Source organism: Bos taurus, chromosome 29, assembly GCF_002263795.3.
Source record: "Bos taurus isolate L1 Dominette 01449 registration number 42190680 breed Hereford chromosome 29, ARS-UCD2.0, whole genome shotgun sequence".
Classification (NCBI taxonomy): domain Eukaryota; kingdom Metazoa; phylum Chordata; class Mammalia; order Artiodactyla; family Bovidae; genus Bos; species Bos taurus.
Window position 1 is genome coordinate 27,663,056 of NC_037356.1, and position 72,089 is coordinate 27,735,144.

The window sequence follows — 72,089 nt, forward strand, 5'->3', positions numbered from 1 at the left end:
CCAAAACAATAAACTAAATGGCAACGGAATCATACTTATCAGTAATTACCTTAAACGTAAATGGGTTGAATGTCCCAACCAAAAGACAAAGACTGGCTGAATGGATACAAAAACAAAACCCCTATATATGTTGTCTACAAGAGACCCACCTCAAAACAGGGGACACATACAGACTGAAAGTGAAGAGCTGGAAAAAGATATTCCATGCAAATAGAGATCAAAAGAAAGCAAGAGTAGCAATACTCATATCAGACAAAATAGACTTTAAAACAAAGGCTGTAAAAAGAGACAAAGAAGGACACTACATAATGATCAAAGGATCAATCCAAGAGAAGATATAACAATTATAAATATATATGCACCCAACATAGGAGCACCGCAATATGTAAGACAAATGCTAACAAGTATGAAAGGGGAAATTAACAATAACACAATAATAGTGGGAGACTTTAATACCCCACTCACACCTATGGATAGATCAATTAAACAGAAAATTAACAAAGAAACACAAACTTTAAATTATACAATAGACCAGTTAGACCTAATTGATATCTATAGGACATTTCACCCAAAAACAATGAATTTCACCTTTTTATCAAGCGCATATGGAACCTTCTTCAGGATAGATCACAACCTGGCCCATAAATCTAGCCTTGGTAAATTCAAAAAATTTAAATCATTCCAAGCATGTTTTCTGGCCACAATGCAGTAAGATTAGATCTCAATTACAGGAGTAAAACTATTAAAAATTCCAACATATGGAGGCTGAAAAACACGCTGCTGAATAACCAACAAATCACAGAAAAAATCAAAAAAGAAATCAAATTATGCATAGAAATGAATGAAAATGAAAACACAACAACCTAAAACCTATAGGACACTGTAAAATCAGTGCTAAGGGGAGAGTTCATAGCAATACAGACATACCTCAAGAAACAAGAAAAAAGTCAAATAAATAATCTAACTCTACACCTAAAGCAACTAGAAAAGGAAGAAATGAAGAACCCCAGGGTTAGTAGAAGGAAAGAAATCTTAAAAATTAGGGCAGAAATAAATGAAAAAAAAACAAAAACAAAAACAAAGGAGACCATAGCAAAAATCAACAAAGCCAAAAGCTGGTTCTTTGAAAGGATAAATAAAATTGACAAACCATTAGCCAGACTCATCAAGAAACAAAGGGAGAAAAATCAAATCAACAAAATTAGAAATGAAAATGGAGAGATCACAACAGACAACACAGAAATACAAAGGATCATAAGAGACTACTCTCAACAATTATATGCCAATAAAATGGACAATGTGGAAGAAATGGACAAATTCTTAGAAAAGTACAACTTTCCAAAACTGAGCCAGAAAGAAATAGAAAATCTTAACAGACCCATCACAAGCACGGAAATTGAAACTATAATCAGAAATCTTCCAGGAAATAAAAGCCCAGGTCCAGATGGCTTCACAGCTGAATTCTTTTGTTGTTGTTGTTGTTGTTGATTACTTTTATTTTATTTTATTCTTTTAAATTTTATTTTATTTTTAAACTTTACATAATTGTATTAGTTTTGCCAACAGCTGAATTCTATCAAAAATTTCGAGAAGAGCTGACACCTACCCTACTCAAACTCTTCCAGAAAATTGCAGAGGAAGGTAGACTTCCAAACTCATTCTATGAGGCCACCATCACCCTAATACCAAAACCTGACAAAGATGCCACAAAAAAAGAAAACTACAGGCCAATATCATTGATGAACATAAATGCAAAATCCTTAACAAAATTCTAGCAATCAGAATCCAACAACACATTAAAAAGATCATACACCATGACCAAATGGGCTTTATCCCACGGATGCAAGGATTCTTCAATATCCGCAAATCAATGTAATACACCACATTAACAAACCATACATAAAAATAAACTCAAAATGGATTCAAGATCTAAACGTAAGACCAGAAACTATAAAACTCCTAGAGGAGAACATAGGCAAAACGCTCGCCAAACATACATCACAACAGGATCCTCTATGACCCACCTCCCAGAATATTGGAAATAAAAGCAAAAATAAACAAAGGGGACCTAATTAAAATTAAAAGCTTCTGCACATCAAAGGAAACTATTAGCAAGGTGAAAAGACAGCCTTCAGAATGGGAGAAAATAATAGCAAATGAAGCAACCAACAAACAACTAATCTCAAAAATATACAAGCAACTCCTACAGCTCAACTCCAGAAAAATAAATGACCCAATCAAAAAATGGGCCAAAGAACTAAATAGACATTTCACCAAAGAAGACATACAGATGGCTAACAAACAACACATGAAAAGATGCTCAACATCACTCATTATCAGAGAAATGCAAATCAAAACCACAATGAGGTACTATTTCACGCCAGTCAGAATGGCTGTGATTCAAAAGTCTACAAGCAGTAAATGCTGGAGAGGGTGTGGAGAAAAGGGAACCCTATTACACTGTTGGTGGGAATGCAAGCTAGTCCAGCCACTATGGAGAACAGTGTGGAGATTCCTTTAAAAACTGGAAATAGAACTGCCTTATGACCTAGCAATCCCACTGCTGGGCATACACACTAAGGAAACCAGAATTGAAAGAGACACGTGTACCCCAATGTTCACAGCAGCACTGTTTATAATAGCCAGGACATGGAAGCAACCTAGATGTCCATCAGCAGATGAATGGATAAGAAAGCAGTGGTACATATACACAATGGAGTATTACTCAGCCATTAAAAAGAATACATTTGAATCAGTTCTAATGAGGTGGATGAAACTGGAGCCTATTATACAGGGTGAAGTAAGCCAGAAAGAAAAACACCAATACAGTATACTAACACATATATACGGAATTTAGAAAGATGGTAACAATAACCCTATATATGAGACAGCAAAAGAGACACAGATGTATAGAATAGTCTTTTGGACTCTGTGGAAGAGGGCGAGGGTGGGATGATTTGGGAGAATGGCATTGAAATATGTATAATATCATATATGAAACGAGTCACCAGTCCAGGTTTGATGCATGATACTGGATGCTTGGGGCTGGTGCACTGGGACGACCCAGAGGGATGGCACAGGGAGGGAGGAGGGTTCAGGATGGGGAACAAATGTATACCTGTGGTGGATTCATGTTGATATATGGCAAAACCAATACAATATAAAAAATAAAAAAGAATCCAACAACACATTAAAAAGATCATACAACATGATCAAGTGGGCTTTATCCCAGGGATGCAAGGATTCTTCAATATCCGCAAATCAATCAGTGTAATACACCACATTAACGAATTGAAAAATAAAAGCCATATGATTATCTCAATAGATGCAGAGAAAGCCTTTGATGAAATTCAACATCCATTTATGATAAAAACTCTCAAGAAAGCAGGAATAGAAGGAACATACCTCAACATAATAAAAGCTATATATGAAAAACCCCCAACAAACATTATCCTCAATGGTGAAAAATTGAAAGCATTTCCCCTAAAGTCAGGAACAAGACAAGGGTGCCCACTCTCACTTCTACTATTCAAGATAGTTTTGGAAGTTTTAGCCACAGCAATCAGAGCAGAAAAAGAAATAAAAGGAATCCAAATTGATAAAGAAGAAGTAAAATTCTCACTGTTTGCAGATGACATGATCCTCTACATAGAAAACCCTAAAGACTCCACCAGAAAATCACTAGAGCTAATCTATGAATATAGTAAAGTTGCAGGATATAAAATCAACACACAGAAATCCCTTGCATTCCTATACACTAATAATGAGAAAATAGAAAGAAATTAAGGAAACAATTCCATTCACCATTGCAACGAAAAGAATAAAATACTTAGAAATATATCTACCTAAAGAAACTAAAGACCTATAAATCAGAGCAGATCAGATCAGATCAGTCGCTCAGTCGTGTCCCACTCTTTGCGACCCCATGAATCACAGCATGCCAGGCCTCCCTGTCCATCACCAACTCCCGGAGTTCACTGAGACTCACGTCCATCGAGTCAGTGATGCCATCCAGCCATCTCATCCTCTGTCGTCCCCTTCTCCTTCTGCCTCCAATCCCTCCGAGCATCAGAGCCTTTTCCAATGAGTCAACTCTTAGCGTGAGGTGGCCAAAGTATTGGAGTTTCAGCTTTAGCATCATTCCTTCCAGAGAAATCCCAGGGCTGATCTCCTTCAGAATTGACTGGTTGGATCTCCTTGCAGTCCAAGGGACTCTTAAGAGTCTTCTCCAACACCACAGTTCAAAAGCATCAATTCTTCGGCGCTCAGCCTTCTTCACAGTCCAACTCTCACATCCATACATGACCATAGGAAAAACCATAGCCTTGACTATAAGAACCTTTGTTGGCAAAGTAATGTCTCTGCTTTTGAATATGTTGTCTAGGTTGGTCATAACTTTCCTTCCAAGGAGTAAGCGTCTTTTAATTTCATGGCTGCAGTCACCATCTGTAGTGATTTTGGAGCCTAAAAAATAAAGTCTGACACTGTTTCCACTGTTTCCCCATCTATTTCCCATGAAGTGATGGGACTGGATGCCATGATCTTCGTTTTCTGAATGTTGAGCTTTAAGCCAACTTTTTCACTCTTCACTTTCATCAAGAGGCTTTCCTATAAATTGAAGACTATAAAACACTGATGAAAGAAATCAAAGAGGACACTAATAGATGGAGAAATATACCATGTTCATAGATCGGAAGAATCAACATAGTGAAAATGAGTACACTACCCAAAGCAAGCTATAGATTCAATGCAATCCCTATCAAGCTACCAATGGTATTTTTCACAGCGCTAGAACAAATAATTTCACAATTTGTATGGAAATACAAAAAAACTCGAATAGCCAAAGCAATCTTGAGAAAGAAGAATGGAAATGGAAGAATCAACCTACCTGACTTCAGGCTCTACTGCAAAGCCACAGTCATCAAGACAGTGGCACAAAGACAGAAATATAGATCAATGGAACAAAATAGAAAGCCCAGAGATAAACCCATGCACCTATAGACACCTTATCTTTGACAAAGGAGGCAAGAATATGCAATGGAGAAAAGACAATCTCTTTAACAAGTGGTGCTGGGAAAACTGGTCAACCACTTGTAAAAGAATGAAACTAGAACATCTTCTAACACCATACACAAAAATAAACTCAAAATGGATTAAAGATCTCAACATAAGACCAGAAACTATAAAACTCTTAGAGGAGAACATAGGCAAAACACCCTCTGACATACATCACCGCAGGATCCTCTATGACCCACCTCCCAGAATATTGGAAATAAAAGCAAAAATAAACAAATGGGACCTAATTAAAATTAAAAGCTTCTGCACAACAAAGGAAACTATAAACAAGGTGAAAAGACAGCCTTCAGAATGGGAGAAAATAATAGCAAATGAAGCAACCAACAAACAACTAATCTCAAAAATATACAAGCAACTCCTACAGCTCAACTCCAGAAAAATAAATGACCCAATCAAAAAATGGGCCAAAGAACTAAATAGACATTTTACCAAAGAAGACATACAGATGGCTAACAAACACATGAAAAGATGCTCAACATCACTCATTATCAGAGAAATGCAAATCAAAACCACAATGAGGTACTATTTCACACCAGTCAGAATGGCTGTGATTCAAAAGTCTACAAGTAATAAATGCTGGAGAGAGTGCGGAGAAAAGGGAACCCTCTTACACTGTTGGTGGGAATGCAAGCTAGTCCAGCCACTATGGAGAACAGTGTGGAGATTCCTTAAAAAACTGGAAATAGGACTTCCATATGACCCAGCAATCCCGCTGCTGGGCATACACACCGAGGAAACCAGAAGGGAAAGAGACACGTGTACCCCAATGTTCACAGCAGCACTGTTTATAATAGCCAGGACATGGAAGCAACCTAGATGTCCATCAGCAGATGAATGGATAAGAAAGCAGTGGTACATATACACAATGGAGTATTACTCAGCCATTAAAAAGAATACATTTGAATCAGTTCTAATGAGGTGGATGAAACTGGAGCCTATTATACAGGGTGAAGTAAGCCAGAAAGAAAAACACCAATACAGTATACTAACACATATATACAGAATTTAGAAAGATGGTAACAATAACCCTATATATGAGACAGCAAAAGAGACACAGATGTATAGAACAGTCTTTTGGACTCTGTGGGAGAGGGCGAGGGTGGTATGATTTGGGAGAATGGCATTAAAACATGTATAATATCATATAAGAAATGAATCGCCAGTCCAGGTTCAATGCAGGATATAGGAATCTTGGGCCTGGTGCACTGGGATGACCCAGAGGGATGGTATGGGGAGGGAGGTGGGAGGGGGGTTCAGGATGGGGAACACATGTACACCCATGGAGGGTGCATGTTTATGTATGGCAAAACCAATACAATATTGTAAGAAATAATAATAATAATTTTTTTAAAAAAAAAGAAGCAACAATTAGTAATAAGGGAATAGACATGGGATATTTGAGGGGAAAAGCTCTACTTTCTCACTCTGGCTACTGTAAGCTTTGTGGAAGCTTCTCCTGAACATGTGCATGCCTGCCAGCCATGCAGAAAATATTTACAGTATCCTGTGACACACTATACTGAGGACTTTTAAAGTAGAATATTTAACTAAGAAAAATAATAGTTCAGCATCCTTTTCAGTAATGACAGGGCCAAAATTTTTGTATTCACAAAATATTTGTTTCAAGATGTCATTATCTTGCCAGCTGACCTTTGAGGTTTAGTAACTTAAAATATTTATGGAAGTACACAAAATCGGTAGTGATTTAATTGTTCCCAGGGCTTTAAGCTCTGTTGGCTTAACTTTGTTAAGTATCAAATAACTTTAGCTGGTGTCCTTCCCAGAGAAACCCTGTGATAATGGATTAGGTAGTCATTCCTCAAGGAGATCTTCTCAAACCAGGGACTGAACCCTAGTCTCTTGCACTGGCAGGCAGATTCTTTACCCTCTGAGACATCAGGAAAGCCTGAAACCCTGTGAGCTCTGAATGTTTCTAGGACCTTCCAGAAAGAAGAGGAGAGTAACAGGTAGGGGCTTTAATTATCCATCATTTTACTCTGTAAATTTCATCCTTCTAACTTGAATTCAAATTATTAACTATTTTATTACTTGTAGCTGTTGCCTTCTTTTTACCTGGTTCTAAATGTGACCACGATGTTTTCATCTTCATTTTCCCAAAGCAGTACTAATTTACAGTCATGTACTTTATAGTTTTACCAAAAATTTGAAGACATTTACAGTCCTATACAGAAAGGATACAGTTTCAGAATAAAATGTTTCCCTAAGCCTCATGAACACATGGTCTCTTTTTTGTTGACCATGTGCCTTGCTGATGTCTGTCCTAATGACATGATTCTGGGCTCCTTTCTCACCCAGGTCCTATTCTTTTAATAATAGATACTTTCAAACATCCCAAATTCAGTTTTCTTAATTTTGCAGAAAAAGTAACCTCCTAATTTGAGTCAATCATCTCACCAATATACAAGCCCCAAATGCCTTCCTTTCCCAACCAAAGAAACCAATGAAACTCTTTGCTAAACAAGCAAGCATCAAAAAAAAAAAGGTAACACATGGCATGAGAGAAATTCTGTAATAAATAATAGTCAAGCTACAAGTTAAAAATATTTTCTCAAAGTACAGTCTTACTGAAACGGATAGAACAGAATGAATTTGATATAAGCAGTTTACAAATTAGTAGACTTGAAATTAGAAGGCTAACAATTTAGTCTAAATTTTTTTTTAAAGCTGTGACTTTAAATCATTAACCGTTCTGAACTTCATTTTACTATTGATGAAATAAATACATTTGTATGAAGCACCTGACTTTGATAAAAGTCAGGACTGCTGACCCCACGTGACTTTTGCATAACATCTCAGTGTATAAAAGTAGACCATGGAAAAAAAAGAATTGGGATCAGTTTCTCGAAATACTGGTCTCCCCATGTTGCTCTCTCTCTCACTCTGGCTGAGTCTCCATCTGGAGCGCAGAACCCACCATGCTTACTAATTATGCCTGGGCTTCTAAGATCCGACCGGGGAGGCCTCAGTGTCTCCTCTCCTTCAGGAGAACGGAAGGACGCCTGCGGCCTACATAAGTGGTGCAAACTTCCTGTCTTGAAGTTTTATTGGTCTCCCGCGTAAACCAAGCTACTCAGCCTCTTTTCTCCACTGAATTTTCCTACTGAGCTATCCTCATTCTATTACTCTTTACATCTCTAATTAATATCTAATTGAAGCTATTGTATCCTGATCCTCACCGACGCCGTCCCCGCTTCAAATACCCTGGATCAGCCGGGGCTGGACCCTGGCAAGCTTTGACTATAATTCATTTTACGTCTGTAAATATTTTAAATCTAGCTTTTGGCAAGTATTTTCTTTTTACCTTTGTGCAGTGAAACCAGTACACGCACATCATATAAATATATTTATTTCATCAATAGTAAAATGAAGTTCAGAACGGTTAATGATTTAAAGTCACAGCTTTAAAAAAAAATTTAGACTAAATTGTTAGCCTTCTAATTTCAAGTCTACTAATTTGTAAACTGCTTATATCAAATTCATTCTGTTCTATCCGTTTCAGTAAGACTGTACTTTGAGAAAATATTTTTAACTTGTAGCTTGACTATTATTTATTACAGAATTTCTCTCATGCCATGTGTTACCTTTTTTTTTTTGATGCTTGCTTGTTTAGCAAAGAGTTTCATTGGTTTCTTTGGTTGGGAAAGGAAGGCATTTGGGGCTTGTATATTGGTGAGATGATTGACTCAAATTAGGAGGTTACTTTTTCTGCAAAATTAAGAAAACTGAATTTGGGATGTTTGAAAGTATCTATTATTAAAAGAATAGGTCTAAGGTTTAGTTAAGGAAAGAATTTACTTAGCCTAAGGTCTAACGTGATTAATATCAAAGGTTAATACTTATTTCTTCTATATATTCATTAATGTGTGTAAGGGCAGGGGATATGGAGACTTAGCAACAAACATTGGCTCAACAAATGAAAAACCCTTCACAATACAATTTTTAATCAGCCCACTATACTTATACTAATGGTTTTCTAACCTTTCTAAGGAACCTGTTTTTAGAAGGTTTAAAGCATCTCGTGCCTCTCACGGTTGGGAGGCTGTGAGCAATCACATGTGGCCGGACAAGCCTGTCAGGCAGGCTAGAGAACCTTCAGAGGAGTTTGTAGGTTAAAACACTCTTGTCACGCCCAGGAGTTTTTATTAACTGGAGCTCTAAGTTAACTCCTTCTCCGAAAGAGGTGGTGGGGGACAGCCCCCCGTAAAGTCAGAGGTGTAGGTGAGAGCACAAAGTAGTAAAGTAGGCAGGCTCTGGTTATGGGGGTAGATGCTCGAGGATTTCCAGGGGGACTCCTGAGGCTCGATCCTGCCTTTGCGTATGTCGAGCCTCCTTCCTCATGACCTTTGCCACGGGCCGAGTGCCTCACTCTGGCCCCCAACAAAAGCTGTTTTAGAAACTTCAGTATCTGGCATTTAAAGGAAACATTTTTTCATAGAGAGTGGCTACATGGGAGTAGAAATCAGAGATTAGGATGCATGCTTCTAAAAGTAAGTGGCAGATAAGCACAACTCCAATGAAACAGTGCTACTCTAGTGTTATCTAGGTGATTTTCTTCATTTGTTGCTCATTATATCAGAGGTATCTCAAATTTGAGCACTTGAAGACCATTTTATTTTTCCAGTAAAAACTAAAAGTTTGAAATCACAAAAAAGCACAGATAACATTTCTAATTTAATGTTATTATTTAATAGGAAAAATGGGGGAGGGGTAGGATATTGTGTAAATAGTTAGAAAAAGAAGTTCCAGATAGAAAAATTGGAAGCAAATTATTGAGAAACAGCACATATTTTCCTAATCATTTTATGGGAAAAAAAAGGATAATAAGGCTGAAACTAAAAATATTTAATTAATTTTTAATTAGCACAGAATCTCCTTGTCATATCAATAACTGCATAGAAGCATACTCTCTGATCAAAACCATCTAGGCAGGGTTTTTCTCAGAGCAAGTTTAACATCTTCGTTCCTCAAACTGTAGATTAAGGGGTTCAGCAAAGGAACCATATTAGTGTAAAAAACAGAAGAGATTTTTCCTTCATCCATAGACACAGCAGAAGATGGTTTGAGATACACAAATGAAATTGATCCAAAGAAGAGAGAAACAGCAATGACGTGGGAACTGCAGGTGCCAAAGACTTTGGATCTGCCCTCTTTGGAGCTGATCTGAAGGATGCTGGAGAAGATGAAAACATAAGAGACAAAGATGGTGATACTGGGCACAATGACATTGAACCCTGATGTAATGGAATCTACCAGCTCATTGACGTAGGTGCTTGTGCAGGAGAGCTTGAGCAGAGGCATGATATCACACATATAATGGTTGATGGTGTTTGCCTCACAGAAGGTCAGTCTCAGCATGCATTCAGTGAGAACCATGGCACCAGCAAATGCCATGAAGTATGAACCGAGCATAAGGCTGGAACACACTTTAGGGGTCATGGCAACATTATACAAAAGTGGGTTACAGATGGCCACATAGCGATCATAGGCCATTGAGATCAGCACATAGCATTCGGAAATGACAAAAAAACTGAGAAAATAGAGCTGGGTCATGCACCCCATGTAAGAAATAATATTCTTCTTTGATATTAAGTTAATCAGCATTTTGAGTGTAAACACAGAAGAGTAACACAGATATATGAAGGACAAGTTAAAGAGGAAAAAGTACATGGGCATATATAGGTGTGAACTCAGCCCAATAAGGATTAACAAGCCCAAATTTCCCATCACAGTGACCATATACATTACTAGAAAGAGGAAGAAGAGCGGGAGCTGGAGATCTGGTTGGTCTGTTAATCCCAAAAAAATGAACTGAGTCACAGAAGAGCCATTTCCTGGAGCCATTCTTCTCTAAGTAAATCTGTGAGCACAGGAGAAAAGGTTGACATAGAGGAAAAACAGCTTTTCTCACAGCAATTCTTCTCGCATAGTGATGTATGCACAGGGAATGACTATCTAAAACTTTAGATAGTTTTAACTATCTAAAACTTGACCCATAGAATTTCTTTACCATTACCATGGAGATGCGAGACAAGAGTTTTCCCTTCTAAGGTGTTATAAACTAAGCAGCAAAAAATCACCAAAGTTTAACCTACAGAGTGAAGGGAACAGCTGCCATATGCAAACATAACTGTTGAGGGGAAAAAGGGGGCGGGGGAGGGAAAAGAAGTTTGAACCAGGACGGAATTTTCCTTCTCTCATCTCACCATTTCTTATTCATGCACTTGGACCCACCCCTTACAAGTAAATTGAACCCTGTGAACCAGAGTCCACTAGGCTCCTCTGTCCATGGGGATTCTCCGGGCAAGAATACTGGAGTGGGTTGCCATTCCCTCCTTCAGGGGATCTTCCCAACCCAGGGATGGAACCGCTCTCTCTCGGTCTCCTGCATTGACAGGCAGGTTCTTCACCACTAGTGCCACCTGGGAAGCCCAAAATTGAAGGCAGCAGCCCTCAGAGCCCGATGCTTTTCTCTAATGAAGATTAGATCTGATGGAGTAGGAGTCAAAGAAACTGTCTTATATAAGATCCTTGGTCTCCACCTCAAACAAGGAAAAGACGAATATAAATGGAATTCAGAAACTCACCCTCCATAAGACAGAAAATCCAAATTCTTTCTTCTTATTATTGCTATACCCCTGATCCAGGAAGGTCAACTTCAGATTCATAGGTTTTGGTTTCTTTGATTCTAAGAAAATGCCACCTGCAATTAATCTCTGATATTTCCTGGAAAATATACTCAGAATTATAGATCATCATCTTGAGTATGACTTTTCACTCTATCAAGGAGCAGAAAGCAATAATGGCCTCTATTAATACCATTCTTGCCACGCAGTAAGTCACAAAAGATATATTGTGAGTGCAATGGTATAATGTACTCAGATATAAAAAGGGCAGCAGCTTCCTCAGTCTCTTCCCCCAGGGAACAGTTTCTGGGTGTAATAGGTAACTAAGGGGATTATATTTACACCTAGACCACAATATGTCTTTTGTTCATTATGCAATCAACATTTCATTCAAGTTTTTCCTTCACTGCAGGGATTGTTAACCCTCCAAGGACAAGCCAAAATTGACAACCATTTCCCATTAGCGACACGCAGAAGACCAAGCCCCAGAATCTCCTCCTCTGTATGACCACACTGATTCAAAAACAATTTCTGTACAAATTCCCTTCGTAAGAAACCCAAAACTTAGTTAAAAGGATCCTGCACACAGTTTGAGCATGATACCAGTTATGTTGAAGTTGTTAGAAATTTCAAAATAAACTCTTGCCATATACCTATGGTGATCCAAAACCACATGACTGGAACAAACTTCCCCCAGTTTCCAGATCTTCCTGGGGAGAGAAAGAGATGTACAACATATTCAAAGCCCCAATTTTTCTAGAGGCTGTTGTGAAGACTGGCTTCAGGATAGCCTGTGCCAGAAAGCTGAGGGGACATAAGGTATGGCATAGTTTAGCTGCCTGAGGTGAGAGAAAGAACTGAGATAGCAGTCTGGGCTAGAATTCACCTCCCCTTGGCTTAACACAGCTAGCTGTAGAAAATACTTTTCCTACAGCTTCTCCTTGATTAACGAAAATGTGCTTTGTACATCCAATGACCCGATTTATCTGGGGGCTGCTTGAGGAATTGACTTTAGTCTCCTTTGTTTTAAGAGCCTGATGGGATTCTGCTGCTGCTGCTAAGTCGCTTCAGTCCTGTCTGATTCTGTGCGACCCCATAGACGGCAGCCCACCAGGCTCCCCCGTCCCTGGGATTCTCCAGGCAAGACCACTGGAATGGGTTGCCATTTCCTTCTCCAATGCATGCAGTGAAAAGTGAAAGTGAAGTCGCTCAGTCATGTCTGACTCTTAGCGACCCCATGGACTGCAGCCCACCAGGCTCCTCCGTCCATGGAATTTTCCAGGCAAGAGTACTGGAGTGGGGTGCCCTTGTCAAGTACCTGAGAGCCACTAAAAATAAAGTGGATTGTACTTTTACAAAGTTAAAGAGGTTTGCTTTTTCTAGCCAGGCTTAATGATGTGGGTCTTCTCCAGTACAAAGCCAGTTCATGAGGACTAAAACAGTTTTCTATTTGTCTATATATAGACACAAATGCAGAAAGTCAAGGTAAAATGAAGGAAAGTCCAATTACATTTTTAAAAAAAGTCTTTCCAAAAGAGCCTAAAAAGTGGCCCTAATGAAATGGATACATGATTTACATGACAGAGATTTCATTTAACTGCCATAAAGATGCTCATTGTAGTCACAAAACAATACATGAACAAAGTGAGAATTTTAGTGTTATGAATACCAAGCAGAACATTCTTTATGAATCTTTATGAATCCGAAAAACACAATAACTGAACGGAATAATTCACTAAAAATTCAAAACAGCAGACTAAACAAACTGAGGAAAGGAGTCTAAAATTTGGGGGGAAAAAGAATTGGAAATAATTCAGTAAATGGAGAAAAAATAAAAAAGAATGAAAAATAGTGGGTAAAGTCTAAGGGATTTATGAAAAATGTCACCTGGACCATATAGGCATTATAGAGATTCAGAAGAAGAAAGTGAGAAATGAAGCAAAATGTTTCTTGAAGAAAAATTGGCTGAAAAATCCCTGCATCTGTGCAAGGAAATGTATATCCAGAACCAGGAAGCAAAAAGGATCCCAAAGAAATCAACAGAAAAACACACTTTACAATCAAGTTATAAGAAATCAAAGACAGAATTTTTTTTTTATTGAAGTGTAGTTGATTTACAGTATGTTGTAAGTTTCAGATGCACAATATAGTGATTCAATATTTTTATAGGTTATACTCCATTTAAAGCTATATTAAAATACTGACTGATTCTCTATCCATATATCTTTATTTTATACATACTGATCTGTATCTCTTAATCCCCTCCTTCCTTTACTGTCTGTCACATCTTCCCTCTCCCCACTGATAACCACTACTTTGATCTCAGTATCTGCGAGATTGTTCCTGTCCTATTATATTAACTTTTTCCTTTTTATTTTTTATGTTCCATATATAAGTGGTAACACAATATTGGTAATTCTCTGTCTGCCCTATTTCACTAAAAAATATTCTCTAGGACCAACCACATTATTGCAAATGGCAGGATTTCATTATTTTTATTGGCTGAGTTATATATTATGCATATTAATATATACATATATAGCCCAGCTTTAAAAAATATTATATATGATACTTTGTCATTAAATATATGTGTGTATACATATATATACACATGTGTGTATATATATATATATATATGTATATATACATTTTTGCTGTTATTCGGTCACTAAGGGCATATCTGACTCTTTGCAACCCCATGGGCTGCAACACACCAGGCTTCCTTGTACTTCACTATCTCCCGGAGTTTGCTTAAACTCATGTCCATTGAATCAGTTATGTCATCCAACCATCTCATCCTCTGTCACTCACTTCTTCTCCTGCCCTCAATCTTTTCCAGGATCAGGGTCTTTTCCAATGAGTGGGTTCTTTGTATTGGGTAGCCAAAGTATTGGAGCTTCAGCCTTCCAATGATTACGGGTTGATTTCCTTTAAGATCAACTGGTTTGATCTCCTTGCTGTCCAAGGGACTCTCAAGAGTCTTCTCCATTACCACAATTCAAAAGCATCAATTCCCCTAGATCATTACCATTAAAGCTCATCACTTACTTTAGGTTCTCTTTTGATGTATATTATATGGGTTTGAACAAACTTATAATGACATATATCCACCATTATAGTATAATACTGAGTAGTTTCATTGTCTAAGAATTAATCTGTGCTCTGATCCTTCTCTCCCCTGGCAACTAATGATGTTTTTACTGTCTCCATAGTTTTGCCTTTTTCAAAATGGTATGTAGTTGGAGTCATATAGTAGGTAGCCTTTTCAGATTGACTCTTTCATTTAGTAATATGAATTAAGTTTCCTCCAGTCATTTCATAGCTTGATGGCTCATTTCTTTATAGTGCTGTATAATATAACTGTCTGGATGTGCCACAGTTTATTTATCCACTCACCTTCTGAGGGGTATTTTATTAGCTTCTAGGTTTAAGTGATTATGAATAAATCTGCTATAAAGATCCATGTGCAGGTTTTTATGTGGATGTAAGTTTTCAACTAATTTGGGTAAATTCCAAGAAGTGTAATTTCTGGATCTCATGGTAAAAGTAGGATTAGTTTTGTAAGAAATTGCCAAACTGACTTCCAAAGTGGCTGTACCATTCAGAATTCCCATCATCCATGAATGAGAGTTCCTGTAGTTCCACATTCTCTCCAGGAATTCATGTTGTTTATATTCCAGATTTCAGCCATTCTAATATCATGTACTAGTATCTCGTTTATTAAAAAGTATCTCATTTTATTAAATCATGATTGATTTATAATGTTCTGTTAATTTCTGTTGAATAGCAAAGTGATTCAGTTATACATATCTCTGTATATATATTCTTTTTCATATTCTTTTCCATTATAGTTTATTATAGGATAGCAACTGTAGTTCCCTGAGCTATACAGTAGGGCCTTGTCTATCCATTTCCTATATAATAGATTGCACATGCTAATATCAAACTTTCAATCTATCCATCTCCAACCACCACTCCCTTCCCCTGGCAACCATGAATTTGTTCTTTATATCTGTGTGGTTCTATTTCATTGTTGCTTTCATTTGCATTTTCTTGATGCCATATGATGTTGAGCATCTTTTCACATGCTTATTTGTCAATTGTTTATCTTTTTGGTTAGATATCTGTTAAGGTCTTTGACTCATTTATAAATAACCTTGTTTTCTATTGAATAGCACATGGAACTCTGTTCAATGTTATGTGCCACCAGGATGGGAGGTGGATTAGGGGGAGAATGGGAACATGTATATTTGTGACTGAGTCCCTTGGCCATTCACCTGAAACTACCACAACACTGTTAACCAGCTATACACCAATACAAAACAAAACTTTGAAAAAAATAAAGAAAGCATCAAGTACTTGGAAGGATCTAGAGAATTTTATGGTTAGTGAAATATCTCATATAGAAACATAGAATAAGATACCAGTTATATGGGAATCTAAAATATAAAACAAATAAAGGAAAAAAACTACAGGTGACCAGCAGGGAGAGGGGCAAGATGAGGGTACAGGATTAAGAAATAAAAATTACTATGTATAAGGTAGATAAGCAACAAGGAGTTACTTTATAGCACAGGGAATTATACAATTACCTTGTAATAATTTTATTGGAGTATAATCTGTAAAAACACTGAAACACTATGTTATACACCTGAAAATAATGTTATAAATCAACTATATTTCAATAAAAATGCATTTAAAAATAAATTCCAGCATGCAAAGATGTTTGTAATTAGAAAATTATAATAAAAGAGTCTTGGACAAACCAAAAGGAGTTAATACTATATTTTGAGTGGCCTGATGTAAGATTTCAGGCACAGGAATCAAGGGAGGTAAATAGAACTGGCAAGAGAACATTTAGAATGAAAGACCTATATAGCTATCTACTACTACTACTAAGTCACTTCAGTCGTGTCCAACTCTGTGCGACCCCACAGACAGCAGCCCACCAGGCTCCGCTGTCCCTGGGATTCTCCAGGCAAGAACACCAGAGTGGGTTGCCATTTCCTTCTCCAATGCATGAAAGTGAAAAGTGAAAGTGAAGTCGCTCAGTCGTGTCCGACTCTTCGCGATCCCATGGACTGCAGCCTACCAGGCTCCTCTGTCCATGGGATTTTCCAGGCAAAAGTACTGGAGTGGGTTGCCATTGCCTTCTCCAATATAGCTATCTAATCTTATCTAAATAATTTATTTCCAAAATATTTTGTATACAATATTTACATGATTCTGTGTACTCTTAAAGTATGTCTACCAAGTATTTAATTAAGAAGACTAGCAAGAACTCACAAAGCTATATGTCATCACAGTTTTTAATTATAAATAGGTCTATTTATACAAATAATTTTTCCAGTAAAAAGACAATCAGCAAAATCAATGACAGCACCAAATTCACTCACACTAATTTGACTAAATTCAAAACTTATCTATCTCATAACATTTAGCTAGATTTTTTACAACAAATACACATGGGGGAAAATATAACTATAAGTACTGAATCAACTATGTTGGAAATATTTTATGACCATGGTAGATATTAAGTCAAATGTTTAATTATTTATTAAACCATAAATGAATGTCCAGGGAACATCTAGTAAGTCTGTTATGTTTGATGATAAAAAAGAAAAACAGGTATTTTCAACCTTTATCATATTAACATAATTATCTAAAAATTGAAAATATTCTTATATTTAAAGATGAATTATGATATGATTTTATCTACTAGATAACATTTCCAAATAAAACCATCAAAATTCTAATGTAAATATGTGCTTGTTTGTGGAATGTAATTTTTCTATCAGGTTTTATGAATGAAATATCAATTACTGATCAAAAATTCTCTTTTAACTTATTTTATTGAAGTGTAGTTATGTACAATATTATATGAGTTACAGATGTACAATATAGTGATTCACAATTCTTAGAGATTACATTCCATTTATAGTTATTATAAAAATACTGGTTATATCTCCTGTGTTGTACAATATATCCTTAAAGCTTATTTTATACATAATAGTTTATACCTCTTAATCACCTATCCTTTTATTGTTTCTTCCCACTTCCTTTTCCCCACAGATAAACAAATTTGTTCTCTACATCAATGAGTCTATATCTCTTTTGCTGTATTCACTAATTTTTTACAGTTTTCTGATTTCACATATAAGTAATATCATCTTTATCTTTTTTGCCTGACTTAAATAACTTAGCATAATACCCTCCAAGTCCATTGATGTTGCTGTAAATGGGAATTTTTCATTCTTTTGATGGATGAGTAATATTCCATTGTATATATTTGCCACATCTTATCCCTTCAATCTGTTGATGGAGATTTAGGATACTCCCATATCGTGGCAACTGTAAATAATGCTGCACTGAATTTTGGGGTACAAATATCTTTTGAATTAATGCTTTCATATTTTTAAGATATATATACAGGAGTGGAATTACTGGACATTTGGTATTTCTATTTCTAGTTTTCTGAGATAACTCCACACTGGAAAATTCCCACTTTCAAGCTCATTCAGAAACAACTCTCCAGAAGTTCTCTCTGGCCCTTCACAGTTCTTTCTTTTCTTCCATTTTTTTCACAAGATGAACAGTGGCTGCAAAAACTGTCTCTGCAATTTTAGCTGTGTGATTCTGAGCAAGTCACAGAACTGTTTCCTCAGCAAAAAAAAAAAAAAATCAGATAAGGAGATTTATTTTTTAGACCATTTGTAAAATTCTATAACACATTATTTTCTACCGATTTAAATTTTCCTCTAATAGAGGGAAGGAGTCAAATTTATGAACTAAAAGAGTAAATATCAACAAGACAATGTTTCTGCCAAATACTTTTGTTTTCTTTTGAAAAGTGGGAAACACATCTTTCTTTGCAAAGGGGAAGCCCTCTTACATAGTTAGACAATGAATCCTGACCTTATGTTTGATAACATACTCTGTAGTCAAATATACCACTGTGCACCTTTTAATCACAATTACAATCCACTGATAGGCAAGTTGATAACAATTTCAATTATGTTTATGACAACATATCAATTGACCAATAAACTAAAAACAGGCATTTTTATTGGTGTGGATTGAGAAAGGTAGATAGAATAGTTTAGCTTATTCATTCTCAAGTACCCTCAAGAATAAAAGAATTATGGTTCAACAAATTATTCAATTTCATTACCTTTTTTTTTTATGTGGCACATAAAATACAGAACAGGAGCTATTACTAAAAGAAAATCCAGAAAGTTTTTGGGAATTTTTACATCTTTACCATGTCCACATTTTTGTCATTACTTCTCTGTGTTAATGGAGTGGTAAGTAACGACAGCACTGATACAGGAAAGGGCTCTATGTAATTGAAAGCAAGAAAGAAAAAAAATGGTCAAACAGCATACTACTCTATGGCATACCTTGGATGAGCTGACACACAAGGGAAATAGTAGTGTTATCATCAGATGGGAAAGGTTATTGGTCCCTACTCTCCAAATGCTATGGGATCACTTAGGGCTGAGGATGATTCTCCAGTCAAATAGGCCCACAGTGTTACATTATGTGGCAAGAGAAGAATAGGCATCAGACATTAGACACAAATCCTGTCAAGAAGACATGAGGAAGACAAAGGAAAATGTGAAAAAAGAACAAGCAGGAAAAAAAGAAAGACAACAAAGAAAAGGTGGCCTAAGTGGTTTGGTTCAGTTTGTAATTCTCTTCAGGATTTTCTTCACAGCAATTTTGACATCCTTGTTCCTGAGGCTATATGAGAGGGTTCAGCACGGGTACCACACTGGTGGAAAAGAGTGAGAAAAAGTTTCCCTCTTCCACAAACCCAGAGGATGATGGTTTGACAGTGAGCAGCCCAAATCCATAAAATAGACCAACTGTTGTAATATGGGAAAACAAGTGCTCAAGGCTTTGGACCAACCTTTAGATGATGGTATACGAAGAATATCGGAAAGAATCAAAGTGTAAGAAATAAAGATAATGAGGCTAGATACCATTACAACTGTCCCCACAACAGCAGAAACTAAAATCCTATTGGCATAAATGCTGCTGCAGGTGAGCTGTAGAAGCGGGAAGATGTCACACATGAAATGGTTGATGATGTTGGAATCACAAAAGTTCAGCCTCATCATACACCTTGTGTGGACCGTGGCTCCAGGAAACCCCATCACATATGAACCAGACACCTGAGGGGACACGGCCATTGTGGGCAGCAAGGGCTTACAGATGGCCACATAGCGATCATAGGCCATGGCTGTCAACACACAGCACTCAGAGCTGCAAAAAAGCAGAAGAAAAACAGCTGAGACACACATCCTGTAAAGGAGATAGCATATTCTCAAAAATAAAGCTCATTAGAATTTTGAGGGTAAAGACAGATGAATAATGAAGATAAATAAAAGAGAGATTGAAGACAAAAAAGTACATGGGGGTGTGCAGGTATGAATTTAGACAAATTAGATTCATTAAGCACAAATTGTCCACCATAATGATCATGTAGTTCAGCAGAAACAGGAAAAACAGAGGTAGCTGGAGTTTAGGTTGTTCTGTCAATCCCATAAGGATAAACTCAGTCACAGAGGGCGCATTTTCCATATTCAGTTACTACACAGTCGTGATCTGTAGGAACAGGGGCAGAAACTCAGATTCACAATGGACCTTCATGGACTTTCCCTGTTTCCCGAGTGAGAGCTGGATCTTTTTATAACCACAGGGTTGTCTAAAGAGACTCATCAAAGCATCCAAAATACAAGACTTGTAATGACTATTCCTGCAGATTCCTCATTTTCTTCTTTCTGCCCTTACTCCTCTTGTTTGTCTCTGTGCTTAAAAAATACCAGTAGACTCCCAGTGTCTCTGCACATCATTCTTCCTTCTCTTCAGGCTCTGTTCAGGATCTGGGCTGAAAAGAACAATAAATAGGTGGTGTTCCCCAGAACCCTCAATTTATACAGTCTGAAGTTTGAAAGGAATTGAGACAAAGGTGATTCAACCCTCACCTTCTTTTTCCTCGATGCCTCGCTGACACTGAACCGTAGGACTCCTTCTACCCTGTGATGCTTAGAAGGTCAAAGTTTCTCACAAGGAAGAAAACAGTATCCATCACTGTGGTCATCAGTCTTTGACAAGCTAAGGGAACAGGCCATAATTTTTATATGAAAATTCTCCCAGAAGGTTTTCTTCACTTGCAAGGACAATATGCACCTTTAGTTCAATTCAGTTCAGTCGCTCAGTCATGTCTGACTCTTTGCAACCACATGGACTGCAGAAACCCAGGCCTCCCTGTCCATCACCAACTCCTGGAGTTCACCCAAACTCATGTCCATTGAGTCGGTGATGCCATCCAGCCATCTCATCCTCTGTCGTCCCCTTCTTCTCCTGCCCTCAATCTTTCCCAGTATCAGGGTCTTTTCAAATGAGTCAGCTCTTTGCGTCAGGTGGCCAAAGTATTGGAGTTTCAGCTTCAACATCAGTCCTTCTAATGAACACCCAGGACTGTTCTCCTTTAGGATGGACTGGTTGGATCTCCTTGCAGTCCATGGGACTCTCAAGAGTCTTCTCCAGCACCACAGTTCAAAAGCATCAATTCTTTGGTGCTTAGCCTTCTTCACAGTCCAATTCTCACACCCATACATGACCACTGGAAAAACCATAGCCTTGAATAGATGGACCTTTGTTAGCAAAGTAATGTCTCTGCTATTTAATACACTATCTAGGTTGGTCATAACTTTCCTTCCATGGAGAAAGTGTCCTTTTTTTAATTTATTTATTTTAATTGGAGGCTAATTACTTTACAATATTGTATTGGTTTTGCCATACATGAACATGAATCCGCTACGGGTGTACACGTGTTCCCAATCCTGAATCCCCCAACCCACCTCCCTCCCCATACCGTCCCCACAGGTCATCCCAGTGCACCAGCCCCAAGCATCCTGTATCCTACATCGAACCTGGACTGGTGATTCGTTTCTTATATGATATTATACATGTTTCAAGTGTCTTTTAATTTCATGGCTGCAGGCACAATCTTCAGTGATTTTGGAGCCCAAGAAAAATAAAGTCAGCCACTGTTTCCCCATCTATTTACCATGAAGTATGGGACCAGATGCCATGATCTTAGTTTTCTGAATGTTGAGCTTTAGGCCAACTTTTTCACTCTCCTCTCTCACTTTCAACAAGAAGCTCTTTAGTTCTTCTTCATTTTCTGGCATAAAGGTGGTGTCATCTACATATCCGAGGTGACTGATATTTCTCCCGGCTATCTTGATTCCAGCTTGTGCTTCCTCCAGCCCAGCATTTCTCATGATGTACTCTGCATATAAGTTAAATAAGCAGGGTGACAATATGCAGCTTTGACGTATTCCTTTTCTTATTTGGAACCAGTCTGTTGTTCCATGTCCAGTTCTAACTGTTGCTTCCTGGCCTGCATACAGGTTTCTCAAGAGGCAGGTCAGGTGGTCTGGTATTCCCATCTCTTGAAGAATTTTCCACAGTTTATTGTGATCCACACAGTCAAAGGCTTTGGCATAGTCAATAAAGCAGAAATAGATGTTTTTCTGGAAATCCTGCTTTTTTGATGATCCAGTGGATGTTAGCAATTTGATCTCTGGTTCCTCTGCCTTTTCTAAAACCAGCTTGAACATCAGAAAGTTCACAGTTCACATATTGCTGAAGCCTGGCTTGGAGAAGTTTGAGCATTACTTTACTAGTGTGTGAGATGAGTGCAATTGTGCAGTAGTTTGAGTATTCTTTGGCATTGCCTTTCTTTGGAATTGGAATGAAAACTGACCTTTTCCAGTCCTGTGGCCACTGCTGAGTTTTCCAAATTTGCTGGCATATTGAGTGCAGCACTTTCACAACATCATCTTTCAGGATTTGAAATAGCTCAACTGGAATTCCATCACCTCCACTAGCTTTATTCATAGTGATGCTTCCTAAGGCCCACTTGACTTCACATTCCAGGATGTGTGGCTCTAGGTGAGTGATCACACCATCGTGATTATCTGGGTCATGAAGATCTTTTTTGTACAGTTCTTCTGTGTGTTCTTGCCACCTCTTCTTAATATCTTCTGCTTCTGTTCTTGCATGAATGGTCCCTTGGTATCTCTAATTTCCTTGAAGAGATCTCTAGTCTTTATCATTCTATTATTTTCCTCCATTTCTTTCCACTGATCACTGAGGAAGGCTTTCTTATCTCTCCTTGCTATTCTTTGGAACTCTACATTCAAATGGGTATGTCTGTCCTTTTCTCCTTTGCTTTTCACTTCTTTTCTTTTCACAGCTATTTGTAAGGCCTCCTCAGAAAGCCATTTTGCTTTTTTGCATTTCTTTTTCTTGGACATGGTCTTGCTCCCTGTGTCCTGTACAATGTCATGAACCTCCATCCATAGTTCATCAGGCAATCTATCTATCAGACCTAGGCCCTTAAATCTATTTCTCACTTCTACTGTATAATCATAAGGGATTTGATTTAGGTCATACCTGAATGGTCTAGTGGTTTTCCTTCCTTTCTTCAATTTAAGTCTGAATTTGGCAATAAGGTGTTCATGATCTGAGCCACAGTCAGCTCCTGGTCTTGTTTTTGCTGACTGTATAGAACTTCTCCATCTCTGGCTACAAAGAATATAATCAATCTGATTTCGGTGTTGGCCATCTGGTGATGTCCATGTGTAGAGTCTTCTCTTGTGTTGTTGGAAGAGGGTGTTTGCTATGATCAGTTCATTCTCTTGACAAAACTCTATTAGCCTTTGCCCTGCTTCATTCTGTACCCTAAGGCTAAATTTGCCTGTTACTCCAGGTGTTTCTTGACTACCTACTTTTGCACTCCAGTCCCCTATAATGAAAAGGACATCTTTTGGGGGTGTTAGTTCTAAAAGGTCTTCTAGGTCTTCATATAACCATTCAACATCAGCTTCTTCAGCGTTACTGGTTGGGGCATAGACTTGGATTACTGTAATATTGAATGGTTTGCCTTGGAAATGAACAGAGGTCATTCTGTCATTTTTGAGATTGCATCCAAGTACTGCATTTCAGACTCTTTTGTTGACTATGATGGCTACTCCATTTCTTCTAAGGGATTCTTGCCCACAGTAGTAGATATAATGGTCATCTGAGTTAAATTCACCTATTCTAGTCCATTTTAGTTCGCTGATTCCTGGAATGTCGATGTTCACTCTTGCAATCTCCTGTTTGACCACTTTCAATTTGCCTTGATTCATGGACCTAACATTCCAGGTTCCTATGCAATATTGCTCTTTACAGCATAAGACCTTGCTTCTATCACGAATCACATCCACAGCTGGGTATTGTTTTTGCTTTGGCTCTGTCCCTTCATTCTTTCTGGAGTTATTTCTCCACTGATCTCCAGTAGCCTATTGGGCACCTACCGACCTGGGGAGTTCATCTTTCAGTGTCCTATCTTTTTGCCTCTTCATACTGTTCATATCCACCTTAATGAGCTCCAAAACAGTCAGTTGACTCAAGTAGAATTCATTTCATACACTGTAGTTCTGGGGAAATTGATTAGAAGCACAGAAAATAATTCTCTCCCTCGCGATTTCCTTTCAAGTTAAATGAGCCCACTGACAGTAGAAATTAATGGGGTTTTTTTCCATTCTGTGTCACAGATCTTTTGAGACACAATATACTACTCAGTTTACAATTTTAAAATAAGTATTCTCCTTAATCCCCAAGGCAGAGGAATGTGTGTTCCAATATTTACTTTTTTTATCATCTCTTGGAGTCTATGCCCAGTTCCTAAAACAAAATAGGTGGGGCATTGTTGCTTTACCATGTAGTGTTGGCTTCCAGGTACAGTATTGCAAATAAATAATAATTATATATTTATCCTCCCTCTTGAGCCTCCCTCTCCTCATCATCCCATCCATCCAGGTTGTCACAGAATGCCAGTCTGGGCAGTGTTCATATAGTGCTATGTAGCAGCTTCTCACCATCTACCCATTTTACATATGATAGGGTATATATGTCAATCCTATTCTCTCAGTTAGTCCCAACCTCTCTTTTCCCCTTTTTGTTCACAAGTTTTTTCTGTACATCAGTGTCTCCATTCCTTCCTTGTAAATAGGTTCATCAGTACTGTTTTTCTAGATTCCATATATATATATATGTGTGTGTGTGTGTGTGTGTGTTAATCCTGGTAGCTCAGCTGGTAAAGAATCTGCCTGCAATGCAGGAGACCCCTGTTTGATTCCTGAGACAGGAAGTTCCCCTGGAGAAAGGATATGCTACCCACTCCAGTATTGTTGCCTGGAGAATCCCCATGGACAGAGGATCCTGGTGGGCTACAGTCTATGGGGACACAAAGAGTTGGACAAGACCGAGCAACTAAGCACAGCACACATATAGTATTTGTTTCTCTCTTTCTGACTTACTTCACTCTGTGTAATTGGCCCTAGGTTCATCCAGCTCACTAAAACTGACTCAAATGTGTTCCTTTTTATGGCTGAGTAATATTTCAGTGTATATATGTACCACAACTTCTTTATCCATATACCTGTCGGGAACAGTTAGGTTGCATCTGTGTCCTGACTATTGTAAATAGTGCTACAATAAAATTGGGGTATATGTGTCTTTTTCAATTATGGTTTTCTCAGGGTATATGCCCAGTAGTTGGATTGCTAAGTCAGTGGTAAAGAACCTGCCTGCCTGCCAATGCAGGAGACATAGATGCAGTTTCAATCCCTGGGTCTGGAAGATACCCTAGAGGAGGACACAGCAACCCATTCCAGTGTTCTTGTCTGCCGAATCCAAAGGACAGAGGGACCTGGTGGGCTACAATTCATAAGGTCACAGAGAGTCAGACACAACTGAAGTGACTTAACTTGCTTGAATCCACAAGGTTGTTTTATTCCCAGTTTTTAAAGAAATCTCCATACTGTTCTCCATAGTGGCTATATCAATTTATGTTCCCACCAACTGTGCAAGAGGTTTTCCTTTACTCCACATGCTCTCTAGCAATTATTCTTTGTAGATTTTGATAATGGCCATTCTGACTGGTGTGAGGTGATACCTTATTGTACTTCTGACGTGCATATCTCTAATAATGAGCTATGTTGAGTATTTTTTTCATGAGTTTATCAGCCACCTGTATGTCTTCTTTGGAGGAATGTCTATTTAGGTCTTCTGCCCATTTTTTGGTTGGGTTGTATATTTTTCTGAGAGTGAGTTGTATGAGTTGCTTGTGTATTTTGAAGATTAATCTTTTGTCAGTTGTCTTATTTGCAATATTTTCTCCCATTCTGAGGGTTGTCTTTTCATTTTGTTTATATTTTTCTTTGCTGTGCAAAAGTTTTGCATGCTTAGCTGCTCAGTCATGCCTGACTCTTTGCAACCCCATAGGCTGTAGCCTGGTCTGGAGTCCTCCAGGCTCCTCTCCATGGGACTTTCCAAGCAAGAATACAAGAGTAGGGTGCCATTTCCTTCTCCAGGGATCTTCCTGACCCAGGGATCAAACTTGCATCTTCTTCCATGTCTCCTGCATTGTAGGCAGGTTCTTTACCCACTGAGCCATTGGGGAAGCCCTAGTTTAATCCCATTTTTTAATTTTTATTTTTATTTCCATTACTCTAGGTGGTGGGTCAAAGAGGATCTTGCTGTGATTTATGTCAGAGCGGTCTGCCTACATTTTCTGAGTTTATAGTTTCTGACCTTACATTTAGGCCTTTAAGTTTATTTTTGTGTATGGTGTTAGGAAGTGTTCTAATTTCATTTTTACATGTAGCTGTCCAGTTTTCCCAGCACCACTTATTGAATAAGCTTTCTTTTCTCCACTGTATAGTATATTATTGCCTCTTTTGTCAAAGATAAGGTGCCCATAGGTGTGTCGGTTTATTTCTGGGCTTTCTATCTTGATCCATTGGTCTATATTTCTCTTTTTGTGCCAGTACCATACTTTCTTGATTACTCTGACTTTGTAGTATGTTATGAAAGCAGGAAGGTTGATTCTCCAGTTCTATTTTTTTTTTTTTTTTGGTTATATTTTCTCTAATTTTATTTTATTTTTAAACTTTACATAATTGTATTAGTTTTGCCAAATATCAAAATGAATCCGCCACAGGTATACATGTGTTCCCCATCCCGAACCCTCCTCCCTCCTCCCTCCCCATACCATCGCTCTGGGCCGTCCCAGTGCACCAGCCCCAAGCATCCAGCATCATGCATCGAACCTGGACTGGCAACTCGTTTCCTACATGATATTTTACATGTTTCAATGCCATTCTCCCAAATCTTCCCACCCTCTCCCTCTCCCACAGAGTCCATAAGACTGTTCTATACATCAGTGTCTCTTTTGCTGTCTCGTACACCGGGTTATTGTTACCATCTTTCTAAATTCCATATATATGCGTTAGTATACTGTATTTATGTTTTTCCTTCTGGCTTACTTCACTCTGTATAATAGGCTCCAGTTTCATCCACCTCATTAGAACTGATTCAAATGTATTCTTTTTAATGGCTGAGTAATACTCCATTGTGTATATGTACCACTGCTTTCTTATCCATTCATCTGCTGATGGACATCTAGGTTGCTTCCATGTCCTGGCTATTATAAACAGTGCTGCGATGAACATTGGGGTACACGTGTCTCTTTCCCTTCTGGTTTCCTCAGTGTGTATGCCCAGCAGTGGGATTGCTGGATCATAAGGCAGTTCTATTTCCAGTTTTTTAAGGAATCTCCACACTGTTCTCCATAGTGGCTGTACTAGTTTGCATTCCCACCAACAGTGTAAGAGGGTTCCCTTTTCTCCGCACCCTCTCCAGCATTTATTATTTGTAGACTTTTGGATCGCAGCCATTCTGACTGGTGTGAAATGGTACCTCATAGTGGTTTTGATTTGCATTTCTCTGATAATGAGTGATGTTGAGCATCTTTTCATGTGCTTGTTAGCCATCTGTATGTCTTTTTTGGAGAAATGTCTATTTAGTTCTTTGGCCCATTTTTTGATTGGGTCGTTTATTTTTCTGGAGTTGAGCTGTAGGAGTTGCTTGTATATTTTTGAGATTAGTTGTTTGTCGGTTGCTTCATTTGCTATTATTTTCTCCCATTCTGAAGGCTGTCTTTTCACCTTGCTAATAGTTTCCTTTGATGTGCAGAAGCTTTTAAGGTTAATTAGGTCCCATTTGTTTATTTTTGCTTTTATTTCCAATATTCTGGGAGGTGGGTCATAGAGGATCCTGCTGTGATGTATGTCGGAGAGTGTTTTGCCTATGTTCTCCTCTAGGAGTTTTATAGTTTCTGTCTTACGTTTAGATCTTTAATCCATTTTGAGTTTATTTTTGTGTATGGTGTTAGAAAGTGGTCCAGTTTCATTCTTTTACAAGTGGTTGACCAGATTTCCCAGCACCACTTGTTAAAGAGATTGTCTTTAATCCATTGTATATTCTTGCCTCCTTTGTCGAAGATAAGGTGTCCATATGTGCGTGGATTTATCTCTGGGCTTTCTATTTTATTCCATTGATCAATATTTCTGTCTTTGTGCCAGTACCATACTGTCTTGATAACTGTGGCTTTGTAGTAGAGCCTGAAGTCAGGTAAGTTGATTCCTCCAGTTCCATTCTTCTTTCTCAAGACCGCTTTGGCTATTCGAGGTTTTTTGTATTTCCATACAAATTGTGAAATTATTTGTTCTAGCTCTGTGAAGAATACTGTTGGTAGCTTGATAGGGATTGCATTGAATCTATAAATTGCTTTGGGTAGTATACTCATTTTCACTATATTGATTCTTCTGATCCATGAACATGGTATATTTCTCCATCTATTAGTGTCCTCTTTGATTTCTTTCACCAGTGTTTTATAGTTTTCTATATATAGGTCTTTAGTTTCTTTAGGTAGATATATTCCTAAGTATTTTATTCTTTCCGTTGCAATGGTGAATGGAATTGTTTCCTTAATTTCACTTTCTGTTTTCTCATTATTAGTGTATAGGAATGCAAGGGATTTCTGTGTGTTGATTTTATATCCTGCAACTTTACTGTAGTCATTGATTATTTCTAGTAATTTTCTGGTGGACTCTTTAGGGTTTTCTATATAGAGGATCATGTCATCTGCAAATAGTGAGAGTTTTACTTCTTCTTTTCCAATTTGGATTCCTTTTATTTCTTTTTCTGCTCTGATTGCTGTGGCCAAAACTTCCAAAACTATGTTGAATAGTAATGGTGAAAGTGGGCACCCTTGTCTTGTTCCTGACTTTAGGGGAAATGCTTTCAATTTTTCACCATTGAGGATAATGTTTGCTGTGGGTTTGTCATATATAGCTTTTATTATGTTGAGGTATGTTCCTTCTATTCCTGCTTTCTGGAGAGTTTTTATCATAAATGGATGTTGAATTTTGTCAAAGGCTTTCTCTGCATCTATTGAGATAATCATATGGTTTTTATTTTTCAATTTGTTAATGTGGTGTATTACATTGATTGATTTGCGGATATTGAAGAATCCTTGCATCCCTGGGATAAAGCCCACTTGGTCATGGTGTATGATCTTTTTAATGTGTTGTTGGATTCTGATTGCTAGAATTTTGTTAAGGATTTTTGCATCTATGTTCATCAGTGATATTGGCCTGTAGTTTTCTTTTTTTGTGGGATCTTTGTCAGGTTTTGGTATTAGGGTGATGGTGGCCTCATAGAATGAGTTTGGAAGTTTACCTTCCTCTGCAATTTTCTGGAAGAGTTTGAGCAGGATAGGTGTTAGCTCTTCTCTAAATTTTTGGTAGAATTCAGCTGTGAAGCCGTCTGGGCCGGGGCTTTTGTTTGCTGGAAGATTTTTGATTACAGTTTCAATTTCCATGCTTGTGATGGGTCTGTTAAGATTTTCTATTTCTTCCTGGTCCAGTTTTGGAAAGTTGTACTTTTCTAAGAATTTGTCCATTTCTTCCACGTTGTCCATTTTATTGGCATATAATTGTTGATAGTAGTCTCTTATGATCCTTTGTATTTCTGTGTTGTCTGTTGTGATCTCTCCATTTTCGTTTCTAATTTTGTTGATTTGATTTTTCTCCCTTTGTTTCTTGATGAGTCTGGCTAATGGTTTGTCAATTTTATTTATCCTTTCAAAGAACCAGCTTTTGGTTTTGTTGATTTTTGCTATGGTCTCTTTTGTTTCTTTTGCATTTATTTCTGCTCTAATTTTTAAGATTTCTTTCCTTCTACTAACCCTGGGGTTCTTCATTTCTTCCTTTTCTAGTTGCTTTAGGTGTAGAGTTAGGTTATTTATTTGACTTTTTTCTTGTTTCTTGAGGTGTGCCTGTATTGCTATGAACTTTCCCCTTAGGACTGCTTTTACCGTGTCCCACAGGTTTTGGGTTGTTGTGTTTTCATTTTCATTCGTTTCTATGCAAATTTTGATTTCTTTTTTGATTTCTTCTGTGATTTGTTGGTTATTCAGCAGCGTGTTGTTCAGCCTCCATATGTTGGAATTTTTAATAGTTTTTCTCCTGTAATTGAGATCTAATCTTACTGCATTGTGGTCAGAAAAAATGCTTGGAATGATTTCTATTTTTTTGAATTTACCAAGGCTAGCTTTATGGCCCAGGATGTGATCTATCCTGGAGAAGGTTCCATGTGCGCTTGAGAAAAAGGTGAAATTCATTGTTTTGGGATGAAATGACCTATAGATATCAATTAGGTCTAACTGGTCTATTGTATCGTTTAAAGTTTGTGTTTCCTTGTTAATTTTCTGTTTAGTTGATCTATCCATAGGTGTAAGTGGGATATTAAAGTCTCCCACTATTATTGTGTTATTGTTAATTTCTCCTTTCATACTTGTTAGCATTTGTCTTACGTACTGTGGTGCTCCCGTGTTGGGTGCATATATATTTATAATTGTTATATCTTCTTCTTGGATTGATCCTTTGATCATTATGTAGTGACCTTCTTTGTCTCTTTTCACAGCCTTTGTTTTAAAGTCTATTTTATCTGATATGAGTATTGCTACTCCTGCTTTCTTTTGGTCCCTATTTGCATGGAAAATCTTTTTCCAGCCCTTCACTTTCAGTCTGTATGTGTCCCCTGTTTTGAGGTGGGTCTCTTGTAGACAACATATGTAGGGGTCTTGTTTTTGTATCCATTCAGCCAGTCTTTGTCTTTTGGTTGGGGCATTCAACCCATTTACATTTAAGGTAATTACTGATAAGTATGTTCCCGTTGCCATTTACTTTATTGTTTTGGGTTCGAGTTTATACACCGTTTTTGTGTTTCCTGTCTAGAGAATATCCTTTAGTATTTGTTGGAGAGCTGGTTTGGTGGTGCAGAATTCTCTCAGCTTTTGCTTGTCTGAAAAGCTTTTGATTTCTCCTTCATACTTGAATGAGATCCTTGCTGGGTACAATAATCTGGGCTGTAGGTTATTTTCTTTCATCATTTTAAGTATGTCTTGCCATTCCCTCCTGGCTTGAAGAGTTTCTATTGAAAGATCAGCTGTTATCCTTATGGGAATTCCCTTGTGTGTTATTTGTTGTTTTTCCCTTGCTGCTTTTAATATTTGTTCTTTGTGTTTGATCTTTGTTAATTTGATTAATATGTGTCTTGGGGTGTTTCTCCTTGGGTTTATCCTGTTTGGTACTCTCTGGGTTTCTTGGACTTGGGTGATTATTTCCTTCCCCATTTTAGGGAAGTTTTCCACTATTATCTCCTCAAGTATTTTCTCATGGTCTTTCTTTTTGTCTTCTTCTTCTGGAACCCCTATGATTCGAATGTTGTAGCGTTTAATATTGTCCTGGAGGTCTCTGAGATTGTCCTCATTTCTTTTAATTCGTTTTTCTTTTATCCTCTCTGATTCATTTATTTCTACCATTCTATCTTCTAATTCACTAATCCTGTCTTCTGCTTTTGTTATTCTACTATTTGTTGCCTCCAGAGTGTTTTTAATTTCACTTATTGCATTATTCATTATATATTGACTCTTTTTTTATTTCTTCTAGGTCCTTGTTAAACCTTTCTTGCATCTTCTCAATCCTTGTCTCCAGGCTATTTATCTGTGATTCCATTTTAGTTTCAAGATTTTGGATCAATTTCACTATCATTATTCGGAATTCTTTATCAGGTAGATTCCCTATCTCTTCCTCTTTTGTTTGGTTTGGTGGGCATTTATCCTGTTCCTTTATCTGCTGAGTATTCCTCTGTCTCTTCATCTTGTTTAAATTGCTGAGTTTGGGGTGTCCTTTCTGTATTCTGGCAGTTTGTGGAGTTCTCTTTATTGTGGCGTTTCCTCACTGTGTGTGGGTTTGTACAGGTGGCTTGTCAAGGTTTCCTGGTTAGGGAAGCTTGTGTCGGTGTTCTGGTGGGTGGAGCTGTATTTCTTCTCTCTGGAGTGCAATGAAATGTCCAGTAATGAATTATGAGATGTCTATAGTTTTGGGGTGACTTTGGGCAGCCTGTATCTTGAAGCTCAGGGCTGTGTTCCTTTGTTGCTGGAGAATTTGCTTGGTATATCTTGCCCTGGAACTTATTGGCCCTTGTGTGGTGCTTGGTTTCAGTGTCGGTATGGAGGCATTTGATGAGCTCCTGTCAATGAATGTTCCTTGGAGTCAGGAGTTCCCTGGAGTCAGGGTTTGGACTTAAGTCTCCTGCTTCCGATTATCGGTCTTATTTTTACAGTAGTTTCAAAACTTCTCCTTCTATACAGCACCATTGATAAAACATCTACATTAAAGATGATAAGTTTCTCTACAGTGAGGGTCACTCAGAGAGGTTCACAGGGTTACATGGAGAAGAGAAGAGGGAGGAGGGAGTTAGAGGTGACCCAAATGAGATGAGGTGAATCAATAGTGGAGAGAGTGGGCTAGCCAGTAGTCACTTCCTTATGTGCACTCCACAACTGGACCACTCAGAGATGTTCACGGGGTTATACAGAGAAGAGAAGAAGGAGGAAGGTAACAGAGGTGGCCAGAAGGATAAAAGGGGGGAATGAAAAGGAGGGAGACAGATCCAGCCAGTAATCAGTTCCCTAAGTGTTCTCCACCGTCTGGAACACACAGAAATTCACAGAGTTGGGTAGAGTAGAGAGGGGTTAGGGAGGAGACACAGGCGACCTGGTGGAGAAAAAGGAGGGTCCAAAGGGAGAGAGAGCAGTCAAGCCAGTAATCTCACTCCCTAGTGAAAAATGGGTCCTGAAGATTGGGTCCTTAAAGGTACAAAATTGGTAACAAATACATAAAAGCAAAAATTAAAAATCTAGAGTAGAGTTTGGAATTTCAAAAATACGATGTTAAAGAAAAGAAGAAGGAAAAGAAAGAGAGAAAGAACGAACAAACAAAAACAAACAAGGTCGCGAAAATTATAAAGAAAGTACAGGTACAAAATTGATAACTAATACCAGAAAGCGAAAATTAAAAATCTAGAGTAGAGTTTGGAATTTCAAAAATACGATGTTAAAGAAAAGAAGAAGGAAAAGAAAGAGAGAAAAAACGAACAAACAAAAACAAACAAGGTCGTGAAAATTATAAAGAAAGTACAGGTACAAAATTGATAACTAATACCAGAAAGCAAAAATTAAAAATCTAGAGTAGAGTTTGGAATTTCAAAAATACAATGTTAAAAAAAAAAAAAAGAAGAAGAAGAAAAATAAAGAGAGAAAACAAACAAACAAATACGAACAATGTCACAAAAATTATAAAGAAAATACAGGTACAAAATTGATATCAAATACCAAAAAGCATAAATTAAAAATCTAGAGTAAAGTTTGGAATTTCAGATATACAATGTTATATAAAAGAAGAAGAGAAAGAAACAGAGAAGAAGAAAAAAAAAAAAGTCACAGAAATTATATAAAAAAAACTATAGGTACAAAATTGATAACATATACCAAAAAGCGAAAATTAAAAATCTAGAGTAGAGTTTGGAATTTCAAAAATACAATGTTAAAGAAAAGAAGAAAAAAACAAAAACAAAAACAAAAAAACAAGGTCAAAAAATTATAAAATATATATATATGAAGTTTGCTGAAGAAGAAAAAAATAGGGTCTTTTTTTTTTTTTTGCAAAATAATAGGATATAAAAGTGAAAATTAAAGGAACAATAGAGGACTTAAAATTTTTTTTTTAATTAAAAAAAAAGAAAGAATGATCGTAAAAATAATAAAAATATATCTAGGACTTTTTTTTTTTTTTTTTTTGTGGGTGTTGTGGGTTCAGTTCATTTTTGGCTAGTTCCTTGGTCAGATTTATATTTCTCAAGATCTATAGGCCCCTTCCTATGTAGTCCGTAGTAACCACAGGGTTTTGATCTATTGCCTGTAGCTTCCAAGGCGTTTCCCTCTGTTATAACTTCTTCTGTTTGCTAGTCTCTTCAGTATCTGGTTTCCGCCCTGACTCAAAGGGCACGGTGGAGGACACTTTTTTTTTTTTTTTTTTTTAGTCTTACTTGTTCAGTCGCGCTGTGGGGAGGGAGGGAGGGATGCTGCAAACAAATAACACTGGCGTGGGCTCGCAGTGCCTCAGCCACCCTGGGTCTGCCCCCGTTCACGGCGCGTGTAGCCTCCCTGTCCACACTGCTCGGACTCTAGGTTGTTCCGCCGGGAACAATCCGAGGCTGGCCCTGGGCTGCATGCACCTTCCAGGTCCAAGCCGCTCAGGTTCAGGCACTCGGGTAGTCCTCAGAGGCGCAGACTCGGTTGGGCCTGCGTTTTGTGCTCTTCCCAGATCCGAGCGCCAATTTGCTCTTCCCAGGCGAGCGCCAATGCTGCGACTTATCGCCTCCCCGCCACTCGGTTATCTGGATGTAAAACCGGCGCACCTTCTCAGGCAGATGTTGACCGTCCAGGCCCCCAAGAAGTTTTAGTTAGCAAAGAAGCCTGCTTACAATTTTATAGATAATGTCTCTCTGGGGCTGCGATTGCCCCCTTCCGGCTCTGGCTGCCTGTCACCGGAGGGGGAAGGTCTGCAGCAGGTTATCTCTGTTCAGTCCTTTGTTCCGTGCGCGGGCCTGGCGGTCTTAGGTTAGGGCTGGCTTTTCGCGTGGTAGGTATCCCACAGTCTGGTTTGCTAGCCCAAATTATTTCGCTCAGATAGCGCTCAGGGTATTCAGGCCAGATTCTTACTCTCAGCGATGCAGCCCACGCCGCGCCTCCCTGCCCAGCCCTGGTTTGCTAATGGCGGATGCAGGCGTCTGCGCTGCTTCTCTGCTGGGGGAGTTACCGTAGGGCTCGAAATCTGCGAGTTTTAAATTGTTTATTTATTTTTTCTCCCTGTTATGTTGCCCTCTGTGCTTCCAAAGCTCGGCACAGATTCGGCAGTGAGAAGGTTTCCTGATGTTTGGAAACTTCTCTCTTTTTAAGATTCCCTTCCCGGGACGGAACTCCGTCCCTCCCTCTTTTGTCTCTTTTTTGTTTGTTTTTAGTATTTTTTCCTACCTCCTTTCGAAGAGTTGGGTTGCTTTTCTGGGTGCCTGATGTCCTGTGCCGGCATTCAGAAGTTGTTTTGTGGAATTTACTCGACGTTTAAATGCTCTTTTGATGAATTTGTGGGGGAGAAAGTGTTCTCCCCGTCCTACTCCTCCGCCATCTTGGCTCCTCTCTCTCTCCAGTTCTATTTTTCTTTCTTGAGATTACTTTGGCTATTTGAGGTCTTTTGTGTTTCCATAAACTTGTGAAAGTTTTTGTTCTAGTTATGGGGAAATGTCTTTGGTAATTTGATCAGATTTCATTGACTCTATAGACTGCTTTAGGCAGTATATTAACTCTCACAATATTGACTCTTGCAATCCAAGAACATGATACATCTCTTCATCTGTGTTGTGTCATCGTTCATCAGTATCTTGTAGTTTTCTGCATACAGGTCTTTTGTCTCCTTAGGTAGGTTTATTCTGAGATATTTTATTCTTTTAGTTGCGATGGTGAGTGGGATTTTTTTTCCTTAATTTTTCTTTCTGATTTTTTGTTATTAGTGTATAAGAATGCCAGGGATTTGGGGGTATTGATTTTGCATCCTGTGACTTTACTAAATTTATTGATTAGCCCTAGTAATTTTCTGATGGTATCTTTAGGATTTTCTATGTACAGCATATCATCTGCAAAGAGTGAGAGTTTTACTTCTTTTCCACTGTATATTTCTTTTATTTCTTTTTTTTTTTTAACCATGATTTTATTCTGTCTTTACAAATATTTTTAAAGGTTTAACTCTAGAAGTTAAGAATTCACAGTATGAGTAGGAATCTAAATTATTTTTATCCAAATGACAAACGTGCTTCCCAGTTCTATGCACTGATTGGTACATTTTCTACTTTTGATTTTCTTTTTTTTTAAAAAAAAAAGTCTTTGCTATGACATGCAGTAATACAAAAAGTAGGTAAAACCAATCAGGTAATTACTGAATTAAATGTCTAGAATTACAGGACAGAATAGTGTTATATAAATATTAAACCTACTGAAGTAGAATTCAGTCACTGTCAACTTTAAGAACTTTGATAAGGCACTCTCTTCATTTTGCAAGAAAAACAAAGAATGAATTTGTAGGCAAACACGATTGTACTAATTGGTTGACATAAATTTCAGCTGCCATAAACGAATTCAGTTACATTTCGCTCATAGTACATGGAAGATTATAACAACAGAGGTTTCCTTGTTTCAGCTGCCTTCCCTATCTTTGCCATGGTTTTCTTTTTCTTTTTTTTTTTTTTTTTGATGACAATAGTATTTTTTTTTTTTTTTGATGTTCAAGCTGGTTTTATTTTTATTTTTTTTAATTTATTTTAAATTTTTAAAAGAAAATCCATCCTGAAACCTCCTCCCTCCTCCCTCCCCATACCATCCCTCTGGGTCGTCCCAGTGCACCAGTCCCAAGCATCCAGCATCGTGCATTGAACCTGGACTGGCATCTCGTTTCATACATGACATTTCACATGTTTCAATGCCATTCTCCCAAATCTTACCACCCTCCCCCTCTCCCACAGAGTCCATAAGCCTGTTCTATACATCAGTGTCTCTTTTGCTGTCTCGTATACAGGGTTATCATTACCATCTTTCTAAATTCCATATATATGTGTTAGTATACTGTATTGGTGTTTGTCCTTCTAGCTTACTTCACTCTGTATAATAGGCTCCAGTTTCATCCACCTCATTAGAACTGATTCAAATGTATTCTTTTTAATGGCTGAGTAATACTCCATTGTGTATATGTACCACTGCTTTCTTATCCATTCATCTGCTGATGGACATCTAGGTTGCTTCCATGTCCTGGCTATTATAAACAGTGCTGCTGTGAACATTGGGGTACACGTGTCTCTTTCCCTTCTGGTTTCCTCAGTGTGTATGCCCAGCAGTGGGATTGCTGGATCATAAGGCTGTTCTATTTCCAGTTTTTTAAGGAATCTCCACACTGTTCTCCATAGTGGCTGTACTAGTTTGCATTCCCACCAACAGTGTAAGAGGGTTCCCTTTTCTCCACACCCTCTCCAGCATTTATTATTTGTAGACTTTTGGATCGCAGCCATTCTGACTGGTGTGAAATGGTATCTCATAGTAGTTTTGGTTTGCATTTCTCTGATAATGAGTGATGTTGAGCATCTTTTATTTCTTTTTCTTCTCTGACTTCCATGGGTGGACTTCCAAAACTTTGTTGAATAACAGTGGTGAAAATGGCTATTAATTGTAATTGTCTTGTCTTGTTCCTGATCTTAGAAGAAATGTTTTCAGTTTTCTACCATTGAGAATAATGTTTGCTGTTTTTTACATATTACTTTTTAAAGAACTTTATGAAGTCATTTTAACAGAGAAAAACAAATCAAAGGGAAAATCCATTATCCCACCACCACCACCAAAAAAGAAAAGAAAAACCCTCAACATTAAAATAATCATTGCATATGTATTATTAGATATTTCAGATGTAACAGAAGTATTTGGGGAAGTCTCCAGTTTCAAAAGTTGTTTACTAGTAAGCAAACCCTGCTGGATCTTCCCCATTGGCTCCTTCAGATCCCCACTCCATCCTTCTGCAACGTTCTCTGGACCCCTCCCTGAAGGTTGGCTTTTGTGGGCTACATCAGTGGCTCCCTGGTTACCTGGTGTCTACTTGGGAACTGTCAGGGGAGGCACTAGCTGAGAGGGAAGAAGGGAGAGGCAAATTACATGCATGGGACTAAGACATACAAACTACTAGGGAAAACAGATAGGCAAAAAGAATATATTATATAGTAATTATGATTATTAATTGTGATAATTTTTAACAGAGTAGAGCATATAAAAGTAACAACGTATCATGCTGTACACATGAAATTAATATGAATATGTAAATCAACTATGAAAGTGAAAATGAAGTCGCTCAGTCGTGTCCAACTCTTCGTGACCCCATGGACTGAAGCCCACCAGGCTCCTCCATCCATGGGATTCTCCAGGCAAGAGTACTGGAGTGGCTAGCCATTTCCCCAGGGATCAAAGCCGGGTCTCCCACATTGTAAGCAGACGCTTTACCATCTGAGCCACCAGTTTGGGCAACGAAGTGAGGGAAGACAGAATATTTGCTAAAGGACTATTGTCCAGCTCCTAAGTATACATCTAAGGGACTGCACCAAGTTAGGCCTATTTCCATGTGCTTACTGGCCATTTATACATGCCATTTACACACATGGATGTGTCTTTCAAATGATTTGCAAATATATGAAACTGTATTTTATCATTGAAATATATTTGTTATTAAATTGCCATGTATTTTTGGATACAATAAATTTATCAAATCTATGCACTGCAAATATTTTTCTAGTACATGGTTTGCTTATGAATATTTTTATAGGTATTATAATTTTAATGAAGTTTACCTTTTTTCTCCTCTTTGGGATCTCCTGTTTACTAGAATATGTCTAAGAAATCTAGGCCTACATGAAGACATTTTCCTATGTTTTTTTTTTAGACACATTTAAGTTTTGTGTCTATTGTTTTGATCCACTTTAAATTAATTTTTGTGTATGTTGTTAAATAGAGATCAAGTTTGATGAACATGAAAGTTAATATTTCCAAGCATCAGGTTCTTAGTTTTTCTTTCTCTCTGGAACTGGCTTATTACTTGGTTAAAAAACAATTAACTGTATAGATAAGGATCTTTTTCTGAATCTTCTATTTTATCTGTTATTCATTCATCTGTTTTATAACGAGAAACTCAGTCTTTATTTGAACATTACACTAAGCTTTAAAATCAGTAAGTTCTTTGTGTCACTTAAAGTTCTCCAAGGAGCAAAGGCCAAGAAATATTAGATTTGCAAGACATTTATTACTTCCCTGATAGCTCAGTTGGTAAAGAATCTGCCTGCAATGCAGGAGACCCTGATTCAATTCCTGGGTCAGAAAGATCCGCTGGAGAAGGGATAGGCTACCTACTCCCATATTCTTGGGCTTCCCTTGTGGCTCAGCTGGTAAAGAATCTGACTGGAAGGTGGGAGACCTGGGTTCAATCCCTGGGCTGGGAAGGTCCCCTGGAGAAGGGAGCGGTTACCCATTCCAGCATTCTGGCCTGGAGAATTCCAGGGACTGCATAGTTCATGGGGTCTCAAAGAGTCAGACACGACTGAGGGACTTTCACTTTCTTTCACTTTCAAGACACATTATAAAAAAGTCAATGAAGGCTAAAATAGGCAGCTGAAAATCCATGAGAAAGGGCTTCAGACCTCAATGAAAATCTGACATCTAAGAAAGGAGACAGAGAAGGAAAATCCCAGGCCACAGTGCAGTTCTATAATTCTCATTAATAATGATAGAAAGTCCCTAACCAAAAACTGTCTATCAGGAGATACATGTATAATATATAACATATAAAATGGCCAGCTCCTGTGTGACCCACCAAGCTAAACTGTTGGCTGAGGACATCTCAGAGTAAGCATGGACCCTGCCTGAACACTGGTGGATCCAAAGCAGTATAAGCTATAGACAGTGACTGATGCTCCCCACAGCTACTTATCTTGACTGGGAGCTGAGCATCATGTCTAGAGCTGTGAAAGTCCACCCTCAAAAAAATAAATGATACCCCAAAGTTCTCTCTGATTTATTTAGTTACTAGTATTTGTATTTATTATAATATTCCCTTAATTATTATTTATAACAATAAAATTTATTATTGTTGTTACTCAAACAAGATAACACAATTTAACAAGTATTTCTTATCCTGCAAATACATCTGATATTCTAAATATACAAGCTGAAAAGGCACTGGAGAAATAGGAAACTTACAGAAAACAGCATCTACTTTAAATCTGTTAATTACCTTATCAGTGAGACAAGGTGCTACAATCAAATGTTGAAGTCCTAACGCCCCAATGATGATGATATTAAAAGAAGGGACCCTTAAGAGGTACTTAAGTCATGAGGATGGAACCCTAAAAATTGAGATTAGTGCATTGTAAAAGACATTTCACAGAAATCACTAGCCCCTTCCACCAAGTAAGCATATAATGAGAAAGGTGTAGCCCAGAAATGTGCCCTCACTCATTTATGCTGTTACTCTGATCCTAGACTCCCAACATTCAGAACTGTGAGAAATAAATTTCTGTTATTTATAAGTCATTGAGTCTGTGGTATTTTGTTACACTACCCTGAATGCACTGAAACAGGTTTAAATAAGCTCAAGAACCATTGAAAGGAATACAGTTTATTATCATTAGCATATGACTTTTTTCATGATAAATCTCATTAGATGAATAAAACAATGTCTAACATATTTCTCCTAACTTAATGTGCAATATTTTCCTTTAAAGTGATAAATAACAAACTCTGCAGTAAGAACTATATGCTATTTTTCAAAATATTTTATGTCATTTTATATAATAATGAATGCAAGTTTTATAATAAAGCAGCCAGTCCCCTTACTGGGATCCTAAGGTACATGTGTATTATTCCTTTAATTGTATTCTGTTAATGCCATCTTTGGCAATAAAAGACGGAACTACATATATTCTCTTTAATATTACATGACCTGGGCTGATGGAGGCTCTCAAAAACAGGTGATACTATGGTACAGATATTGCAATTTGCCAAGGGCATAAGAAAGGACAAAACTAAAAAGTAAGTTGATAAGAAACAGAACAAAAGGAAAAGATCAGAGACTATGATAACACTTTAAGCTATATACTAGTTTGTATTAAGACAATTTATTGAACCCTGTTGCCTATACCAGCAATATTATCAACAAGCATGAGAATGCTTCTGTAGTATTTGGCACTTCTGTGTTTAGATAGGCAAAGTGTAATTTTAAATTTCTATGATTTACACTTCATCACATTTGTACAGAGTAGGAGTAACACAGAAGATGGAAGTATAAAAAATTGTATTTAAAAAAGTCAGCATATTTGTTCCTTTTATAAACAAGTTACTATTCAGTAAACTGATATGAGGTACAAGAAATACAGGGGACAAATATGAGATAAGACCAGCAATGTGGGAGTAATAAGACAAGTCTATTATTCCAAATATAACACAATCTGTAGAAGCAACATGGTGATAAACAAAGAATCTTCCTGAAAAACAACAATAAAAACCTGAGTTGTTTTATAATATTGCCACTTCAAATTAGAACATGGTTCTCCTCTGGGTTTTTTTTTTTTTAATTTAAATTTATTTATTTTAACTGGAGGCTAATTACTTTACAATATTGTATTGGTTTTCCCATACATCAACATGAATCTGCCACGGGTGTACACATGCTCCCCATCCTGAACCCCCCTCGCACCTCCCTCCCCGTACGATCCCTCTGGGTCATCCCGGTGCACCAGCCCCAAGCATCCTGTATCCTGCATCAAATATGGACTGGCAATTCATTTCTTATATGATATTATACATGTTTCAATGTCATTCTCCCAAATCATCCCCCACTCTCCCTCTCCCACAGAGTCCGAAAGTCTGTTGGATTTTAAACAGGGATTTCCTCAGTGTCACTTTGATATCCTTGTTCCTTAAACTATAAATCAAAGGATTGAGCATGGGTACCACATTAGTATAAAAAACAGAAGAAATTTTTCCCAGGTCCATGGATTCAGGAGAAGAATATTTAAGGTACATGAATGCTGCTGAACCAAAAAAAAGAAAAAGAGCAATCACATGGGAGCTACAGGTACTAAAGGCTTTTGATCTTCCTTGAGAAGATTTGATATGAAGAATGCTAGTAAGGATGAAGATGTAAGAAATTAGGATGGTGAAACTGGGTACTGTGATGTTAATACCCACGACAATGAGAACTACCACCTCATTGACATAGGTGCTGGTACAAGAGAGTTGGAGGAGTGGGAGGATGTCACACAAGTAATGGTTGATGACATTCACATTGCAGAAGGTTAGTCTAAGCATGCACCCTGTGTGCACAGACGCTCCAGCAAACCCCATCACATATGCAGCCAAAGAGAGCACCAAACAGACATGATGGGACATGGAGACCTTATACAGCAAGGGATTACAGATGGCCACATAGCGATCATAGGCCATTGAGGTCAACATATAGCACTCAGAGATGACAAAAAAGAGAAAGAAAAACAGCTGAGTCATGCACCCCACATACGAGACGGTATTCTCCCTGAATACAAAGTTCATCAGCATCTTGGGGGTGAAAACAGAAGAGTAACAGAGATCAATGAAGGACAGGTTGAAGAGGAAATAGTACATGGGGGTGTGGAGGTGAGAATTTAGACCAATAAGAATGATCAAGCCCAGGTTGCCCACCATGGTGACAACATAGATCATTAGAAACAGGTGAAAGAGGGGTTGCTGGAGCTCTGGACGGTCTGTTAATCCAGCAAGAATAAATTCAATCACTAAGGAGTCATTTCTAGCCAGCATTCTATTTTCAACTTCAGAAATCTGTGAGAACAGAAGAAAATTTCATTAGCAGGAAAAACAGCTCTTTCCTTACAGAATCACTTCTATATGAGTTTTACTTATGAGACACCATCTCAGACTGGCAGAAATCATGTAAGTCCTCCTCTGCTTCATAGTGTCTGGAGGCACGCACATCTCAACATTTAAATCACTCTTTTTTATTAAATTTATTTATTTATAATTGAAGGATAATTGCTTTACAATATTGCATTGTTATCTACCAAACATCAACATGAATCAGCCATAGGTTTACCCATGTCCCCTCCCATGTCTTTTGCTTTCATGAGTTGTATGGGACAAATCATGGCTCTAACTTTATTTTTACTAAAAGATAGAGGGATGGGGTGGAGAAGGCAATGGCACCCCACTCCAGTACTCTTGCCTGGAAAATCCCATGGAAGGAGGAGCCTGGTAGGTTGCAGTTCATGGGGTCGCTAAGAGTCAGACACAACTTCACTTTCACTTTTCACTTTCATGCATTGGAGAAGGAAATGGCAACCCTTTCCAGTGTTCTTACCTAAAGAACCCCAGGGATGGGGGAGCCTGGTGGGCTTCTGTCTATGGGGTTGCACAGAGTTGGACACAACTGAAGCAACTTAGCAGCAGCAGAGGGATGGGGTAGCTGAGGAACAAATCTACCTGTTGATGAGTTTCAGTGGTGGGAATGTATCCCCATCTCTCTAACCTACTCATCTGACCAGTCATTTTTTCATTCCTACTCAAGTTTCCATCACTCTACTAGATATCTCAGTTTCCCTATGATGACCTTCAAGAAAGAGAGAATTCCTATAGAGCAGAGGCCATGCCAATATTCTGCTTCCTGGAAGAAAGTCGTTAACAGTCTATAGGATTTACAGATACTTACTACAAGATATTACAAGCTCAATAATTGGTAACAGGTATGGAGGAGAACCTTGGTGGCCTAAACTTTATTCTTAACCATATACTCCATTGTTTCTACACATTTTCCTGCTCTATTCCATCCTAGAAGAACAGAGGATGAATAAAACAAGGTAGATGTACTTTACCATGTTTTGTAGGATGGCATGAAAGAGAAATAAATTAATTTGGGTGCTGATTAAATAAGCCATTAAGTTAGTGAAAACAAACCAAGCTGTATCCTTATTATGATGTATAAAGTTGTATGATACATATATTTCAACAAAAAAAAATTTAGGAGAAAAATATTTTCTTCCTCTGATATTGCTATGTTCTGGATTTGTCACTTGGAACTGCTATAGTTCCCCTGTTACCAGAACAAGGACAAAGCCAACACAGAGGATATGCTCAGAACAATAAAAGCAGTTGAGTCAGAGATCCAGACCTTGGAGTTTCTTGTTAGTCAATATAAATACTTTTCCTCATTTTTTAGTGACAAGAGAAAAAGAAATCTGGTTAACTCACATTCCTTCCATTGAGGGAACTCAGAACAGAGGGAGCTTCACATGTGTTTCACCTCCACTCTTCTGGAAGAGCTGGCTTTGGAGATATCGACGCTGAGCAGATGCAGTCACAGAATCTTCTCCCTGTGTTGGCAAAAGAGTCAGAGCACTGATATGACAGTCTGAATAACAGGAGTTAGTCTAAGGTTCAGGTTAAAGTTGTACCTATAAATCTATTAGGAGACTGTAAAGGGAAACCATAGACTTGGCAGCTACATCACCATGTTATAGAGCACATGGCATTTGCTTAAGGCTTGTAATTTTTTTTATATCTGATTAGAAATCCAGGGGTAAGTCTCCCCTAAGACCTTCCCATTGTGATATGCTCTGCAGGCAAGAAATTGGTGTCTATTTTTATACCCTAATCATGATAGTAAATGTTAGTTTTCCTTCAGGGAACATACATCCCCTAGGGACATAGAAAAAGATCCTCTCTGTGCTTCATAAAAATGAAAATAATTAATGTCACTGAAAATTTCATTAACTGTCATTCCAGGTAACATATTAATTTTTGTAAAAATTTATAAACACTTCAGTAAAGGTTATTTGCTTTGTAAAATAGATTGAGTATCTTTAAATATTTATGAACATTTTATAGACATATAGTAAAAGGATATTTTTATTGCTTTTAGACATTAATGTTTCAGTAAAATGCTATTAGGTTTAATTCTAATCCAACATTTAGTTTGGGCTGTTCTGACTCAGTATGTCTTTGCTTTTAATAAATTAAGTCTATAAGAAAATCAGGGGCTTCCCTGGTAGATCAGCTGGTAAAGAATATGCCTGGAATCCAGGAGACCCTGGCTCAATTTCTGGGTCAGAAAGATCCCCTGGAGAAGAGATAGGCTATCCACTCCAGTATTCTTGGGCTTCCTTGGTGGCTCAGACAATAAAGAATCCACCTGCAATGTGGGAGACCTGGGTTCAGTCCCTAAGTTGGGAAGATCTCCTGGAGGGGGGCATGGCAACCCACTCCAATATTCTTGCTTGGAGAATCCCCATGGACAGAGCAGCCTGGAGGGCTACAGTCCATGGAGTCACAAAGAATCGGACATGACTGGGTGACTAAGCATAGGGCACATAAGAAAATCACTGTTCAAAGACTTCTATTTCTTTTTTTATATAAATTTATTTAAATTGGAAGCTAATTACTTTACAATATTGTATTGGGTTTGCCATACATCAACATGAATCCACCACAGGTATACACGTGTTTTATTTCAAGAAAATATGACTTTAGAATTTCTAGATATGTATTACAGAGAAAGCAATGGCACCCCACTCCAGTACTCTTGCCTGGAAAATCCCATGGATGGAGGAGCCTGGTGGGCTGCAGTCCATGGGGTCTCGAAGAGTCGGACACGACTGAGTGACTTCACTTTCACTTTTCACTTTCATGCATTGGAGAAGGAAATGGCAACCCACTCCAGCGTTCTTGCCTGGAGAATCCCAGGGACGGGGGAGCCTGGTGGGCTGCCATCTATGGGGTCACACAGAGTCAGACACGACTGAAGCGACTTAGCAGCAGCAGCAGATATGTATTAATTTCTATGTGTGCTTCTGAGATTGCAGCTAACATTTATTTTGAAATAAGTATAGATTCACAGGGTGTTGGCTAAAATAATGTAGAGTCCCTTGAACTCCATCTAGCTTCCTATCATGATGACATCTTTCGCAATTGCTGTGTAATAGTAAAACCAGGAAACGGACACTGGTTTAGTAATGGTAACAAGACTTCAGGACTGCAGACAGTGAGGTTTTAGCAGTTTTATATGCACTGAGTGTTTATATTGTGTGTGTGTACGTGTGTAGATCTGTGCAATTTGATCCTTTGTATATATTCATGTAGCAACACCATGACTGGATACAGAACTGTTTCACTGCCTTTAGAAATTCTTATACTACTCTTTTATAGTCACACCCATCCCCTTCCACCTTCATCTCTGTTTTCTCCATCTCCATCTCTTTCATCTTCACCTTGATAGTCAAGTCATTTGGCGGATAATAAATGAAATCAAACAATATGCAATCTCTGAGACTGGCTTTTTTCAATAGTCATGATGCCTTTAATGTTCACCCCATTTGTTGCGTGTATCAATAGCCATTTCCTTTGCTGTTGAGTAGCATTCCATTTTTTTACAATTTAAGTTTATTCCACCTTCTTGTATTTATACAAAAGTAAATCTGTTTTATTTATGGAAAATGTTTCAGGCACAGAGGCTAGAAATCACAGTTGAAGCTGGTTCTTCTCTGAATCCTCTTTAAGCCAATATGAGTCAAGGCTCTCATTCTTCCTTCTCTAGGAATAAAGACTGAGACATCCAGATTTTTAGCAGGTTTTTAATAACCGGTCAAAGACAAGGGGAAAGCAAGGAATGCCCTTCCACTACACTTTGTGAGAGTGTACAGCATCATTACCAGTCATAAGCAAGTTAGTCAGGGAAAGGCATTTGGTTATAACAAAATTTCTATTATCTAAATTTATTATCATTCATTCAATCCCAGTACACATGTGGTAGAATTGCACATCAATACCAGTGTGAGAAACACATTTACCATCTGGAGTACAGTGCTTGTGTACAGTTTTCTTTTCCCCCTTTTCTCCTTACAATGTACAGTCAAATAAGTAGATGACACCATCAAAGAAAGAATTTACAGATACACAAAAGGGAAAGTCTACCATGAATCCTATGATGCTAGATTAGAGTCACAGATAACATGTTTCTATTAAATATATATTAAGATTCATTGTTATTCAGTCACTAAGTCATATCTGACTCTTTGAAACCCCAAAGACTTGCAGCACACCATAGGAGCCACAGTTTTAGGGGACTGCCTCACTTTCTTGGATTTTACCTTCAAAACACCCCAGCAGGTTCTCACAGTGAAGATCTGAGAAAGAACCACCTTGGCTGTCACAGGGAAGGGAAAGAGTGATATTTGTAATAATTACTAGTAACAAATAGTACTAATTATTGATAACAAATACTACTAATTATTAGTAACAAATAGTACCAGCAAATAGTACAATAAAGTTCCACTTAGAACACCCTTTTCCTCAAAGTCTTACTCAGTGCAATTTGGACATCTTTGTTCCTCAAACTGTAGATGAAAGGATTCACCATTGGCCCCACAATGGTGTAAAAAACTGTGGACACTTTCTCTTCATCCAGAGACTCAGCGGGAAAAGGCTTGAGATACATGAATGCAGATGATCCAAAGAAAAGAGAAACCACGATTATGTGGGAGCTGCAGGTACTGAAGGCTTTGGACCTGCCCTCTGCAGAACGGATGTGGAGGATGTTGGAGAGGATCAAGGTGTAAGAAATGAAGATGGTGACACTGGGCACTATGACATTGACACCCACCACAATGAAAACCACCAGCTCATTGATGGAGGTGCTTGTGCAGGAGAGCTGGAGGAGAGGAGGGATGTCACACATGTAGTGATTGATGATGTTTCCATCACAGAAGGAGAGTCGCAGCATGCACGCAGTGTGGGCCATGGCACCCACAAGCCCCATCGCGTATACACCCACCGTCAGCATGAGGCAGACCTGACGGGGCATGGAGACCTTGTACAGCAGGGGCTTACAGATGGCCACGTATCGGTCATAGGCCATTGACGTCAAAATACAGCACTCATCAATAACAAAGAAGGAGAAGAAGCAGAGCTGAGTCATGCACTCTGCGTAAGAGATGATGTTCTGGCTTACGAAACTCATCAGCATTTTAGGGGTAATGACAGAGGAGTGGCAGAGATCAATGAAGGAAAGGTTGAAGAGAAAGTAGTACATAGGAGTGTGCAGGTGAGGGTTCAGACCAATGAGAATAATCAAGCCAACGTTCCCCACCACAGTGACCGCATAAACTGCTAAGAAAATGAAAAAGAGAGGCAGCTGGAGTCCTGGCTCTTGTGTTATACCCAGCAGGATAAACTCAGTCACTGAAGATTCATTCCCTGGGGCCATTCTTCCCTAGGACATACCTGGAGAATAGGACAGAGGGTAATGTTAAAACGAGTACCCCACTCTCTCCACCCAACACCACTCTAATGAGACAGACCCAGAATGTGAGAAGGAACCCCGACCCACCCCTCTGTGCCTTTGTTTTCTTTTCTGTATAAAGGCTGAGGGAATGTTTAAAGATGGGTATCAAAAACACTAATGGGCAAGTTCTACAGGGATAAGATTCAGTAACACTGTGACCTCATGACAACAGCATCTCTGCTCCACTTCTGCTCTGACAGTTTACCAGGCCCACCCAATGATCAGTGATCATCTCAGCAGAGAGAAGGCACATCATTTCAGGGTGTCCCAGGCTTTCACAGATGAGGTTTGGAAGACGAGTAACAGGACAGATAAAATTCAACACTCACCTCATGAGGACCTCAGTCCTGCTGGATTAATTGAGCTCAGAGAAACAAAGTCACTTTCATCCTTCCCAAATGTCAGATAAAGGACTTCTACAAGCTCTCAGAAAGGTCCTAATGTCTCTCCTTGCTAAATTCAGCACAGAATCAGATCAAAACTCAGATTTGGGTCAGTTTTGGAAGCTTCCAAATGACAAAATCAAGGTCAGCTCACCTTATTAACTCTTCTCCATCATTTGCATGGAAGGGCAAGTGGCTCTGATGAATTTTGAAGGAGAGCAACCTAAAACAGAGTTTTCTGTTGTTTTGTTTTCAGTGAGTTTCAGACTAATGAAGCCAGAGCACAGACCTCAGTGGCTCTGGCTCTGAGATGCCATGAGTTACAGGTCATGATTTCTGATGGTGGCTCTGCAAAGTGTCCTCTTCAAACTAGAGGGTGTAAATAGCATCTGCTGGTGCCCAGGGAGCCACCTGCTAATATGACCCATGGGTTTTTATGAATTGGGAAATCCTAGGAACCTGATTAAAAGTTAAAAGACCTATGGTTTCTTAGTGTTTTCCCCAGAGGTCAGACTTTGAGGCAAAAAGAAATTACCTACTTCGCATATTCAGCCTAGTTCATGATAACAACACCGAGTTACTGGAACTATACCATTTTACAGACCTTTTAGTTTCTTGTAAAATAGGACGCATCCCCAAATAGAAAAGCTGAATCTCCCCTGCATCCACGTGGTTTCTTTCTAGCATCTATCACTATATGAATACTATACATTTATTCGTTCCTTGCATGTTCCCACCACACATAAACACACATTTATGTACTCACAAACGTTTGAATCTAAGCTATATTTTTTTTCTATTTTCTTCAGAGGTATTTCTGCAGCACCTCAGAGCAATACTTGGCACATAATAGGCACCCAATAAATATTTGTATAATAAAAGAATAAAGGAATGAGGATCCCTTTCCCATCTTTCCTGGAACCTATGTTGGACACTACAACAAAATTCTTGCCCTGCAGGCAAAGGCTTATGTAGTACTGGTGTTTTTCTTTGCAGACCTGAGTGTGAGACAGGAAAGACATCAGTAAGGCCTGTAAGGTCACTGCTAAACTCTTAGATGTCATCTAAGAGCACTTCAGATCAAAGCTGCTGAATTCAGAGAAAATAATATAATTTTCATCATCCCTGAATGTCGCAAAGAGGATTTCCACAAATTCTCAGAAATGTCTCAATGTCTCTCTCTGACAGCATAGATTAAAAGGCAGATTTGGGTCAATAGAAGGTTTCAAATGCCAAAATCAAGGTCAGCTCACTATCGGAAGCCATTAGGAACCATTCGAGATTTTTATTTCTATTTTTGACATAGGATTGAAATCATCTAAGTGCAAGCTTAGAAAGGTTAATATGGCAATGGCTGGTAGAATGGCCTGGTGTAAGAGTGACTAGAGACAAGGCGACTCACAAGAGGCAAAAAAAGATCAATGAATGATAAAAATGCTCTGAATTAACTGTGCTACTGTGAATAATTCCAAGAAACAAACACATGCAAGAGATACTGAAAGGAAAGTCAGTAGAGCTTCTCACAAATGGGATAGAAATAGACAAAAATCCCAAAGATATTAGCCTAGGTGCTAGGTTAAACTATGATGTTACTACAAACAGAAAATTCAGAAAGAATAGGAATGTTCACAAACATTATGCATTCAGTTGTGAACATGCTGATCTTGAGTTCCCAGCTGGACAAGCAAGTAGAAGTATGGGAACCCACAGCAGTATTTTTGCCTGAAAAATCCCATGAACAGAGAAGCCTGGTGGGTTACATAGTCCCTGGGGTCACAAAGAGTTGGACACAACTGAGCAACTAAAAAGAAGTATACAACCCAAATAAGGCTAAATAATGCTCAAGAGGAAGACCAGAATCTGATAAAAAGATCTGGGGACCATTCCCACAGAGTCGTGGAGTCGGGCGAACTCAATAAGAAAGAATAAAGAAAGCAGAGACACAAGAAAAATATTTGGAAAATCTTTTGTATGGATTACACATAGGATAATTGAAAACCCAATCATTACTAAAATGAGTCCCAACTATTATTACTAAATCCTTAGAAATAACAAGAGTACCAAAAATTACTCAGGACAAAATTGAAATGTGTCCCACAAGATAAACATTTTTGGGCTTAGTCTTGATGAGGACCTTAGAGATTCATTAAAGCATGTGTTTTCTATGAAAATGTTAGAAGTTTTATTTAGATGATGCAGGAAACAGAAATACTCCCTCCAAGTTTATATTACATGAAGTCACATTACAAGAAAGTTTATGGCAAAGTGCTAAGCTAAAGTTAAAGGTCATTCTTTCATCTTTAACACAACCAGTATAAATACAGGCAGAGAAATGATTGTAGAGATACTCAGCTTATTTCTAACACTGCAAAACTAACTCATTATCCTCCTTTCTTCTATCTACATAATGGTCACAGTAGCCTGATGTAGTTATAACAAAATGTGTCAGTTATCCTTTTCACTGAGCTATATCTTTGGCTAATTCCTGGTTTGTTTTCTTAACTCAAGCCCAATATGTTCTAACTTAACAAAGTCAGCAGTAAATTAAGTTTCATACTAGACTATCATGCTGCTGCTGCTGCTAAGTCACTTCAGTCATGTCCAACTCTGTGCGACCCCATAGACGGCAGCCCACCAGGCTCCCCCATCCCTGGGATTCTCCAGGCAAGAACACTGGAGTGGGTTGCCATTTCCTTCTCCAGTGCATGAAAGTGAAAGTGAAGTCGGTCTGTCGTGCCTGACTCTTAGCGACCCCATGGACTGCAGCCCACCAGGCTCCTCCGTCCATAGGATTTTCCAGGCAAGAGTACTGGAGTGGGTTGCCATTGCAAGGTGCATAAAATGTAAATCTTTTTTTAACTAAATAGAATTTTAATTTGCAGTATTATGTCACACTGAGCTAAGCTGCTGCAAACATCCAGAATCATTGGCAACCTAGATGTCCATCAGCAGATGAATGGATAAGAAAGCTGTAGTACATATACACAATGGAGTATTATTCAGCCATTAAAAAGAATACATTTGAATCAGTTCTAATGAGGTGGATGAAACTGGAGCCTATTATACAGAGTGAAGTAAGCCAGAAAGAAAAACACCAGTACAGTATACTAACGCATATATATGGAATTTAGAAAGATGGTAATGATAACCCTGTATGCGAGATAGCAAAAGAGACACAGATGCATAGAACAGTCTTTTGGACTCTGTGGGAGAGGGAGAGGATGGGATGATTTGGGAGAATGGCATTGAAACATGTATAGTATCATATGTGAAACGAGTCGCCAGTCCAGGCTCGATGCATGATACTGGATGCTTCTGGGTGGTGCACTGGGATGACCAAAGGGATGGTACGGGGAGGGAGGCGGGAGGGGGGTTCAGGACGGGGAACATGTGTACACCTGTGGCAGATTCATGTTGATGTATGGCAAAACCAATACAATATTGTAAAGTAATTAGCCTCCAATTAAAATAAATAAATTTATATTTTAAAAAAAGAAAGAAAATTAAATCTACAAGTGCCAAAAAGGAAATGGGAAGGCAGAATCTAATTCAGCAGATCTGAGGTGGGGTTCTAGATTCTGATTTTTTTTAAAGGTGTAAAGTCTGGTATAAATTCATGTTTTTGCATAGGGACATCTGGTCTTTCTAGCACCAATTGTTATGAAGACTATCATTTCTCCATTGATTGCTTTTGCTCTTTTGTCAAAGGTCGGTTGACTATATTGTGTAGGTCTACTTCCAGATTCTTTTAATCCACTGTCTTTTCCTTCAACACCACACTGACTTGTTGTCTATAGTTTTATAGGGAGTCTTGGGCTTCCCAGGTGGCACAGGTGGTAAAGAACCCGACTGCCAATGCAGGAGACAAAACAGACACAGGTTCATTCCCTGGGTGGGGAAGATCCCCTGTAGGAGAGCATGACAACCCACTCCAGTATTCTTGCCTGGAAAATTCCATGGACGGAGAGCTTGATGGTCCTCGGTCCATAGGGTCCCAAAGAGTCTGATACAGCTGAACTGAATTAACATGCACACACACATAGAATCTTAAAATTGGACAGTCTCTCTCCTGTAACTTTGTTCTCATTCAGTGTTGTATCTGATATTCTGGGTCTTTTGCCTTTCTATATAAACTTTAGAATCAGTTCCTTTTTTTATTTCTTGATTTTATTTATTTGGTTGCTCCAGGTCTTAGTTGCTGCATTGTTGTTGCTTAGTCGCTAAGTTGTGTCCAATTCTTTCGTGACTCCATGCACTGTACCCCACCAGGCTCCTCTGTTCATGGGATTTCCCAGGAAAGAGTACTGGAAAGGGTTGCCATGTCCTTCTCCAGGGGATCTACCCACCCAGGGAGCAAACTCGCATCACCTGCATTGCAGGCAGATTCTTTACCACTGAGCCAACTTTTGTTCATTTGTTTGTTTGGTAGTTCTCACTGTCAATTTTGAGGGATTGTCTACAGAGATAATCATATCATCTGAGAACATAGGCAGCCATATTTTTTTTTCCAGGATGTATTTAAAAACTGTTTAAAGTTATCATTCCAAGATATAGGCTCAAATATTGATATGTTTGAAAAAATGTACCTCGGCATCCTTTGTCCTAAGGAAAATCAAACCAAAATTATAATGAGATACCACTGCATATACACCAGAATGGTTAAAATTAATAAGACTGTCTACACCAAGTGTACATTTGGATGTGGCACTCCGGGAGCTTTCATACACTGCTGTTAGAAGAGAAAATTTGGATAGATACTAACGCATATATATGGAATTTAGAAAGACGGTAACAATAACCCTGTGTACGAGACAGCAAAAGAGACACTGATGTATAGATCAGTCTTATGGACTCTGTGGGAGAGGCAGAGGGTGGGGAGGTTTGGGAGAATGGCATTGAAACATGCATAATATCATGTATGAAACGGGTCGCCAGTCCAGGTTCGATGCACGATACCGGATACTTGGGGCTGGTGCACTGGGATGACCCAGAGGGAGGATATGGGGAGGGAGGAGGGAGGAGGGTTCAGGATGGGGAACACAGGTATACCTGTGGCAGATTCATTTCGATATTTGGCAAAACTAATACAATTATGTAAAGTTCAAAAATAAAATAAAATTTCAAAAAATTTAAAAAAAGAAAGCAAAATGGTATTTTCTAATAAAGCTGCACACATAGGTAGCATCTGATCCAGACATTCCACCACTGTTATACACCCAGAAAAATTAGTGCATGTAAAAAAAAAAAAAATACTTGTACAAGAATGTTTACTGAGGTTTTACTTTAATAGCCAAATTTCTATCAAGGAAATCAAATTGTAGAAAATACATTCAATGAGATATTTCTCAGGAAAAAAAAATGCTCTATCACATGTGCCAATGTGGTTGAAAGACAAAAATCATTATGTAGAACAAAGACAGAAGACCCCAAAAGAGTATAAACAGTATGATTTTATTTGTAAGATTTTTGTTGTTCTTGTTGTTGATACAAGGAATAATGACTTTATTCAGGAAGCCAGCAGACCAAGAAGATGATGGACTAGTGTTCCAAAGAACCATTTTACCTGAGTTAGAATTCAGGCTTTTTTTGTACTAAAAGGAGAAGACGTGTGACTGGTTGTTGCGGACTTCTTTTTTTTTTAAATATAAATTTATTTATTTTAATTGGAGGCTAATTACAATATTGTATTGGTTTTGCTATACATCAACATGAATCCGCCACAGGTATACACATGTTCCCCATCCTGAACCCTCCTCCCTCCTCCCTCCCCGTACCATCCTTCTGGGTCATCCCAGTGCACCATCCCTGAGTATCCTGTATCATGCATTGATCCTGGACTGGTGATTCATTTCACATATGATATTATACATGTTTCAATGCCATTCTCCCAAATCATCCCACCCTCTCCCTCTCCCACAGAGTCCAAAAGACTGTTCTATACATCTGTGTCTCTTTTGCTGTCTCACATACACGGTTATCATTACCATCTTTCTAAATTCCATATATATGTGTTAGTATGCTGTATTGGTGTTTTTCTTTCTGGCTTACTTCACTCTGTATAATAGGCTCCAGTTTCATCCATCTCATTAGAACTGATTCAAATGTATTATTTTTCATGGCTGAGTAACACTCCACTGTGTATATGTACCATAGCTTTCTTATCCATTCGTCTGCTGATGGACATCTAGATTGCTTCCATGTCCTGGCTATTATAAACAGTGCTTCGATGAACACTGGGGTACACATGTCTCTTTCAGTTCTGGTTTCCTCGATCTGTATGCCCAGCAGTGGGATTGCTGGATCGTGTGGCAGTTCTATTTCCAGTTTTTTAAGGAATCTCCACACTGTTCTTGGAGAAGGCAATGGCACCCCACTCCAGTACTCTTGCCTGGAAAATCCCATGGACTGAGCGGCCTGGTGGGCTGTAGTCCATGGGGTCGCTAGGAGTCAGACACGACTGAGCGACTTCACTTTCACTTTCATGCATTGAAGAAGGAAATGGCAACCCACTCCAGTGTTCTTGCCTGGAGAATCCCAGGGACGGGGGAGTCTGGTGGGCTGTTGTCTATGGTGGTCGCATGGAGTCGGGCACGACTGGATCGACTTAGCAGCAGCAGCAGCAGCAGCAGCAGCCGCCGCCACACTGTTCTCCATAGTGGCTGTACTAGTTTGCATTCCCACCAACAGTGTAAGAGGGTTCCCTTTTCTCTACACCCTCTCCAGCATTTACTGTTTGTAGACTTTTAGATAGCAGCCATTCTGACTGGCGTGAAATGGTACCTCATAGTGGTTTTGATTTGCATTTCTCTGATAATGAGTGATGTTGAGCATCTTTTCATGTGTTTGTTAGCCATCTGTGTGTCTTCTTTGGAGAAATGTCTGTTTAGTTCTTTGGCCCATTTTTTGATTGGGTCGTTTATTTTTCTGGAATTGAGCTGCAGGAGTTGTTTGTATATTTTTGAGATTAATTCTTTGTCAGTTGCTTCCTTTGCTATTATTTTCTCCCATTCTGAAAGCTGTCTTTTCACCTTGCTTATAGTTTCCTTCGTTGTGCAAAAGATTTTAAGTTTAATTAGGTCCCATTTGTTTATTTTTTATTTTATTTCCATTACTCTGGGAGGTGGGTCATAGAGGATCCTGCTGTGATTTATGTCAGAGAGTGTTTTGCCTATGTTCTCCTCTAGAAGTTTTATAGTTTCTGGTCTTACATTTAGATCTTTAATCCATTTTGAGTTTATTTTTGTGTATGGTGTTAGAAAGTGTTCTTGTTTCATTCTTCTACAAGTGGTTGACCAGTTTTCCCAGCACCACTTGTTAAAGAGATTGTCTTTAATCCATTGTATATTCTTGCCTCCTTTGTCAAAGATAAGGTGTCCATAGGTGCATGGATTTATCTCTGGGCTTTCTATTTTGTTCCATTGATCTATATTTCTGTCTTTGTGCCAGTACCATACTGTCTTGATGACTGTGGCTTTGTAGTAGAGCCTGAAGTCAGGCAGGTTGATTCCTCCAGTTCCATTCTTCTTTCTCAAGATAGCTTTGGCTATTCGAGGTTTTTTGTATTTCCATGCAAATTGTGAAATTATTTATTCTAGCTCTGTGCAAAATACCATTGGTAGCTTGATAGGGATGTAAGATTTTTTAAGAACAGGAAAAATTACTCTGAAGTGACAGAAATGAGACTTGTTACCTCAACTGCATGGGAGTTCCCTATTGATTAGAAAGTGACATACAGGAAATTTATGGGGTCATGGAAATGTTCCATATCTTTTTCTGGGTGGTGATTAAATAAGTTTATACTTAGGTAAAAAGTCATTAATCTGTATATCTCATATTTTTATATTTTATTATATGTAAATTAGGCCTCATAAATTACAATTTGAAATGTTTTTATAAAACTTTATAAGTAAAATTTGTGTAAAGACTTATAGAGCTTAAAATTTTAAACAATACATTGTTCAGCAGACCACTTAGCAATTATTATGGAAGACTAGTCTGTTTCAGCAATACATCTCTAATCTGTAACATTAGTATGGGGTAGACTCATCTACACCTTTCCATACCACCCTTAGAGACAGACCAGATGGGTCAGTAGTCTTATACAAGATTTTGCTTGGGTGTTTCTATAAAGGATATTCCGACTTATATTGAATCCATGTCCCAAACCCGAGGAAATTCAATGAAGTTGACATAAAGTAAGAAACCCTAGAAAAAGAATAATCAGAATCAACTGGGACATTAACTTCTTCCCATTTAATCTTGTGCTCCATAAGCTCTGCCAATTGTCACTGTTGGCATTTCTATCACCAAGAGTGACAGTCAAGCTTGTCTCCTTAAAAAAAAAAAAAATTACAAATAATTTTAGTTCAAAGATATGGCAACCTTCATGTTTAACAGCAAATCCGACTGAAAACTAGCTTAAAACCAAGTATGCAAAAAACAGGAAAACTCAATCCAATGAGGAAAAACCTCAATCTCTAGAAACATGCTAAAAATAACACATATTTTAAAGTTAATAGATAAGAAAAAAGAGCTGTTATTAATATATGTTATACATTCAATGAAAACTTTGCATGTTAAGGAAAGACATAAAGATATGGGGGGAAAAAAAACTGATTTCCTTGATCTGAAAAATACAATGTATGAAATGGAAAAATGTGCCAAATCCAAAAAAATACATAATCCCAAAATAATCATGAGAAAAACACTAGAAATCCCAATTGAGGGATATTCTACAAAATGTTGCTCTTGTTGTTTAGTCGCTCAGTCTTGTCTGACTTTTTAGTGACCCCCGTAGACTGTAGCTTGCCAGGCTTCTCTGTCCATGGGACTTTCCAGGCAAGAATACTGGAGTGGGTTGCCATTTCCTTCTCCAGGGGATCTTCCTGACCTAGAGATGGAACCTGCATCTCCTGCCCCTGTCTCCTGCATTGCAGACAGGTTCTCTTACTGCTGAGCCACCAGGGAAGCCCATTCTACAAAATACCGAATACTCTTCAAAACTGTCAAACTCATCCAAAACATGGGAGGTCTGAGAAAAGGCACCAGCCAAGAGGAACCCAAGGAGACATAATTAATCAATGCACTGCAGTATTCTGAATGGGATCTTAGGATGGAAAAAGAACATTAGGTAAAAACTAAGAAAATTGAGATAAAGTATGGACTTTAATAATAATGTATCACTATTGGTTCATTAACTGATGAATGTATCACACTGCTAAGCCATGAGGGAAGCCCGATGTAAGATAGCAAGAGGAACCAGACTCTCTACTACATTAACAATTTTTCTGTAAATTTAAAACAATTCCAAAATACAAAATGTGTGTAAAAATAAATGTGTTGAATGGAGTTAACACCACATCAGAAGAAATGATGAGCTGATGGGTAAACTTAAATAAGAGCAATAGAAACTACCCAAAATGAAATCCAGAGAGAAAAAAAGAACAACAAAAATATGAACACGGCATCAATGAGCCCTAAGACATCAAGCAACCTCCTATGTTTGTAACTGGAGTTTCAGACCACAAGGAGGAGGAGTGGGAGAAAAATACTTGAAGACATAACAGCTGAAGACATTCACCTAAAGTATACAGTGAACACCCCCTGACCGCCTAATCTGAGAACAAAGTTGACTACATAAGCTATTTAACAATTGTCATCTCTGGTATCGTTGGGCTAGGTTATTGGATCTACCACCTACTCAAAACCAGCTAAAAATACTGAAAAAAAGTATTCTATTTTATGAATGGCTTTTGATCACATAAATTTTGGATTATTTATTAATTGTAAATACATGTTTTAGAAACTATTTAGGGTCATATTTGATGGTAAAATCAGAAAAGCTGGTATATTCATTATATGCTTCTGCTGCTGCTAAGTCACTTCAGTCGTGTCTGACTCTGTGCGACCCCATAGACGGCAGCCCACCAGGCTCCCCGTCTCTGGGATTCTCCAGGCAAGAACACTGGAGTGGGTTGCCATTTCCTTCTCCAATGCATGAAAGTGAAAAGTGAAATTGAAGTCGCTTAGTTGTGTCCGACTCTTAGCGGCCCCATGGACTGCAGCCCACCAGCTTCCTCTGTCCGTGGGATTTTCCAGGTAAGAGTACTGAAGTGGGGTGCCATTGTCTTCTCCCATTATATGCTATAGTAAAGTAAATTAACCAAAAAACCAAAAACATCTCTTAAATGAAATGTATGATTTTTATTAGATAAAAAACCCAAATAAAATATAGTCATAATTCTAAATAAAAATTTGTACTTGCTTTCAGAATACAATTTTTTTGTATCAGGCTTTGTAGTTGAAATAGTCATTTTCAATTCTTGATCAATAGTTTTTAATTTCTTTTATAACCATCAATGAGAAACTTTATATGTGTAAGAGACAGAGTTTAAATCATTCTTGCCACCATTGAAAACTTTGCTCTCAAAATCATATTTAAATCATGTGAGTTATTTTCTTTTTACTTACAAATTTAATGTTCAACAAATTTAGAACTAATTTTATTTTTTCATTGCCAATATTTAAAAATAACAAATCTAATTTTCAGGAGTCTTATGCATTCTTAGAGCAATCACACTGCATCTAGTTTACATGCCATGAAAAGGACAAATTGGCTGGAGATAGATGGAAGTATCCGACATGGGGAGACAGAGACTGGAGCACCTACTTGGGGATGGAATCCCAAGCATCAGGATTCCCTGCCCAGCCTCCCACCACCGTAAGCTGAGCACCTGAAACAAACACCTCCAGCAGCTGTGTGGAACTCCTGACCACAATAGGCACTGTCCCCTTTGTGTGTGACTGTCGTGGCTGGTGACCAGGTGGTGGAGTACCGCTTTGGTTGAGCTGTTGAGATAGAGCAGAGAATGCCTCACTTGGCTGACCATGCTTGTCGCTGACCAGAGTATGGTATATGCCACCACATCAGACACACTCTGTTCTTACCCTTCTGAGGGCATCTATCTAGCATATATTTTAGGCTCTGTTCATCTAGGGATTCCACATGAATAAAACAAACTTTTTTTCCCAAAAAAAATAGTATGCATGAAGCATATGCAGAAGGACAATAAAGCCATATATGACATTACTTGTATCTTCAAGAAATTCATCAATTTACAGACATAATACTTCCAAATATCCTAAAGGTATCTTTAAAATGCTTAATATATTGAAATAATTTTTACATCAAATTCTATAGCTATAATTATTTCTAAAACACTACATTTAAAGCTTCAAACATTTTAATTTTATATGAATTGTGGTTTTAATATTTTTAAATGATCAATTTAGACAGGCTGATCTACAGAATATAAAGTCATCCTGCAAAATAAGCCTGCTGAATCACAGACCGGGCCAGGCATTTGCTAACTCATACTTCCAGCAGTGTGTTCTGGGCACTTGGATATCACATTCAGACTGCAAGCCATGTGTCATGCCTGCAACTATATTTTGCCTAGATAAACCAACATACTCCCCAAAAGTGTGTGAAACTGGTAAGCCACAAATATATATGGCCCTTTACTTGGCTGGACAGGGCCAACCACTCATGGAAGTGTGTCTCTCCCCCCATGTTCTGTTTGCCTGGTTCTACTACACCCTCAGCTAAATCCTCCCATGCAGTGAAAATAGGACTACCAGAATACCTAGATTTAATCTTACCAACTCAATAACTTCAAAGAGAAAAGCCTGTTTAAACAATTTTGGCAGAAAAGACTAAAGCCAAATAACTGTTCCTGATTAATCACTGTCATCAAGGTTAGACTGGATATGTTTTGTGAAGGGTCAAGTCAGTCCAACACATAAAATGTGTTCCATTTCAAATTCCAGTCAAAAAATATAGCATACTACACACATCCTACAGAGGACATTTTTTTAAAAGAGAATTGGATATATAGACAGAGTATGAGAAGCAGCAGGGAAAAATATAAAGACTAATATCCTATTAAAAAATAAATACTACTTTAAGGACTGATGGAACAAAAAGAAAGAGTAAGAAGCATTACCAAATTCTAGAATCTCAGAGGAGAAGCTCTACAGGATTGGTGCTTGGATTAATGGAGGGTTTGAAGATGCCCCACAGCTGGCACCTGGACCTCCGAAATAGAGACTCCACCAAGAGGTTGCAAGATCTAACATGGAGGGAGACCCTGAAGAAAACCTGACAAGTGCTTGAGCCACTCAAGGGGCAAAAGTCTGGACAATGATGTGAGGGAGCACAGTACCACTGGTAAGGGACTGTTGAACAGCTGTCTACCGTATCTAAGGGGTGCACCAAGTTAAGCACATTCCCTTGGGCTTATTGGCCATTTGCACGTTCCTTTGGGATATGCCTTTCAAATCATTTGAGAACATATGATATGGTCTTTTTATCACTGAGACAAATTTTAATTAAATTGTTACATATCCTAGTTATAATACCTTTATCATATATATGTATTGCAAATATTCTTCCAATCTGCAGCCTGCCTCTAAATATTTTTTGATACATAGATGCTCTAATTTAAATGAAACTCATTTTTTTTTCTTTTAGGTTTAGTGTTTTCCAGAATATGTGCAAGAAATTTGTGCCTACATTAACATATTTTCTATGTTTTCTTCTAGAAGCTTCAAATGACAGTTTTATGTATATAGTTTTGATCCATTTAAAATTAACTTTGTGTATGACGTGAGGTAGAAATCAAAGTTTACTTTTCCTCATGATTAATTAGCATTTTTCAGCATCAATTGCTTAATTTGTCTTTACCTCCAGGTTAACATAGTTGCTTGGCTAAAAGTCAATAAACTATGTAAGTAAGGATCTGTTTCTAAATATTCTGTGTGTCCCATGGATTTATTTGTCTATATTTATAACAAAACCAATCTGTTTTGATTACCATATCCTAAAAATAAGCTTTAAAATCAGTTAGTGTTATATATTTATTTTGAGTTCTCCAAGAAACAGATGCTAAGAAATGATTAGACTTCCAAGACATATACTGTGGTAAGTGTCTGTGAAAGATAAAATGGGAAGGAGTGGGTGTCAGCAAAAAAGTTTTCAGACCAGGATGAAAGTGTGACACCTACGAAAGGAGAGTGGGAAGGAAGAATTTGGTAGAAAAAGCTCAGATTACAGTGTGGTTCAAAAAAAGTCTCAAATAGTATGATAAGAAGTCCCTAAGCAAAGACTGCCTATCAGAAGATATCTATGTTACAAAGATAATGGCCAGCTCCATTATGACCCACCATGCTAAGTCAATGGTTGAGAACATCTTAGAGGAAACATGGACTCTACCTAAACACTATGTTGGATCCAAGGGAATATCAGTTACAGACAATGATGTGCCCCACAAATGGTTCTGCTAAAAAGGGATTAGCAGCACTTATCCATGGCTGCCACATTTCACTCCCCAAAAGAAATTAAATCCCAAAGTTCTTTCTGATTTCTTATTATTGTAATTATTATATTCTATTATTATTTATAACATTTTATTTATTAATAAATAAATTTATTATTGTTATCCAAACAAGATAATCCAATTAAGAATTTTGTGACCTACCACTACATATGATACTCTACATATATGAATGGGAAAACTATAGGGAGAAACATCTAGGTAAATGTATTTATTATCTCATTGGTGAAACAACATTTAAGTAATTTCAGGAAATGTTGATATAGTTTATTTTATTAATACACACCTTTGATAATACTTCAGTGGATAAGTGAAACATGGCTAAAATGTTTTTCCTAACACTATGTGTAGTATTTTCCTAATGTGATGATGAAATTTACAGTAAAACCATATGCCTTTTTCAAAATATTTTGTGTCAAGTAGATAGTAATAAATACAAATTTGATGACAAACTGCCCATCATACTTATTGGGATCCTGAGATACATATGTATTATTCCTCTAATCACCCTCTCTTAATGCTATGTTTGACAATAAATGGTAGGATTGCATGTATTCTCTTGAGTACTAAATGCATTTGCCTGATAGAGGTTCTCAGAAGCAGGTGGCAGATGAAACAGATTTTTGTTATTTTCAAAGAGAACAAGAAAAGCAAGATCAAAGGAAAAGTGTTACAAAAAATAGAACAAAATATCAAATATGAAACGACGCCAGTCCAGGTTGGATGAAGGATACAGGATGCTTGGGACTGGTGCACTGGGATGACCCAGAGGGATGGTACAGGGAGGGAGGTGGGAGGGGGGTTCAGGATGGGGAACACATGTACACCTGTGGCAGATTCATGTTGATGTATGGCAAAATCAATACAGTATTGTAAAATAATTAGCCTCCAATTAAAATAAATTTATATTAAAAAATAGAACGGAATGACATCAGGTGGACCTGTTTCTACATTAAGCTGTTTACAATTTGCAATGAAGACATTTCTTTAAATCCCTCTGACTATCATTTTGGTTCAGCCACTCAGTCATGTCCAACTCTTTGTGACCCTATGGACTGCAAGCTTCCCTGTCCACCACCAACTCCCGGGGCTTGCTCAAACTCATGTCCATCGAGTCACTGATGTCATCCAACTCTCATCCTCTGTCATCCCCTTCTCCTCCTGCCTTTAATTTTGCCCAGCATCAGGGTCTTTTCTAATGAGTCAGTCCTTCACATCAGGTGGCCAAAGTATTGGAGTTTCAGCTTCAGCATCAGTCCTTCCAATGAATATTCAGGACTAATTTCTTTTATGATTGACTGGTTTGAATTGCCTGCAGTCCAAGGGACTCAAGAGTCTTCTCCAACATCACAGTTCAAAAGCAAAACTTCTTTGGCGTTCAGCTTTCTTTATGCTCCAACTCTCACATCCACACATGACTATGGGAAAAACCATAGCTTTGACTAGATGGACCTTTGTCAGCAAAGTAATGTCTCTGCTTTTTAATATACTGTCTAGGTTGGTCACAGCTTTTCTTCCAAGGAGCAAGCATCTTTTAATTTCATGGCTTCAGTCACCATCTGCAGTGACTTGGGACCCCATGCCATTGTTTCCATTGTTTCCCCATCTATTTGTCAAGAAGTGATGGAACCCAAAGCCATGATCTTATTTTTTAGAATGTTGAGTTTTAAGCCAGCTTTTTCACTCACCTTTTTCACTTTCATCAAGAGGCTCTTTAGTTCCTCTTCACTTTCTGTCATAAGGGTGGTGTTGATTACGTACCTGAGGTTATTGGTATTTCTCTCAGCAATCTTGATTCCACCTTGTGCTTCATGCAGCCTGGCATTTTGCATGGTGTACTCTGCATAGAAGTTAAATAAGCAGGGTGACAATATGCAGCTTTGACATACTCCTTTCCCAATTTGGAACCAGTCCATTGTTCCATGTCCGGTTCTAACTATTGCTTCTGGATCTGCAGAGAGATTTCTCAGGAGGCAGGTCATGTGTTCTGGTATTCCCATCTCTTGAAGAATTTTCCACAGTTTATTGTGATTGACACACTCAATGGTTTTAGGGTAGTCAATGAAGCAGAAGTAAATGTTTTTCTGGAACTCTTGCTTTTTCTGTGATCCAACGGATGTTGGCAATTTGATCTCTGGTTCCTCTGCCTTTTCTAAATCCAGCTTGAATATCTGGGAGTTCTCAGTTCATTTACTGTTGAAGCACAGCTTGTAGAATTTTGAGCATTACTTTACTGGCGTGTAATATGAGTGCAATCATGTGGTAGTTTGAACATTCTTTGGCATTGCCTTTCTTTGGGATTGGAATGAAAACTGACCTTTTCCATTCCTGTGGGCACTGCTGAGTTTTCCACATTTGCTGGCATATTAAGTGCAGCACTTTTAATAGCATCATCTTTTAGGATTTAAAATAGCTCAGCTGGAATTCCATCACCTCCACTAGCTTTGTTTGTAGTGATGCTTCCTAAGGCCCACTTGACTTCTCATTACATGATGTCTGGTTCTAGGTGAGTGATCATACCATTGTGGTTATCTGGGTTATGAAGATCTTTTTTGTATAGTCCTTCTGTGTATTCTTGCCACCTCTTCTTAATATCTTCTGCTTCTGTTAGGTCCATACCATTTCTGTTCTTTATTGAGCCCATATTTGCATGAAATGTTCCCTTGGTATCTCTAATTTTCTTGAAGGGATCTCTAGTCTTTCCCATGCTATTTTTTTCCTCTATTCCTTTGCACTGATCGCTGAGGAAGGCCTTCTGACTATACCAGTAACAATACTGTTTCATAAAAGAATTATTCTGTAGTGTTTGGCACTTTTGTGTCTAGACCATCAAACTCTAATTTTATCTTTATGTATTTAAGAAACACCACACTTGTTCAATTTGGAAGAGCCCATTAGTCAAAGGTAGTTTGACAAAAATCAATTCATATTTTCCTTTTATAAAGATGCCATTAGTTGTTTACTAAAACTGTTACAAGTTACAAGAGATATGTAGGAATGAGACAAGAACAGCTACAAGAAAAATGATAAGACAAGTCTATTACACCACACATAATATAATCCGTAGAGGTAATGCAATTTTGAACAAATCTCATGATAGATAATAAAAATTAAGTACAAAATTGAATGTCTTTACATTATTGTTACTAATTAGAACATGTTTATCCTCTGGATTTTAAATACGGATCTCCTCAGTGCAACTTTTACATCTTTGTTTCTCAAACTATAAATCAAAGGATTGAGCATGGGCACCACATTAGTATAGAAGACAGAAGAAATTTTTCCCTGCTCCATAGAACCGGGAAAAGAATATTTAAGGTACATGAATGCCGCTGAACCAAAAAGAAGAGAAAGAGCAATCATGTGGGAGCTACAGGTACTAAAGGCTTTTGATCTTCCTTGAGAAGATTTGATATGAAGAATGCTAGTAAGGATGAAGATGTAAGAAATTAGGATGGTGAAACTGGGTACTGTGATGTTAATACCCACGACAATGAGAACTACCACCTCATTGACATAGGTGCTGGTACAAGAGAGTTGGAGGAGTGGGAGGATGTCACACAAGTAATGGTTGATGACATTCACATTGCAGAAGGTTAGTCTAAGCATGCACCCTGTGTGCACAGACGCTCCAGCAAACCCTATCACATATGCAGCCAAAGAGAGCACCAAACAGACATGATGGGACATGGAGACCTTATACAGCAAGGGATTACAGATGGCCACATAGCGATCATAGGCCATTGAGGTCAACATATAGCACTCAGAGATGACAAAAAAGAGAAAGAAAAACAGCTGAGTCATGCACCCCACATATGAGATGGTATTCTCGCTGAACACAAAGTTCATCAGCATCTTGGGGGTGAAAACAGAAGAGTAACAGAGATCAATGAAGGACAGGTTGAAGAGGAAATAGTACATGGGGGTGTGGAGGTGAGAATTTAGACCAATAAGAATGATCAAGCCCAGGTTGCCCACCATGGTGACAACAAAGATCACTAGAAACAGGTGAAAGAGGGGTTGCTGGAGCTCTGGACGGTCTGTTAATCCAGCAAGAATAAATTCAGTCACTAAGGAGTCATTTCTAGCCAGCATTCTCAACTTCAGAAATCTGTGAGAACAGAAGAAAATTTCATTAGTAGGGAACACAGCTCTGTCCTTTACAAACTCACTTTTACATGAGCTTTATTTATGAGAAAGAATCTCAGTCTGGCAGAAATCATGTAAACACTTCTTTGCCTCATAGTGTCTTGAAGCCACACACTTCTCAACATTTAAATTACTGTCTTTTGAATGAACTGCATGTGACAAACAACTGTTCTATCTTCACTAGAAAACAGAGAGATACAGTAGCTGAGGAACTTGCTGATGGGCTTCAGCAGTGGGAAAGTATCCCCAGTTCTCCCCATATTCATCTGATTTACCACTTCCTACTTTCTACTCATATTTCCATCATCCTACTACACACTGCAGGTTCCTTCAAAAAGGGATTCCTACAGGGAAAAGACCATGCAGATATTCTGCAACCAGGAAGTCTCTCATAGTCTCTAAAGTTTCAGATACTTAAAGAATCCAGGAAGTAAAAAATTGGTAACAGATATTGAGGTGAACCTTGATATCTGAAATTTTACACTTAACCATACATTTCAGGGTTTCCACACACTGCCCTCCTCTGTTCTGTCCTAGTTGCACAGAGACTGAATAAAGGAATTTGGATGTTCTTTCCTAGGTTTTATAGGATGGCAAGAATGAGAAAATAATGAATTTGAGTGCTGATTAAGTTAGTTGTTAAGTTTCTGAAAACATTTCAAGCTGTATACTTACTAGCAAAGGATACCTTGTTATATCTCAGTGAAAAGGATAACTGTTTGACACATTTTGTTATAACTAAATCAGGCTACTGTGACCATTAAGTAGATAGGAGAAAGGAAGGTAATGAGTTAGTTTTGCAATGTAAGAATAAGTTGAGTATCTCCACACTCATTCTCTGCCTGTATTTATACTGGTTGTATTAAAGATGAAAGAATGATCTTTAACTCTAGCTTGGTACCTTGCCTAAACTTTACTGTAATGTTGACTTCATGTAATATAAACTTAAAGGGAGTGTTTTTGTTTCCTGTATCACCTAAATAAGAGTTCTTAACATTTTCATAGAAAACACATTTTAATGAATCTCTAAGGTCCTCATCAAGACTAATCCCCAAAATGTCAACTTGTTGTTTTTCAGTAACCAAGGCATGTCTGACTGTTTGTGTACAGTACATCTCAATTTAAAAAAAATTAGGAAAAAAAACAAATCTATTCTGATATTGCTATGTTCTGGATTTGTCACTTGAAACTGCTATAATTCTCTTGCTACCAGAATGAAGATAAAGCCAAGACAGAGGCTATGCTGAGAAAAATACAGGCAGTAGAGTCAGAGCTCCTGACTTTGGACTTTTGGGTTATTCAATATAAATACTTTCCTCATTTTCAGAGGAATTTAGCAAAATACAGAAACTTGGTTAACTCACTCTCCATCCATTGACAGAACTCAGTGCTGACCCTTTATGCATGTTTCACCTCCAATGTCTTGGAAGAAGAACTGGCCTACGGGATATCAAAGCCGAGTGGATGTACCCACAGAATCTTCTTCCTTCACAGGCAAAGAATCATGGCATAAATCTCACAGTCTCAATGTTCCAAGAGTCAGTCTATGATTTATATCAAACTTGTAGCTATAAATTTACCAAGAGATTTTGAAAGGAAACCACAGGCAGACATCTGAATCATCATGTCATAGAGCACATGGCATTTGCTTAAGGTTTATAATTCTTTTGAACCTGATTAGAAATCCAGGTACAGGTGCCCCCAGGGACCTTCCCATCATGATAAACTCTGCAGGGAAGAAATCAGTGTGTATGTTTACACCCTAACTGTGACAGTAAATGTTAATTTCCCATCACAGATTATACACTCCCCAGAGCATAAAAGAAATGATTCTCTGCCCTCCCTTATAAAGATGCAAATAATTCATGTCATTGAAAATTCACTAATTATAATTCTAGGCAACATTAGTTTTAAGAATTTTAGTTCATAAAGATATACAAACATTTAAGGAAAGATTATTTACTATGGCCCTTTACAAACTCCCTGGTGGCTCAGCTGGTAAAGAATCTGCCTGCAATGTGAGAGAACTGGGTTTGATCCCTAGGTTGGGAAGATCCCCTGGAGAAAGGAAGGGCTACCCACTCCAGAATTCTGGCCTACAGAATTCCATGGACTCAATAGTCCATGGGATCACAAAGAGTCAGACACAACTGAGCCACTTTCACTTACAATAATTGAATCTCTTTAAATAATCAGCTTATGAAAATGTTATAGACATAAACCAAAGGATTTTTAATAGATTTCAGAGGTTATTGTTTAATAAATCACTATTTACTTAAGAATAATCCCATAGAAATTTACTTTAACATATTCTGACTCAATATGTGTTTGATAGATTAAAATTAAATCTATGACAAAAATCCCTGTAAATAAGCCTCATTATAAAGAAGTATGACTAAAATTCCCATGTATGTATTAGCTTACAGTTATACGTGTGAGACCATGGAGAAGGAAATGGCAACCCACTACAGTATTCTTGCCTGGAGAATCCCATGGGCCGAGGAGCCTGGTGGGCTACAATCCATGGGGTCACAAAGAGTTGGACATGACTGAGTGACTCACACACACACACACACACACACACACACACACAAGCTGTGAGAAGAAAATTTTATTTAGAAATTATTACTGAGTCCCACAAAATTTCAAAAATATTGGATAGATTTCCTTGAAATCCACCCAACTTCCTACCACAGCAACTGTAGTATAAAAGCAAAACTATAGACTCTATTTAGCTTTGAGAAATTTTATATGCAGCACATGTTTCTGTCTGACCTATGTGATTTGATCACTTTTATAGATTCATGTAGCTACCACCACAATCATACACAGAACTCATTTACTAACATAAAGGAACTCCCTTACATTACCCCTTTACAGTCACACCTATCCCCTCCCACCTTCACCTCTGTCTTCTAAAAACCACTAACTTACTTGTTCTTCATCTCTATAGGTGGGTTGTTAAGACAACAAATGAAACTATACAATATATAACTTCTGATATTGGCATTTTCCCCTAAGCATGATGCTCTTAAGTCCATCCTAGTTGTATCAACAGCTTGCCCTTTTATTGCTGAGTGGTATTCCATTTTATACAACCCACATTTATTCAAACTTCTGTAGTAAGTTAAAAATTACTAGGTTCTTGTTTAATGCAAAGCTAAATCTGTTTTATTTATGGAAAGTGTTTCAGGGGCAGGGGATATAAGATGTTCAGACTGGTTCTTCTTGTAATATTCTTTTTTAAATAAGTTTAATGATGGCATAACTTAGATACAATAACATGCTCTCATTTTAAGAATACAGTTCAACAACTTTCAAAAGAATACAGTTACATTGAAGACCACCATGGTCAAGATCTAGAGCATTTCCATCACCCCCTAAAGTTTCCTTATCCTCATTAACAATCCACCCCTGTCATTTTTAATCATGAAAGAACATTGAAAGTTCTCAAATGTTTTTCCTGCAGCTACTGAAATATTATATGATTTTTATCTTTCATTCTATTAATCTGGTATAGCACATTTACTGATTAGTGTATGTTGAACCACTCTTGCATTCCATGGTTAAATCCCACTTGATTACAGGGCATGATTTTTTAACGTGCTATTGAACTGGTCTGTCAGAATTCTGTTGAGAATTTTTGCATCTATATTCATCAGAGACATCGGCTTGTAGTTTTCTTTTCTTATAGTGTCTTTACCTGATGTTGGTGAGAGGATAATTCTGGTTGTAAAATAGTTTTGAGAGTGTTCTCTTTCTTCCACTTGGGAAAAGTTTGAGAAGTTTTAGCATTTATTCTTATTTAAACATTTGACAGGTGGGAAAGGAGTAACTTCATAGTGTTTCACCAGTAATACCATCTATTTTCTGGTCCTGGGGTTTTCTTTGTTGGGAGGTTTCTGATTATTGATTCAATCTCCTTACTTGTCATTGATCTGTTTAGATTTTTTCTGTTTCTTCGTAATTCAGTCTTGGTAGACTTGTTTCTAAGAATTTATCCATGTCTTCTAGGCTATTCAATTTGTTTGAGTATAACTGTTCATAATAATCTGATCCTTTGTATTATTGTGGTATCCGCTGTAATGTTTCCTCTTCATCATGGTATCATTACCATCTCTGTCTCATTACAATTGTTGAGCTAAAGTTTATTTTGTCTGATATAAGTATGGTTACTGCTGTTGTTTTCTGGTTTCCACTTGCATAGAACACCGTTTCTCATCCCCTCACTTTCAGTCTGTGTGTGTCCTTAAAGCTGAAGTAAGTCTCTTGTGGGAAGCACATAATTGAGTCTGTTTTTTTTTGTTTTGTTTAATCCATCCAGCAATTCTACTTCTTTTGATTGCAGAATTTAAGTCACTTACTATTAAAATAATGATTGACAAGTAAGGAATAAAGCCCACCTAATTGTTCTCTTGTGTGGATCACAATAAACTGTGGAAAATTCTGAAAGAGATGGGAATACCAGACCACCTGATCTGCCTCTTGAGAAATTTGTATGCAGGTCAGGAAGCAACAGTTAGAACTGGACATGGAACAACAGACTGGTTCCAAATAGGAAAAGGAGTACGTCAAGGTTGTATATTGTCACCCTGTTTATTTAACTTATATGAAGAGTACATCATGAGAAACGCTGGACTGGAAGAAACACAAGCTGGAATCAAGATTGCCGGGAGAAATATCAATCACCTCAGATATGCAGATGACACCACCCTTATGGCAGAAAGTGAAGAGGAACTCAAAAGCCTCTTGATGAAAGTGAAAGTGGAGAGTGAAAAAGTTGGCTTAAAGCTCAACATTCAGAAAACGAAGATCATGGCATCCGGTCGCATGACTTCGTGGAAATAGATGGGGAAACAGTGGAAACAGTGTCAGACTTTATTTTTCTGGGCTTCAAAATCACTGCAGATGGTGACTGCAGCCATGAAATTAAAAGATGCTTACTCCTTGGAAGGAAAGTTATGACCAACCTAGATAGCATGTTCAAAAGCAGAGACATTACTTTGCCAACAAAGGTTCGTCTGGTCAAGGCTATGGTTTTTCCTGTGGTCATGTATGGATGTGAGAGTTGGACTGTGAAGAAGGCTAAGCACCGAAGAATTGATGCTTTTGAACTGTGGTGTTGGAGAAGACTCTTGAGAGTCCCTTGGACTGCAAGGAGATCCAACCAGCCCATTCTGAAGGAGATCAGCCCTGGGATTTCTCTGGAAGGAATGATGCTAAAGCTGAAACTCCAGTAGTGTGGCCACCTCCTGCGAAGAGTTGACTCTGTGGAAAAGACTCTGATGCTGGGAGGGATTAGGAGCAAGAGGAGAAGGGGACGACAGAGGATGAGATGGCTGGATGGCATCACTGACTTGATGGACATGAGTCTGAGTGAACTCCAGGAGTTGGTGATGGACAGGGAGGCCTGACGTGCTGCGATTTATAGGGTCGCAAAGAGTCGGACACGACTGAGCTACTGATCTGATATGATCTGATCTGAATTGTTCTCTGGCTGTTTTGTAACTCCCTTGTTCTTTTCTTTCTCTCTTGCTGTCTTCTTTTATGACTTCATGATTTTCTATAATGGTATGTTTCTATTCCCTTCTCTTTATTCTTTTGTATTAATATAGTCTTTTGTTTTGTGATTACCATGAGACTTACATAAGATATCCTACAGATATAACTCTTAAGGTGATAACACTTTGATAACACACAAAAACACTATGAAGTTACTCCTTTCCCACATTTTATGTTTTTATGTCACAATTTACCTCTTTTTATATTGTGTACCCATTAGCAAGTTACTGTAGTTTTAGCTATTTTTAAATAGTTCTGTCCTTTAACATTTACTAGAGTTGGCTGGTTAACACGTCACCATCTTACAGTGTGTATTCTGAATTTGACTTTATATTTATATTTGCCAATATGTTGCATACTTTCTTATGTTTCATGTTACTAATTAGTGTCCTCTTGTTTCAGCTTGAAGAACTCCTTTCAGTAACTCTTATAAAGTCAAGTGCTAATTAATTCTCTCAGATGTTCTTTGGGAAAATCTTTATCTCACCTTCATTTTTGAAAGATAACTTTGCTGGGTAAAGTATTCTTGATTGGCAGGGCAGTTTTTTCTTTCAGCACTTTGAGTATATTGTCTCATTCTATTCAATCTCCTGGCAGTCTAATGAG

At 38.0% G+C, this 72,089-nt stretch overlaps 4 protein-coding genes and 1 pseudogene across 4 annotated transcripts; all 5 read right to left on the minus strand.

Annotated features, from left to right (window-relative positions):
• Positions 1-10,008: 10,008 nt before the first annotated feature.
• On the minus strand, positions 10,009-10,938 carry OR8B1AN (olfactory receptor family 8 subfamily B member 1AN). Its single transcript, NM_001390416.1, has one exon. It carries the CDS (start codon positions 10,936-10,938, stop codon positions 10,009-10,011), a length of 930 nt encoding a protein of 309 aa, NP_001377345.1.
• OR8C25P (olfactory receptor family 8 subfamily C member 25, pseudogene) lies at positions 19,403-20,312 on the minus strand (annotated as a pseudogene).
• On the minus strand, positions 37,712-42,506 carry OR8B3G (olfactory receptor family 8 subfamily B member 3G). Its single transcript, XM_002699190.3, has 2 exons — positions 41,523-42,506; positions 37,712-37,752 (listed from the first exon to the last, which is right to left on the minus strand). The coding sequence occupies exons 1-2, from the start codon at positions 42,463-42,465 to the stop codon at positions 37,712-37,714; spliced, it is 984 nt and encodes a 327-aa protein (XP_002699236.2). The 5' UTR covers positions 42,466-42,506.
• Positions 42,507-46,987: 4,481 nt separating this feature from the next.
• On the minus strand, positions 46,988-48,359 carry LOC782544 (olfactory receptor 8B8). The gene has a single exon (XM_059883195.1). It carries the CDS (start codon positions 47,915-47,917, stop codon positions 46,988-46,990), a length of 930 nt encoding a protein of 309 aa, XP_059739178.1. The 5' UTR covers positions 47,918-48,359.
• A 16,563-nt stretch (positions 48,360-64,922) lies between these two features.
• Positions 64,923-65,867, minus strand: OR8B3 (olfactory receptor family 8 subfamily B member 3). The gene has a single exon (NM_001389888.1). It carries the CDS (start codon positions 65,865-65,867, stop codon positions 64,923-64,925), a length of 945 nt encoding a protein of 314 aa, NP_001376817.1.
• Between the last annotated feature and the right edge of the window lie 6,222 nt (positions 65,868-72,089).

What these genes read in the sequence shown, in the direction of transcription:
- OR8B1AN (NM_001390416.1), bottom strand. Translation starts at nt 10,938, where the DNA reads ATGGCTCCAGGAAATGGCTCTTCTGTGACTCAGTTCATTTTTTTGGGA.
- LOC782544 (XM_059883195.1), bottom strand. Translation starts at nt 47,917, where the DNA reads ATGGCCCCAGGGAATGAATCTTCAGTGACTGAGTTTATCCTGCTGGGT.
- OR8B3 (NM_001389888.1), bottom strand. Translation starts at nt 65,867, where the DNA reads ATGCTGGCTAGAAATGACTCCTTAGTGACTGAATTTATTCTTGCTGGA.
- OR8B3G (XM_002699190.3), bottom strand. Translation starts at nt 42,465, where the DNA reads ATGCTGGCTAGAAATGACTCCTTAGTGATTGAATTTATTCTTGCTGGA. An exon ending in CCAACAGACTTTCGGACTCT is followed by an intron (nt 37,753 to 41,522) that starts GTGGGAGAGGGA and finishes CTTCCCTCTCAG; the next exon opens with CTAGTGCCTCCCCTGACAGT.